Below are 72089 nucleotides of genomic sequence, written 5' to 3'. Positions count from 1 at the left end.
TAAAGTTTAACAGTACTAACGAAACTTTTTACGGCAGAAAACAGCACTAACGTAGCACTAACGCTGGTCAAAATTTGGGGAAGTTTGGCGACTAGTGGCGGGCTGCGTCAAGTTGGCTGGGCCCATTTTGAAGTTGCTCTAATTCGTGAAGTTTAACAGCACTAACAAAACTTTTTACAGCAGAAAACAGCACTAACGTAGCACTAACTCTGGTCAAAATTTGGTGAATTTTGGCGACTAGTGGCGGGCTGCGTGAAGTTGGCAGGACACATTTTGAAGATGCTCTAATTCGTGAAGTTTAACAGCACTAACGAAAATTTTTATGGCAGAAAACAGCACTAACGTAGCACTAACGCTGGTCAAAATTTGGTGAAGTTTGGCGACTAGTGGCGAGCTACGTGAAGTTGGCCGGGCCCATTTTGAAGTTGCTCTAATTCGTGAAGTTTTACAGCACTAACGATACTTTTTACGGCAGAAAACAGCACTAACGTAGCACTAACTTTGGTCAAAATTTGGTGAATTTTGGCGACAAGTGGCGGGCCAACTTGACGCTGAAGCAATTTTGAAGATGCTCTAATTCTTGAAGTTTAGTAGCACTAACGAAACCTTTTACGGCAGAAAACAGCACTAATGTAGCACTAACGATGGTGAAAATTTGGTGAAGTTTGGCGACTAGTGGCGGGCTGCGTGAAGTTGGCCGGACCCATTTTGAAGTTGCTCTAATTCGTGAAGTTTAACAGCACTAACGAAACTTTTTACGGCAGAAAACAGCACTAACCTAGCACTAACGATTGTGAAAATTTGGTGAAGTTTGGCGACTAGTGGCGGGCTGCGTGAAGTTGGCCGGGCCCATTTTGAAATTGCCCTAATTCGTGAAGTTTAACAGCACTAACGAAACTTTTTACGGCAGAAAACAGCACTAACGTAGCACTAACGCTGGTCAAAATTTGGTGAATTTTGGCGACAAGTGGCGGGCCAACTTCACGCACCTAAGAATTAAATATGATCACAGGAGAGAAACTTGAAATAGCAGGTGAAAACCAAGCTCATACAGGGAAAACCTGAAGATAGAAGAAGTCCATCAAAATAAATGAAATAATATAGTAAAAACTAAACACTAAATAAACATTAAATTCAAAAATAAATTAAATAAAAAAGAAATAGAATAAATAAATAAAGTATATATTTTTTAAAAATTAAAACATAATAATCATAGTTAATAAATATGGACTCAACCAAGCTAAGTAAAGAAACAAAGTTTAAATAACTCCAATAATAATAATAAGAAGAAGAATGGCAATAATAATAATACTAATATTACGTATAGACATAAATATACTAAAAATAGAAGTAACTAAGCAGTTAGAAGTAACTAACTAAATACTAACAAAATCAGAATTAAATAAATAAAAATACCAAATAGAGGTAGGAAATGACAACGCAGATCAGTAAGAGTTTAGATAATTTTGATTTGATTAGCAAACAATTTAGTATCAGAACATGTTAGTGTCAAGATCAATGGTCAAATACCCTGGAAATCGTATTAGTAGATAGCTGAGGATTGCATAGTGTAATATTAGAATATGTTTGTGTCAAGCTCAACGGTTATAGCACTTTGGAAATTGCAACAGTCAATAGTTGAGTTTTGCATAGTTTATCCTTTGTTCATTTTTTTTGTTTTGTTTTGTTTCGTTTTTTGTCTCTTGTTTCTTGTTTGTGGTTTCCTTTCCCTCCCTTCATCCAAATCCCCTTTCACCTATTCCAAAATGCAAAACGAAATAAATTAAAGAAATAAAAGGCAATGATGATAACCCGTGCCGGTTTTAATTTTCAGATACCGGTTCTGAAAGACGGGCCTGAGCCTAAAAGAAAAATTGACTTAATAGTATACTATTTTTCTTCTTACTTAATACTGTATTATTTTAGTGTCATTTTTACTACTAGAGCTTCGAAATTAATTGATATTTAATTGTTTTCAGTTTCGTATAACATACAAGTTTGTTTACATTTTTCTTTTTACTTTCTGCTTAATTCCTTATAACTACGCTTTCTTACAGTGAAATATGCCTTATGTAATGAATATAAGAACTATGAGTATTAAAAACACAATACGACGGGCTCTTTACACTGAGAGAAATGAAAATTTAAAATAAAACAAATCTGTTATTTTCTGAACCAGAGTAGAAACATACACGGCAAACGATGCCGCGCTTTGATAAGATAAGTGATCTAGTGTGTATAAAGGTAGATAGTCAGTATGTAGGAAGCTGATGCAACAGGGTGATGAAATTGGGTTAGTTTTATTTTTCTGGAGATAGATGAATGACCTTTGTCTTTGATTCTGTTGCAATTTACTTGATGGTCCCTTGTTTCCAGGACCACAGTGGATGAACCCTAGCCCCCTTCCCTGCTTTGCAGGTCCACACCGCAAGGCCCCTGCAATGTTTACGATGGTCCCTGGTTCCCAGGTTATGTAATGGTTCGTAACTTTTATTTTTTCGTATGGCATGCCATACTCCTTGTTAAAAATATGACCCCTGGCCCCCTTTCCCTGCTTTGCAGGTCCACACCGCACAGCCCCTGGAAATGGTCCCTGAAGACTGCCCCTGTGCAGGAAACATATTATTTATTCTTTCGTATAGCAAGCTATACTCATACAATATGTGTGTGAGCAGATAAAAGGAAATGTTCCCCAGGACGCATACGAACAGTATGTGAAAATATTTTAATTCCTGCGCTTTATTAGAAGCTCCCTGTTAAAAAAGGTGTGAGCATGTTAAAAATGGAAAGGACATATTTTTATTCACGAGGGACTTCATTATCATTTATTGCTTCGTATGCCAGGGCATACTCCTTGTTAAAAATGTGAGGATCCTAAAAGCAGAGCGTGGTTTTCGTACATCAATCACCGAAGAACTCAAGACATAAACTGAAGTTTTTGTGCGCTTGTGCTCGGAACACTGAACATAGTGATATTTCCTCTACACGCTTTGAAACGATACTGACTTTTGCGATAGAGATGCAGGCTGGCGATATCATGACGTCACACAGTCGTTGTACTGACGCACCTGATATCTAATCGGATTGATACATGGTCATGAGAGAATGAAATCATGTACATGTGACTAGAACTCGGAATCAGGATGGTTAAACACAGCGATAACCCTATGTATCAGAATCACGTGTATGATGAAACAAGCTATTGCACGCAGATGACAAATGGTTAATTACAGATAAAATTACCAAATAAGGTTGATGTCCTCTGGTACACGACAACAGATCACGAATAAACGAAAAATATTTACAAATTTTTGATGACCTATACTAAAAATCTTGCACAGAGATTAATGCACTTAAAATATTTAATGTTTTTGATTAAAATTTTCTATTAGTATTAGTGATTGCAATAAAGTATTTTTCAAACTAGCCAAACTTGAAATTTGAACAGACTATCTGTATTTAAATGCTCCCCCATACGTCAATGATTTAATGTGATATTTTCTAACCAATTCAAGCTGAATAAACTTTTAAACTTAACCCAAAGTTAAAATTGTCCTATGGAAAGTATAATGTACGTATGTATAAAGTAACGCCCTTCCATTAATCAAATGTCTATATATAAATCCCCCAAGAATAAATGTTCTAATATTGTTATTATTCCTAGCGCATATAGTGTGTGAATTTTTTCCACATCTTTTTCAAGTTTTTCTGCTGACGAAGTTTTACCTTGAAGAAACGCAAGTTATTTTTAATAGTAAAGATTACAATAATAATATATATAATTGATTGTTTTGCGCTTTTATGTATGCTATGTGAGACGTAAACTTATAGTTGGTAGGTGGGATCTAAATCACACGAGTTTGTTGCGGGAATGAAAGCTGTTTTCAATAGTAAAGACAATAATAATAATAATAGTAATAATAATAATAATAATATATTTACGGCGTCCTTTAACAGTAAGGCTATGTGAGACGTGAACTTATAGTTGGTGGACAGGATTCAAACCACACGAGTTTACTACGGGAATGAAAGCTATGTTTTCAATAGTAAAGACAATAATAATAATAATAATAATAATAATAATAATAATAATAATAATAATAATATATTTACGGCGTCTTTTAACAGTAAGGCTATGTGAGACGTGAGCTTATAGTTGGTGGACAGGATTCAAACCACACGAGTTTACTAGTGGGATGGAAACTAACTTTTCAACAGTAAAGACAATAATAATAATAATAATAATAATAATAATAATAATATATTTACGGCGTCTTTTAACAGTAAGGCTATGTGAGACGTGAACTTATAGTTGGTGGACAGGATTCAAACCACACGAGTTTACTACGGGGATGGAAACTAACTTTACAACAGTAAAGACAATAATAATAATAATAATAATAATAATAATAATAATAATAATAATAATAATATATTTACGGCGTCTTTTAACAGTAAGGCTATGTGAGACGTGAGCTTATAGTTGGTGGACAGGATTCAAACCACACGAGTTTACTACTGGGATGGAAACTAATTTTTCAACAGTAAAGACAATAATAATAATAATAATAATAATATATTTACGGCGTCTTTTAACAGTAAGGCTATGTGAGACGTGAGCTTATAGTTGGTGGACAGGATTCAAACCACACGAGTTTACTAGTGGGATGGAAACTAACTTTTCAACAGTAAAGACAATAATAATAATAATAATAATAATAATAATAATAATATATTTACGGCGTCTTTTAACAGTAAGGCTATGTGAGACGTGAACTTATAGTTGGTGGACAGGATTCAAACCACACGAGTAACTACGGGGATGGAAACTAACTTTACAACAGTAAAGACAATAATAATAATAATAATAATAATAATAATAATAATATATTTACGGCGTCTTTTAACAGTAAGGCTATGTGAGACGTGAGCTTATAGTTTGTGGACAGGATTCAAACCACACGGGTAACTACGAGGATGGAAACTAACTTTTCAACAGTAAAGACAATAATAATAATAATAATAATAATAATAATAATAATAATAATAATAAATTCATGAGGACAGTTAACATAGGTTGTCCATGGTTGAACATTTTATATTTTCCTAATGAATTAGTCTGAGCAACTTATTTTTACGAATCGTATGTTATACATACTCTGAACAGCTAACCGGCAAACTTTATTACTACGCGGAAATAAATTATTGTTTTGTTTTGCAAGACACCCACATACCCACCATTTTTACGCGCCCCGGGAATACTGCATAATAAATTGTTGGGACCAACTTGTGTTAGTTGGTTATATTTTTTACTGATTTACTTGCGTACACACTTGTTTGGGAACTTATTTTACGGATTGTATTTTTTATTTTTTCGTTTTCATTAAATTATTTCCCTCATAATTATTCGAACGCTTGTGTGAAGTGATGAAGGCTTCTGAGACATTAAAAAGTCGTAAGAACAACTACGGTGAACCTAACATAACTTTGCTACAGCACGTTTGTTTGAAAATATAGTATAAATTAATTTGCACTTAATTGTGGCCGGGATACTGTATAAATTACTAACCTAACGTAACGTACCATTATTTGCCTTTGATAATAATGTATAAATTGATTACTATTTCCTTTTAACTTGTTGCTGCGCGTTTTGGTAATACTGAATAAATGAAATGCTAGCATAACCTTATTCGTGAGCGCTTGCTTGGGAACAACTTAAATGAACATTCACTTTACCCTGCCCTGAGTACTAGCTTACCCTACTCGCTGGCGCGCCTGCTTTTCTATAGACGAGCCCCTACTGCTACGCATCTGCCCTGAATTTAATTTTCACTTAGTGCTATACCATCCTGCATTGGTCCGCCCTGCCTTGAAAACTAATAAATGTAATTGCTGCACGCATGTTTCCGTATAAATGCAACCAGTTTTTTTCCGCATGGACTCCAACTGCTAAGCATCTGCCCTGAATTTAATTTGTGCTTACTTTTTCGGGGATGGAGTGAACTGTGCTGAATTTAATTTGCAATTACCCTGCCATGCCTTGACAATTATGAAATATAATTTGATTTTTAAAACAACAACTTGCATTTATTTGCCGGCTAATATTTGCCTGGCGGAAATACCTTTAAGCACCGTTGTGAATACTGTTTAACTAACCTAGCATTTGCTTAGCCCACGTAGAGAACACGTTTACATTTTAATAATAATAAAATAACCGAAACACGGTTTTTATTGACGGTATAATTTTTAATTACTATAAAAACTTTGAAGAAATGTATTTGTGATTTTAATGTGATTAAAAAGAGAACACCAATTTGAGCTAGCCATGTAATCTGAAAAGGAATTGATTTGCTAGTAAAACATACACGTGTTTATTTTATTATTTAAAAAAAATATGGTACTTACCAATACGATTTCTGCATTCTTTTTCTTTATAAAAGTTAAAATCACAATAAAAATTAACAAGTTGCAAAGAAACCACGCGGACCTTACTCACAAAATAAGTTAACAATTTTGCCCACCAGAAGGACAGCAGTGTTGGTAAATATTCTGTGTCTAGTTACAGAATGGTAAGGGAAGATTTTTGATTTAAAGAGATTAATAAATAAGAAATTATAATGGAATTGGATTGGTTTTTGGTATGGTTTAATTACATGTGCAGAAAAAGTAATTGTTCTGCCTAGTTTGTAAAATAAAAGTAAATGAAAATGCTTTAGGTTAATTTGTAATGTAGCCTGTAGGAATATGAGCCGGTTTAGTACCCTCTATGATATTAAGACTGCTTTACGCAAACTGCAAAGCAACCCACTCGCTTTTTTTTAGAATTTGCGATGGATTATTTACGCAAGCTGCAATGTAGCCTGTAGGATAATTATGATTGTTTACGCAAACTATAATGCAACCCTCTTGTTCTTTGAATTTGCGATGGATTTACGCAAAATATAATGCAACACACTTGTTTTAGGATTTGCGATGGATTATTTACGCAAACTAGAATGCAATGCAAGCGATCTGAATTATGACTTAGTTAGAGACAAGTTAGTAAGACACAGTGTGTTAATCAGAGATAATTTAGTGATATACTAGCTTTTTAGTAAGCAAGATTTATTAATTACGGCTTAATTACAGACAAGTTAGCAACATGCTAGCTCCTTACTAAACAGGATTTATTAATCATGGCTTAATTACAGACAACTTAACAAGACAGAGTGTGTTAGTCATAAACAAGTTAGGTAATCGGTTGATATATTTTGAATATAATAATAAATTACTTGATGTAGGGGTGCATACAGAGTATAATTTTAATACATTTATGGAATGAGGACAAGGCAAAACATAAACCTCTAGTTTGAGAATAAATCACTTGTTGTAGGGCTTGCGTACAGACTGTATTAAAACCCTTATGAAAATGATGAAACCCAACGCAACGCAAAACATAAACCTCTAGTTTGAGAATAAATCATTTGTTGTTGGGAACATACAGACATTGTCTTAAACTATTTTAGAATGGAATGAGGATTTTGCAAGACATGAGCCGTTTCCTACATGTGGTAGAATGTACTGAGTATTTTTGCAATTGACCGTTAGGGGGTGGCACTTACTAGAGAGTTGCGTGAAAACATGTATGAACTTCTGGTAATTATGACGTAATGTATGTTATATATATAAACGCACTACGCAGTTTTGATATCATTTTATTGTACGCCGTCAAACCTAACGTGTTGTTTACCCTTGATTCTTTTAAAATAAATATTATTAGTGTTAGTACTAGTACTGAATTGAAAATATAGAATTTAGTGAAAAGTCTAAAAATATTATTCCTGTTTTACAGTGTGCTAATTTTTGGCCGAGAAATATAAAACCTGCAGTGGCAGAATAAAAACTAACGAGGCGTGCCACCATCTTTCCCAATTTTGGAGTTTAATTTTTGAAGAACAACTAAGGATCAAAAAGGTGTGTATTTTATATTTTTTGTACTTACTAATACTTCATTAATCGATTAATATTATTAAAGAACAGAGAGAGTGACTTTATTTGTGGACATTTTAAAATTATAGAAAATTAAAATTTTTTGATTAGTTTATTTGCATATAAATATAATTGAACTGGAGACTTAAAATTATTGTTTTGTCTTTTTCTTTATTTTGTGAAACTCATATATTAAACTGAACTTGATAACTTAAAATAGTTTTTCTTCTTTTATTTTTTTCAGATGGATTTGTTTTGCACAGCTGCTGAACTTAATATAATTGATGAGATCTACTTGCAAGAAGTGTTGCGCGGTCTTGATGACTATCCTCGTGTCTTCAGTACGTGGAAGGCAATTATGGAAATGCAAAGGTTAGGACATCGAGCCAGTTTAAGGTGTGAGGCTTTACAACATGTCATAAGCATGTAGATATAACCCATACATGTTTTGTGCAACGACAAAAGCCTGTACATACTGATAGGTATATGTACATTGCTTACGATATAGAAATGATGTTAAAGGCACCAAATGCGCGCGGTGAAAGGGAACATGAAGTAGTGCTGGTATGCTGTAAGCATATTTGTTATAATTGCATGATTGATGAGCCCTGTAAGACATGTGGTGATAATAATGGAAATCGTTCGTTTTCTTTTAAGACAATGACTGATTTTATTAATCACGTAGTTGTAGACCGACCTGACTTTAGACGTATAATTTGTGTGGCGCAAAATGGTAGCAGATATGATGGTCTTTTTTGCCTTCGAAATCTAATAGAAGAGCAGCATATTATTCCTAATGTGATTATTCAGGGTCAGAAAATTTTTAATATTAACATTGGAAATCATATTTTTTTAAAGATTCATTTTTGTTCATTGGATGTAAACTAAGCAGACTCCCCAAAACTTTAGGCTTGCGCGGAAATTTACGAAAGGGAGATTTCCCATACTTATTTAATACCGAAGAAAATCAAAATTATGTTGGTCCCTATCCCCCAATTGAATTTTATGACCCTGAAGGACGAAGCACCGAAGAAAAATATGAATTACTTGCCTGGCACCAAGAACGTGCGCTAAGTGGCGAGGAGTTTAACCTCGAAAAGGAAATGCTTGCTTATTGTGAAAATGATGTTAGAATTCTAGCAGAAGCGATCATCAAATTTAGTGACATTATTGCAGAAAAAACGAATGGTTTGCAATGTTTTATCACATCATCCACCATTGCAAGTCTTGCGATGCGTACATATCGTACTTTGTACTTACCTGAGAATACTATCCCCGTAATTCACGCGTTCGGTTTTCATCATAAGACAAATTATAGTACAAAAGCTATGGAATGGCTTATGTATATGGAAAAATAATTAGGGATAAAAATCCAGCATGTTAGGAGAGGTGGGGAAAAGTATATTGGTAGGTACCAAGTCGATGAATGGCATGAAGGACTCAACGCTGCCTTCGACTTCATGGGTTGTTACTGGCATTCATGCCCGCGTTGTTACCCTTAGAACCGTGACGCCATTTTGCATGATGCGCAAGACTCGTACAATACGATGGAAAAAAGATATGAACAAACAATGCTCCGCCGAAAGTACCTGAAAAGTTTAGGTATAAACCTATATGAAATTTGGGAATGTTCATGGGATGAAAAAGTAAGGACGGATAAGGACGTGCAAAGGTTTATTAAAGAACGTTGAAGTAACCTGCCTGATTTCCTTATTCCCAAGAACTGTTACAATGGCGGACGCACTGAAGTGTTTAAATCTTACGTCAATTGTACGGGTAATGAGCAAGTTGTTTACGCCCATATTACCTCGTTATATCCATATGTAATGTCTCGTAAACCTATGCCGGTTAAATCGCCTAAGATACATACGGGGCCGGACTTTCCAGATGTGGAAAGTATTCATGGTGTAGTAAAATGCACTATTTTGCCCCCGAAAGACTAATATTTTCCAATTATTCCGTACGTGGCGGGAGGCCGATTACTTTTCGGTCTCTGCCGTACATGTATGGAAGAGGAAAACACTAACGATTGTAGTCGTAGTGACGATGAGTGTGCTTTTACAGGGACATTTTGTACTCCAGAGTTACACCTGGCTCTTCAAAAAGGATACAAAATACTCGATATACACGAAATATGGGAATTCGAACTCATGGGACCTGAAGAGGGGAATTCAGGTGGTTTGTTCGGAACTTATGTGAATTCCTTCCTTCAGATGAAGCAGGAAGCCTCTGGTTTTCCTGCTTATTATAAAACTGAAGAAGACAAACAAAAAGATATCGAGGACTATTATGCCCATGAAGGCATACAGCTAAATTATGATAACATTGGGACGAACCTGGGTTTGAGGCAATGTGCAAAACTTTACCTCAGCTCATTATGTGGCAAATGGGGACAGCGCACTGATATGTCACATACTGTTATCGTTAGTGATGAAGTCCCGTTTCTTAGGTATTTAACGTCGGCGAGGTATAAAATTCAAAGTGTGGTCCCAATTAATGATGATCATTTAATTATCACTTACAGAGACATTAAAACTGAAAACACACCTCTTGAGTTTTCTAATGTTATACTAGCCGCCTTTATTACTTCGTGGACTAGACTTGAATTTTACAAACTACTAACGACTGTGGGATCAGACAGAGCCATCTACTGTGACACTGACAGTATTATGTATATACAGAAAAAAGATGAGGAACCTTTGTTACCACTTGGAAACTATTTGGGTGATCTAACAGATGAAATTCCAGAAGGTTGGAAGTTTACAACGTTCTATGTTTTAGGCGCCAAAAACTTTGCTTATAGGCTAATTAATGCCAAAAGGGATGTTCGGCACATACTCAAAATTAGGGGGATAACACTAAGCGATAGAACCTGTCAGAAAATTAACTTTGAGAGTTTCTATAAATTAGTGTCTGGACAATTAGAGTCCACAGTAATAGAAAATCCAAATAGTATAGTGCGTAAACCAGGGTTCCGTATCTTTAGCTATACAGAGACTAAGACACACCGTGAGGTCAATAAAAAACGTAAATGTGTTTACGATAATAACGTGACTGACAATATACCTATATGAAAACGTGCAAGTGTACCTTACGGTTATAGGCCCACGAACGAGTAAATGTGACTTGTGTGAATGGTTTTTCTTTTTCTTTTGTTTGCTCGTGTTATTTATAACACTCGTTAAATATTTATTTATTTATTTATTTTAACTCAAAAGCTTTAATCTTATATCCCAGTGATTTTTTCCTTTTTTCTTTATTTCTTTCTTTCCGTATGTGTGAGTGTATATAAAGCCAAAGCTCTATTGTATGCATTCATTTGAGTACAACATGTTAAAGTTTCAACATCCCTTTACCATTTTAATTGCTGGTCCATCAAGGGCAGGAAAAACATGTTTTGTAAATCGATTACTTAATGAACGTGATCAAATGTTTAGTATAAAATTTAATGATATTGTTCGGTGTTATGGCGCAGTAATACCAAACCTTGATGCACATGCAAAAATACGTTTTGTAGAAGGGATACCTGACATGAATAATTTTGAAATTAAAGAAAATTCATTATTAATACTTGATGATTTAATGCCAGAAACTGATGGTGATGTTGCTAATTTATTTACAAAGTATGCACATCATAAAAAGTTGACTGTAATATTTATTATTTAAAATTTATTTCCAAAAGGAAAACAAGCACGTGATATTAGTTTAAATGCACATTACATTATAGTATTTAAAAATCCGCGTGATAAATTACAAATACAATATTTAGCGAGGCAAATTATGCCTCGATATAGTAAAGAAATCGTAAATGTATTCGAGGAGGTAACACGTGAGCCTCACACTTATTTATGATTTGACCTAACCCAAAAAACAAACGATGCATTGCGAATACGAACAAATATTTTTCCTAATGAAATGATGCATGTATACGCTAACATAAAAGACATGCATACAGAAATTTTTATTTAGTCGCTATCAAGATGTTGAAGGTGAAACAACACTACCACACGCTCCGTGCTCTGTGCAAATGCAAAAATACAAAACGAAAACAAATTTTACAAAATGCTTCAGGGGACTTAATAAGAACAATTTTTCAAGTAGCTAAAAACACAATAAAAGGAAACATTCCTTTAAATCTTCGCCAGAAGCAACGATTACGTAGACATAAAAAGATCTTGCGCGCTTTATCTCAGCGGCGTACTGCATTAAAGAAAAAGAAGAGGTTGCTACTACAAAAATGTGGCGCGCTTCTACCACTAATTTTTGGACCACTTCCAGCAGCAGTAGGCAGTAGTACTTTTAGTCGATAATCATGTCAGAATTACGTAAAATGATTTTAGTTCCTGAAAATGCAATACATAAAATTCGGTCCAATCTTAAATCTATAGATTCACATCAATCACGTTTAGATGAAGAAATGAATAATATTTTAAAACGTCATGATCTTAGTGTACAACAAAAATGGAAATTATATCAACAAGCTTTGCATCGATAGTTACAATATACATCATCTTCTTCACATAAGCCTATTACATTACCCGTTATTCAGGATGAACAAGAAGAAGAAAAATCATCATCACCTGCTTTGCAACAGGATAACAATACTTCTATTTTACCTTTTGTATCAGACATTTTACAAACACTACCAAAAACACTACGTAGGAAAACAGATCTATTATTAAAGCAGTTGACAAATTATGATAAAATTCAGTGGGATAAGTCTGGAATAGTACGTGTCCAAGGAAAAACAATACCTGGTTCAAATATTATAGATTTAGTAAATGATGTTGTTCGTACAAGAAAATATTCAAGAAATAGTATAGGTATTCATGAATTTAAAAATTTATTAGAAAATCTTAACGTTTCTAAAGAATTTATTGACACACCAGCATCAAAACTTAATATTAGTAGTAGTAGTAGTAAAAGACAACGTATTCGTAAAATAAAAAAAATCATCCAGTCCTGAAGCAGTATCTAATTTATTTAAACATTGGAAAGAATATAGTATGTAAAAATGACATAATTATCAAAAATATATTATGATTATTCAAAACCTAATTCTTTATCGAGTATACAAACATTACATCGTAAAACAAATTTATCTAAAAAGAAAATCAAAAACTGGTTAGCTTCTCAAGATGCATATACATTGCATGCACCAGTTCGTAAAGTTTTTCAACGGAAAAAGTACTATGTTAGTGCACCAAATGAAGCATTACAAATGGATTTGGCAGATATATAAAACAATGCAAAGTATAATAATAATTATAAATATATATTATGTTGTATTGATATTTTTTCACGTTATGCATATTGTTTCCCCTTAAAAACAAAGAAAGGTCCTGAAATGGCAAAAGCAATAAGAAAAATTTTTAAAAAATTTCAAGTTACCCGTATTTAATGGACAAACCGATTTAGGTACAGAATTTTATAATCGTCATGTGAAACAATTGTTTAAAGAATATGAAATTAATAATTATAGTGTTCATTCTGAACTTAAATGTGCTTTAGCAGAACGTTTTATAAGAACATTAAAAGAAAAATTGTATCGTTACTTTACTGCAAAGAATACTTATCGTTATATTAATGTCTTAGATCAAATTGTCAATAATTATAATCAATCATATCATTCAAGTATTAAAATGGCACCTGCGGAAGTAAATGATTCCAATGTGAATCAAGTGTGGGAAACATTATTCGGAAATACAGTAAATAAAAAGAATACATATTGTAAATTTAGTCCGGGAGGTTATGTTCGTGTTAGTAAGTATAAACATGTATTGGAAAAAGGATATTTACCTAAATGGTCACAAGAAATATTTATTGTAGATAAATGTATTAAATCCAATCCTGTGACTTATAAATTAAAAGATTGGAATGGAGAAGAAATTAAAGTAATATTTTATGCACAAGAATTACAAAAAATAATTATAAATTCAAAGAAAACTTATTTAATTGAAAAAGTATTAAATCGTAAAAATGGGTGGATGTATGTAAAATGGTTGGGATATCCATCAAGTATGAATTCATTGATTAGATCAGATTCTATTCAGTCTGCAAGATGAATTCAAACCTTACACATGACTTTTACGTTACTCTTCCTTCAAATGCCAGTAGTAAACTTTTTAATAATAATACAACATCTCCATTTCGCATTAAATTAGCACAACCTATTGATTTAAGTGATGGGGAATGGGGTGTTGCATTAACACAAATTAATATTCCGTGGAGTTTTTATAATGTTGGTGAAAATGAAGATATAATAATTACTACTGTTATCCATGAAAGGTTGAACGTCATAATGTTCGTGTAACAACGGGAAATTATTCCTCTATCGAATCTATTCTCGAGTTAATTCCTGAAAATGATCGTATGTTACATTATTCACAAAATAAAAATCAAATTGTAATTAAACATTCTTTAAAATTAGAAGATCAATGTATGACTGTAATTACACAAGGATTACAAACATATTTTTGGATTTATTAATGAAAATACAGACGATATTAAAATGTAGTATACACAAAAATTAGAAATGTTGATTTATTATTATCACGGGGTAAATTTCCATGTAATTTAGATTATAATATTCCCAATACAATTAATGTTTCTGTTGATATTGTAAAATATCAACAAAATATTGGTCCGTTAGTTCGAAAACTTAGTGTATATAATGTACAACACGGTCATGTAAAATCTTTTGCATTTCATACACCTAATTATGTTAAAGTTGAAAAGAAATATTTTGATACGATAGAAGTAAACTTAAAAGATGAACACGGTGTAAAATTACCATTTCGTTTCGGGACTTCAAACTTGAGACTTCACTTTAAACGAAAATGATTTCTGAAAGTATTGATGATAGTTTTTACAATACATTAGTTTCAAACGCTAGTACAAATGTACATCCTACAAATAATCCAACACATTTTAGTAATCAGTTAAAGAATAATGTACGATTATCAGAATCCGATTGGTACGTAGGGTTAAGTGAAGTACATATTCCATTAACATGTTATAATATCACCGAAGGTGAAAATGTTGTATGGTACAAATTTAAAAATGCATACCCTATGAAAAGTAAAGTTGTTGTTGGATATTATCCATCCATTCATCATTTAATAGATGAATTAAATACATTATCAAGATTTATACGGTTTAGATTTTCAAATATTGTACGTGTTGAATGCGATGAACGTGTAGAATCTGTTACATTGTCACCTACATTAGCTCTACAATTAGGTTTTTCTGAAAAATCAGATCTTGTAAAAGAACGTCGTGGATTTAAACAACCATACGTAGATATTGGATATCCACATCAAATTTTTATTTAGACTGACATTATACAATATCAATTTTTAGGTGATACAAAAGCTCCATTATTGCGTATAGGAACAATTTCAGATATTAAATATGGAAAAGTTCAAACAATTACAATTGAAGATATTCATTATATGCCTCTTGCAAAATTTTGTTTTAACACAATTGAAATACTATTAAAAGATCATGCAAGGCGAAATTTGCCATTCCGATCTGGGACACTGACCGTAACACTTTATTTTCAACGCTCTCCTGCATCTGTTAAATAATAATAATAATAATAAAAATGAGATCTAGACGTGTTACTTTACATCGTGGACGTGGAATACCATATTTTTCAGGACCTGTATATCAAAGGGGACATGATATAGGTAGTTTCTTTAAAGGGTTATTTCGTTTTGCTTTACCATTTCTTAAACAAGGTGCAAAAACTGTAGGACGTCAAGCATTACAAACAGGTATACAAGTTGCGGTTGATGTATTGGAAAATAAACCATTTGAAGAAGCGGTTCGTACACGTGTAAAAGAAGCTGGTAATAATTTAAAGACAAAAGCTATTAATAAAGTTGGAAAGTTGCTAACTGGTAGTGGTAAGAGACAGAAAGGCTCCTGCAATTGTAAATTTTGGACCACCAACAAAACGTAAACATATAAACGATATCTTTTCATAATGTCGCTCCTAAATTCCGATAGTTCTGAATGCTGTACCAATGTATTTGATTTCTTTTCGATATCAATGACACAAACAGCTATTGAAGCAACTATAAATGCTGAATATCGACCAATTTCTACATTAACATCAGAAGGACCAATTGAATTTTTTTATTCCTGGAGAAACAGGAAAATTTATTCATCCTGCATATCTATATCTTTATGTACGTTCTAAAATTACAAAAGCTGATTGTTTCAAATTTAGTTAACGATGATGTTGTTCACCGGTAAATAATTTCCTACATTCATTATTTAGTCAGATTGATATTTCGTTAAATGATAAATTAATTAGTTCTTCATCAGGATCTTATCCTTATCGTATGCTTCCTAATAAAGTAAGTTTACGTGTAAAATTACATCGTAGTAAAGATATATTTTGTTTAATGTCCCTGAAAATACAAGTTATAAAGTTGCACTTGAAGAAGTTATTCAACATGTACGACGCATTGATGTTGCTGCAGATTTAGCTATGCAATTAAATATGCGAATGGTTTCAGAAACGGCCAAGTTACCTCTCGCAAGAGTAGAAACAAGATCTTATACTATTCTTGCACAAGTCAAGTCATATAACCTTGATAATCTCTTTCTGGGTAATGTTCCCAAAGGTCTGGTTTTTGGTTTCGTTTCCAACACAGCCTTCAATGGAAAATCACATCTTAATCCATATGAGTTCCGGAACTTTAACGTTAACAAACTGCAATTACATGTTGGATCAAAATCATTCCCTCCCAACCCCCTTACTCCTGATTCTAATAATGATTTATACCTTCTAAGTTACTATACTCTGATATCAGGTACTGGTATATATTATCAAAATTATCCACATACTGTTACTCTTGAACAATATCCTAATGGATATGCTTTTATTCTATCTCCAACTGGAACTTTAGATGATAACACTTGGGATGTAGTTCGTGATTCTCCTGTAAATTTAAAAGTATCATTTTCAGAAACTTTAACTGAACCGATTACATGTATTGTCTATACTCAATTTGATTCGTTAGCACAAGTAGACAAAGATAGAAATATTTATACTGATAACACCTTCTAATTTATTCAGTTGAGTAGAATGAGGGTTGTTGTACACTTCTCCGCATTCCATAATAATGATGACGAATTTATTGTAAAAGAACTTTCAATTGTAAATCCTGACGTTCCGTTTTTACAAAATTGGATATTTAAACCACCATATCCATTAAGTAAGTTGTCTGTGCCAATCATACATACAAACAAATATCTAAGTGAAAATGTATATGGCATTACCTGGCACGAAGGCGATGTAGATTATACACTTCTTAAGGAGATACTTCAATCATATTGTTCAAATACTACCAGTATTTACACGTATGGACTAACTAGAAAGTGTTTTCTTGAAGAAATTCTGCAAGGAAATGTTACAAATTTGGAAGAAATAGACTGCCCAAAGTATACTGCATTAAGTTTTCACGTTCACAAGTGTGCACATAATAAACATCGTTTTGGACAATATAGATGCAGTGTTCATGCAGCATTACTATATAGTGAACATGTAAAAGTGTATTATTATGTTTTGCATGAGAAAAACAGTGATAATTACATACCTATTTATACTATAATTAAGAAAAATAGTAATAATCATGTATAGTGACGAATTGTTAAAAGTGTTAGTAATTGATAAAGTGACTGGTGCAAGTGTTACTGGGATTTATCTTATTGACAAACTTCCTGTAATGGTAGAACCACCTGCAGCACTTGTAATTAATCTTGATACATCCGATTCAAGTGGTTCAGTGAATAAGAAAAAACATGGTTTCTACTACAGTCTTGCTATGGACATTCCGAAGGAAATGAAAAACTTTTTATCCAAAAATACTAAAATATATTTTACAAACAGTGAACAATATCAGCACGATAATTCTGTGTTATGTGGATACTTCGTTCTATATTTTTTGCATCATATTATTCGTGCTCAATCATTTGAAAAGTGTTTAAAATTGTTTAACAACAAAAATTTGAAAAAGAATGATGATATTGTTTATAAACATGTAAACAAAATTTAAAAAAAAACAAGTATTTTTTTATTTTTTATTATTGTATATAATTTTTTATCATTGTTTTTTTAGAATAAAATATTTTTAACTATAATCATACATTTAGTTTACAATTCCTCATTACAATCTTGATAATGCATTAGTTAATGCTATTGATCTTTCATATTTCCAGCAGTAATTCAACTGTTTTGCGTTACAATATGCACATCCTGATTTCTTTACAACATTTCTATGAAAAGAACAATATTCATTAAATGTATTTCCACACAAATCATTTAATGCTGGACGTTGTTTTGTTTCTAAATCAATAACATTATCTAATGCAAATATTCTCTTAATCCAAACAGATTTTTCGAAACCTTTACAATAAAAGGTTGAATTCAATGTACATAATTGATATACAAGGTTGCGTATGAAAGATACAGTATATCCTGTTTTGCTATCCCAGTTCAAACCGTGTAAATTCAATGTCAATCAATCAATTTGTTTTTGGCAACCTAATGATAATAGATTATATTCTATTGGCGATTTTACCAAGCAATGGAAATTTACTGTATCATCACATGCGCTTAGACAAAACTCACGAATAATAAATTCGTTATCAGATATTTTAAAACCTTGAATATCAATAATGTATTGATTTACGCAAGGTGAAATTTCATTTGTGCGCTGAATGAAATATGGTATAATTTGTCCAACAAATTCTGTATTTTTTAAAAGATCACAAGTTTTACGCATAAAGCATATAAATGAGATTTCACTATGTTCTTGTTCATACAATTCAAAAAGTTCACCAAGAGTTTTATCAAGAGATAAATACTTTGCTGCAAATGATCCAATATCATGAAGAGTACTTGATTTGCAATCCAGCGGATTATTTTCATGTAAGAATAGTTTTATTGTTTTTAATACACAATTCACATTAATATTTTAGCACTACAAAACACACACAAAACAATAGCACTATTCGGATACATTTTTCCTTCTGTCTTTTCTTAATAGAACCTCTAGTAAATCCGGGTGATATTCTGTATCATTTAATAATTCCAAAGATGCTTCATAAAATTTTTCTCTTGTTAATATTCCAATAATGTGGGTGTTGGCATACAGGTGAAACACATTATCTTCAACACTAGGGCTTGCTATAACACTCCAAGCACGGACTTCGAATGATTTTGAAGTCATGAGCATAAACATGATACGATCCTTCTCTGCAACCATCACATATTAACGTGTCGTTAAATTCCCATTTTTCAATAGCTTTCTTTATACATTCACGGTCCACATTTTGGCTATTACAAGAACAGTCTAAACTCCAAAATCTTGATGATGATGATGGTGATGATGCCGGGGTGTCTAAAACTGTTAGCACTGGTGAATCTATTGCGTCAATATCAAATTCTTCATCTGAAGATGATGATTCATATAATTCTGTTTCAGCATCAGATAATGATGCTTCAATATTAATATCGCAGTGATCTTTCTTCTCATACGATTGCATTGTGTATCTTTATATATATTTTCTCTCTTGTAACCTGTATTTAAAGTATTTTCATTCCCATCACGTTTTCACCTTATGCAAAATCAAACGTGGTTAGTCATCGATCACATGTTACTTAATCATACGGTTATAGCTCCAATTACTTATCACATGATGTTTAGTCATGTATCAAGGGTCAAAATTACGCGTCTTGGCGTAGTCACATGATGTTTTGTCATGTATCAACGTTCAACAAGTTTATCTAATCGTACAAAGGTTAGTTCATCCAGGTTTCCAAAGGGCGCGAAAACCTCAGTTAGTCTTCAACCTACGAACAAGAAGAATGTGCTGCGAACATGTTCTCCGTCTTTAGTACGGGCACCAAATGGCTGGACATACAAATTAATGCAACAAAATAAAATAAAGTTATTTCCCTTTTTTCCTATTAAAGGGTTTCACATAAATATAATTTCACATTTTTTATAAAAATGCATTAAAGAGAATGAGGATGGAGAAGGGTTCTATAGGTGGGATCACACTAATTTTAGTTTTTAACAACACGCTTCTAATGAAGCGAACGAATTAATAATCAGGGGGTTATTTCTTTTATCCGCTCACACCTTTTTTAACAGGGAGCTTTTTGACTTCTCACACCTTTTTTAACAGGGAGCTTCTAATGAAGCTAAAGAATAAAAGTTACGAGGTATTAAAAGATACGAAAGAATAAAAGTTACGAGGTATTAAAAGATACGAAAGATTAAAAGTTACGAGGTATTAAAAGATAGGAAAAAATAAATAATATGGGTCCTGGGGGCTATGCGGTAGGGAGCGTCCACGGCGTGCGTGCGTGGACATATCAAAGGTGATTGGTTGGGGGCCATGCGGTAGGGAGCATTTCCAGGGGCCAATTCCAGGGGCCATGCGGTAGGGAGCATCCACTGTGACCTTCGTAGTGGTCATTCACCCTTTCTCCTTTCCTAACCTTATTTCGTCATCTATCATTGTGAAACACATCATGTGCTCTTTATCATTATCTTAATTAAATAGATACCTTATCTTATCAAAAATAAATAGATAGCGGCATCGTTTGCCGTGTAGAATCCTATATGTTTCTACTAACCAGTAAATGGAAACTCTTCCTACTTAGATTGCTTCAAATCATTGGTTCATAAGTTGTGAAACAAATGTAATAATAATAATAATAATAATAATAATAATAATAATAATAATAATAATAATAATAATAAATTTAAACGAATGAATGGATTTGGTTGAAAGTGTCTTTAATGAGTTAACAGTTTAAAGTTATGAAAAAAAATAAATAAAGATTGGGTAGCTCTCAGTTAATTTTAATAAGCAGTTGGATATTTGTACCAACATGTAGTAAAATTTAAACAAACCAGTCGTTCAGAATAGCTTAACTTTGTTTGAAAATGACCTAATCTGAGTTGAATTGGAGGATAGAGAGTTGTGAATAGCTAATGTTTGACGGGAATTTGACTACTATAATTTCGAAATTAAAAAAAAGAAGGTCTATATTATGGTAAAGCTTCGTGGTAATATGCCAAATATCATAGCTACGTCAAATTCATGAAACAGCTACAATCATTTGTAACAACCCCACATTTTATTATTTGCAGTTTTTTATGTTCTCATATAACATAAACGTGCAAACATCTTACTTTTAAACAAATTTAATATTTAGTATACTAAATAAATATAATAATTTTAATAAAGCATTAAATTTATCTTACTTTCCGTAATCAATTGTAGTTGCGCAAAAACACAGATCTATTTGCTTGTAATGGAAAGTACCAGTGACGGCAAGTGGGTAAGAACACAAGAAAGGGGGACAAAACACTACTAACAGGAAGGGGGCATGTAATTAGGCTATAGTGTAAAGCCAAAAACGTGGAGGCAGCAATTACCTCCACGCCCGTAATCGCCGATGAACAGCAAACTTGTTAATATTATTCCCAATTTAAGTGAATTTTAAGAAATTGTTGAGGAATAATTTTAGAAGTAATTAATTAGATCTATACGGTTTTATTTGAATTACTTCACTTCTACAATTAGTTTCATTATATTTTCATTAACTGTTAATCATCAAACGATGCGTTTAAATGTAGAATATTCACTAATAGTCATTACATTGGCCAACAACTTAAATTAATTTGTTTACAATTAAATAAATTACCTTTTTAAAAAAAAACACCTAATTTGTTATATTTAATTTGAACATGTGGTTTGGTCCAGCCATTAGAATCAATCATTTAAAAAAAATAAAAGTTGGTTTCATCTATTAAAAGTGTCTGGTTACTCTGTCACAAGGTGTTGAGTAGACCCTACATTGAATGCTGTAAATTTCTAATATCTTATAAATTAACATTAGAGGCGGATAGAGGGTGTATTGTGAAATTATACACTGAGAAAAATGTATGTGGCGTACGTAAAAACGGAGGTTACATGTGTAAATCATGTAGTTTTAGGACTTAACGTACAGCAAATGTATAACTGAAAAAAGTACATTTTATACATACTTTCCGCATATATGTTTCGAATAAACGTACTTTCTGTACGAACGAAAGAACTGTATATAGGTGGTCAGGATCTCACATACAGATATACGCATGTAACATACAACTGGCGTATGTAACATACGTATACGTATGTGATATATGGAAGACTGTTAAATGTCATACATCCTGCAACGGCATGATGTAACCAGGGGTGGATAACTTAACGTAACTGTAACGTAACGAAAATAGCTCTCTGTAACAAAATTATTTGTTATGTAATGTAGGTAGGTACAAGATATAACACCAATTTTCGTTACGACGCCGTAACGTTATTCGAGCATGTAACGTTATTGTACCGTAACTAATTGAACGAACGAATCTGTTTCGGATATTCCTTGCCACGCTTGGTGGGAGAAATTCGACAACGCGTACCAGAAGAATGAGATTCTTTCCTCTGCGGGTATCTAATGGAACGAAAATGTGCGGAACAGAAGCTATTTCGTTACAAATACTATTTGCCACATGAGTAACACAGTTGATCAGAAAGGTTTGGTAAAGGTATTGTGTTCATCAGTTACAGATCTTATTAGATCTTTGGAGAGTTCCTCGGACATAGTATCAATTGTATTGTTCTTCAGAGGGTGACACTGAATTTCGTTCTTCAGGTGGTGAAGCAGAACGAACTTTCACTTTCATATGTTGTTATTGCAAATCTAAAGTAGAGACAAGGAGAAAAAAACACTTGAACGATTTCTGTGAATATCATAGGAGAAAATCAGTCACATGCAAGGAAAAAGGCAGGTGGATGGGTTAGCAGGGTCAGGGGGAAGCACAGAGTGATACAAAAGTAGCAAAGGGGAGGGAAAATAGACAATGTCTTTCATTCTTCATCTTGCTTTGTTTTCATAGCGCTCTTTGCTCTCCACAACAAGAGTAGGATTAATATATAAATGAAAGAACTGTTCCATGATTAGTGGGCGAAAGCCTGTGAAAATCATATTATTATTATTATTATTATTATTATTATTATTATTATTATTATTATTATTATTATTATTATTATTATTATTATTATTATTGAAACAAAACTTTACAGTTCTATAGCCCACAAAATAGCTAGAAAATTGTGTGATGCATGGCCACGTCATTGGCTATCAGTCTGCATTATTTTTGTGGTATTTCACCATTGTTTGCTGATTCTTAATCCAGGCACATCCCCAATTTGTTCACTATATTGAGTCAAACTATATTATTATTATTATTATTATTATTATTATTATTATTATTATTATTATTATTATTATTATTATTATTATTATTATTATTATTATTATTACTATGTCTAGCGAGCGTAGCCTAGTGGTTAGCGTTCTTCCTTCGCAAAACGGAGATCCTGGGTGCAAAGCTTGTGGCCTGCTACCCTGACCGGTTTCACCACTTTTTTCACAGTTCCACAAGGTGGATGTAGAGATGTTATCTTTAAGCATAAATCCTGCCTTATTTTCTTCTTTCCTTTTCCATTATTGATGTTAAAATATTCTGTTGTAAATTAGGCGTAGAGGCGGTATTTTAAATATTATCACACAAATAAATGAATGTTTAGAGCACGCCAGACACGCACTCAGAGTTGTTTTGTTTGAAGGGATCCGACGATTTTTGCGGGTCTAATACGTATATGTAGTAATGAACCTGTGTTATTCAACACCCGAAAAGACGATAAGTAATTGTTAAATAGTGCCTCCTATTAAAAATGATAGAGCTAGAGATATTAAATAAAATTTGTAGGTGTATCAATCATTTCGATGTTAAACAAGTACACTTATGTTAAACAAGCTCACAAATGTTCGTCGAGCTACGAAATTTTGTGGGGAGAAATCTGAATCCGGTGGATCCCCATGTAGGTGCTGGTTTCAATTCCCAGTCGAAGCGAAAATATTTTTCGGTGTTGACTCACCATCTGGAGACAATGGAAAAGCTTACGGTAAACTAGCGGAGTCCGGTTACGTACTATGCGCCTTCCTTTTACTTGCAGGAATAATGCTGTTGTTTGGGGTTGCAATTCATCAAGTATAAAAGGGGAGGGGAGTCGGTAAAATCAATCTCATGTTGAAAGTTTACACATGTACATGGAAAACAATATTTCAATATAAAATTGTTATGACAAAACTTGCTGTATATTTTCTTTATGGCATCGTGAATATCCCTCAATTTTAGGGTCAAATCTGCCAAGAATAAAACTGTAAGTTCACGTCCCCCTAAATTATATATATATATATATATATATATATATATATATATATATATATATATATATATATATATATATATATATATATATACAGGGTGGGCCATTTTAATTAATCCACGGAAATATCTGAAAAATGATAAAACATAGAAGAAATGTTTCAAGTACACGTTATATATTGCTAAGGGGGAAATCCAATTACGCCAAAAGTACCCCTCCCCGCCCCCCTAAATGGGGGTAACAGGGAGTAACTTTGAAATGTCAAATGGGAACATGGGTCGACTAATACCTCGTTCGAAAGGTCTTGGAAAACTAAGTAACGCTGTACCAAAAGATGTTCCATATTGTGCACCGGTTTCAAAATTTCCGCCATAATATGGTTCGGAAACTCCAGTACCCGTAGTGTGAAAACCATGGAAGGTAAATGAATGGAACAAAATTGAAATACGTAAATATCATAGGACATATCGAACGGTGTGGTCCCTGTGATCCCAGTGGCCTCCCTAAAGGGGTCTTGGGGGCTAACTTCAAAATTTCAAATCGTAACATGAGTCGAGTGGTACCTCGTTCGATAAATCTTGCAAAATCTAACATATTGCAGGAGAAAACGATTGATGTGAAATGGCAGTGTTCTCAAAAGGCCGCCGAAAAATAGTATCCGTGTCAGAGAAAAGGTTTAGTACCCGTAGTATGAAAGCGATTGGAGATAAATCAACAAAAGAAAAACGGGAGTAGCTAACAGACGTAAGGCACATCGAGAGGTGTTGTCGGAGTGATTCCAAGGGCCAACTAAAAGGTATCCGGGGCCAACTTGAAAATTTCAAATAGCAGCTTGAAGCGAGTAACATCACGTTACATAGACAAATTAATATCAAACAGCTTCTGTAAGAAAATTTTCGACATGAGACACAGTTTTCAAAATGATCGCAAAGACATGGTGACTGTGTCTAAGAAAACGTCTAGTGCCCATAGTATGAATACGGTTAGACATAAATGAAAATAACGAAAATTAAATAAGAAAACCACGGAGGCGTTCCAAGGCTCGAGAATAATACAACAGAGATAAAAATATTAGAGTAAAATTGCCATAATGTATAGAGAGAAATCCAAGTCCTGCAAAATAATCTCTCCCTGCGCTCTGTATGTGAGTGGGGTGGAAAGTAAAGTGAAAGTTCAAACGAGAACTCTACTTCAATTTGTAAATTAAGGCTAACCTTACAAATAGGTGTGGTGTGGTTGAAACATTTGTTTGTAAGGATGACGCTGTAGTGACTAAAAAAAGAGAAACTTTTATGCAATGCGCGCTGGTTATTCAGATAGCATTTCGGGGATATACGTACACACCGTTTCGTCCCTCAAGCTCACAATATGACATGAATGCTAATAGTTAATCAAAATGTAACTGTGGCCATCCGCGTTAACTTAGTGCACCAATTCTCTATGCATGAAGTCTGCCTTCCAAACAGCATTGGGTAGGTCAAGCGTACGCCCGAAACGTTGTCCGGTCGGACATTGAAATTTTGAAGTTAGCCCACAAGATTCCTTCAGGGAGGCCACTGGGATCACAGGGATTACATCATTCGATATGCCCTATGATATTTACGTATTTCAATTTTGTTCCATTCATTTACCTTCCATGGTTTTCACACTACGGGTACTGGAGTTTCCGAACCATATCATGGCGGCCATTTTGAAACTGGTGCACAATATGAAACATCTTTTGGTACAGCGTTACTTAGTTTTCCAAGACTTTTCGAACGAGATATTACTCGACCCATGTTCCCATTTGACATTTCAAAGTTACCCCCCGTTACACCTATTTAGGGGGGCGGGGAGGGGTACTTTTGGCGGAATCGGGTTTCCCCCTTAGCAATATATAACGTGTACTTGAAACATTTCTTCTATGTTTTATCATTTTTCAGATATTTCGGTGGATTAATTAAAATGGCCCACCCTGTATATATATATATATATATATATATATATATATATATATATATATATATATATATATATATATATACTCAACGATAATTTTCATTAGAAAGTATTAGATTTTGGCGTAGTATGTCGTACTTTTCTTTGAGGTTTCCCGATTTTTCCTATGCAGTGAGTTAACATCAGGAGAAAATAAGTTAGTGGGTTTACCCTCGTAGCTCCCCTGCATTTCTTTTAGAGGTCAACGATATTTTTTTTTTCAATTCATTTGGTTTCGATACAATATGATGTACATTTTTTTTTTTTTTTTTTTTTTTTTTTTACTCTTTTCCGTCAGCCCCATTGCTTGGGATTAAAATCACTCAAGAACGAACGGTGAATTTAACCCTTTCATGTAGTATGGATTACCCTCTTCCCCTCGATTTAAAAAATATTTTTCTCGGTAATTTCCGTTACAACTGTTCGATTTTAGTGTAATATATCATATTTTCCTTAAGGCTTCACAATCATTTCCACTACTTCGATTTAAACTGAGTGAACTTATCTCCCTCCCACGAGGTTAATACATAAATTACTATCTGAAATACTCATACTTCACATGGATCAGATAAAATATCTATGTAAACAAACTGAACAACGAAAGAAAATATATCGATCATTTTCTACTACTTTTACATATCCCGGTAAACTAATCCTGAGGCCTCTTGGTTCGAATTTTAAAAAACCGCCTCTGGCCTCCAGCCGATGGGGGCTGTATTTGGAAGCAAATGCCTGTGCGAGTATCTCAGCGACCGCGAAAACTATGGATTTCACACTAATATCGGTCATTTTGGAATATTTTTACATGTATCGGTAAATCTCCCTCCGCAGGTGACTCCCGGCCCGCATACAATGGTAGCTGAATTTGAAAATCATCGCTAACGGAAATATCAACATTGAACTTAGCGACCGCGAAAACTATGCATTTGATACGAATATCGGTCATTTTAGATTATATTTACGTGACTCGGTATCCCCCAGTGACCCCCGGCTCGCAGCCCAATGGCGTGAATTTGGAAGTTAATAAGATCGGTGTTTCACCATTGATCTCAGCGGCCGCGAAAACTATGAATTCGACACTTTCTTATTTTCTACTATTTTTTACATGTCTCGGTAAACGCCTTCCCCCTTGAGACCCCAGGCGGCACAAAGACAAACACAAAAACAAACTCTTTATATATATATATATATATATATATATATATATATATATATATATATATATATATATACAGGGTGTTTAATAAGTAATGGTCATAAATTAAACCGTAGATAGTACACACCAAATCTAACAAAAAAGTCTTAGTAAACATGTGTCCACAAACGCTTCGTAACGGAAATAGGGGCTGTCGAAAGTGTGGGAAAATGAAGTTTAGATACGAATATCTAAAAAAGTATGAATCGGACAGAGGGCGGTCCAATGAATGACTATCGAAGTCAGACCTGCGCTATTCAGAAATGCATTGTTGATAACTCTGCAATGCGCGCGCAAGGAATTCCCCAAAGAAACGGAGGGATTCCCGGAAAATTGTCCAAGGAAAGGGGGCTTAAGATGAACATCGAGGGCGAGACTATCTACCAGTAATTAATAAGTCATGGTACTTATTAATTACCATGACCAACAGTCTAAACCATCGTAATGCCTTCTACCTCTTCCACCGAAAATCGTCCCGGGACCACGTCCATCAAAGAAGCGCGCTCTAGGTTTTTAGACCAGCAACAGAGATGGAGTGGATCAGTGGGTCAAGTGGGTCAGGTTTTCTGGGTGGGTCAAGTTTTCTTGTGGGTCGTGGGTCAACAACATGCGACCCACTGTGGCCCACTGTGACCCACTGCGACCCACCACCCACCATGACTCACTGCGATCCACCGACTCAGTATGATCTACCGACCCACTCTGCTCACTGCATTGTAGACAGTATCTTCTGAAGACTGGTAAATTCGTTTTACTTTCAAGACCTTCATTTCCTTTCCTTTCCCATTTGTTTCTGTCTACTTACCTGAGGTGAGTATATCTAACCACGTGAAAAAAAAAAAAACTTCAGGTACTTTTGGATATTGATATTTGTAATTGTAATAATAGCAACAGGGCTTAAACTACTACTTGGTTTCGAGACCTGTGAGTTTTTAGAGGAGCTAACTACTGGAAAAAATACATTTTTGAATCACTCTAATATATAAATTATTATATAAAAAAATTGAATGTAACTATGTCTGCCTGATCATCACGGTCAAATTGCAAAGCCAAATGAAATTACTTTCATAGGCGTGCGCAACGTGGGTGCCATGGGGGGAATGCGGCGTAGGATCGACACTGCGTAGCATCGACACTGCGTACGATCGAAAAATTCAGCTCAAAACCTGTTTCGATCCTAAATCTAGTACGAAATCATGAATGTGGCATTCCTGGGTTGGGGCGAAAGTAATGGTTGGAGTAAAAACTAGTCCGTATTTCTACTGCGTTCTGTTGTTGAATTCACAGAAATGTTCAAAAATAAATTCAAGAAGTAAAACACGATCCTACAAAAGACTGTTTACTTGCTCACTGGTTTTAGTATTGTGAACTGAAACTCAAGTGCGCAGTCATGTTGAATACATCTGTCCCTTTCTACTTTACAACTTGAGGTGGGATGATAGTCAGGATAGATCTAGTGATATACCACTAAAGGAAGTGCTTTAGCATGTCGTATTGCGGTATGTATTGTTTATACTACTTACAACGTTACCCCCCACATAAAATATAAATTCACCCTTTCTCCCTTCACTTTTTCGAATACAATGAACCGACTCTTTTGCTGAAGAAAGATGCTAAAAGAAAATTGAAACATCTGTGTCTAAACTTTCTTTGAAGCGCAGTCTTTTGTATTTGTAAGGTTTTGCGAGTGTTTTCGAGATAGTCAAATCTTTTACCATGGACTCCTCCTGCGAACTGACCGTGAGTAAACACCCGATCTCGTTGTGCTCAATTTCTCTCGCACACGTGAAATGGGTTTGTTGTTTCCAAAACAAATAGGAAGTTACCTTGTGCTTTTGCATTTCTGCACGCACACAGGTACCATTGTTGTTTTAATGATCAGAAGAAATATCAAAACCATCCGATATATATGATACAAAACAGCTAACAGAGGGAGGCAAAGATAAAAGAAGGCCTATACCAAGTTTTCCGCGTGGTATCATTATGGAGAATAAATATTTGATAAAGTTACGTAGATGCGCTTAAACCTATTCCATCTGTCCTTATAATTTTTCTGGTCTCATCAATTTCTCAGGAGAATACGTACAACATATGTCCAAATTCCATATATACTCTTTCTAAACTAATGAGTAAACTCATTAAGAACACCAACTGATATCAATAAACAGGAAAGAAAACAATACTTTATAATTCTATCATTTGGTACACATCTCTATGAAGCACAGCTTGTTTCTTTTCGAAATAGCTCCTTCGTGTCACAGCTGTGGTTAGTTTTGTTTTGTGTTAGGATGAAAGAGAAAAATGCAACATTTGCTTCGCGGTAAAGTTATATATATTATTAAGATGAGCGGTGATAAGCGAGGTTTAACAAAGAGTGCCTTTCGGATGCACAATTTAACGGGTAGTTGCAGTCCGTGTTGAGAATCGAACCAAAGCTATGTAAGACATGTTAATATTGAGCTCTTTTGTGGTAAAAGTGAACTTCAGAAACACACAAAAGACTTGAAACATCAAGCTAATGTAAAGCAATTGAAAAATAGCCTACCTATCGCTGCATCTTTTCTGTGGCTAGGAACATGCAGTGTGTAGCAACAAGGATCGTGTTAAGGACTTTTTTTCGAACATAACATTCCCTTCCACACCATAAAAGACAATATGTTTGTTAAAAGAAAGTGCACATAATATTTTTAAATTTTGTTTGTGATCCTATCATGCATAATTATAAATAATGCCTTTCATACTACGAGAATGAGTTCAACTATACGTCATGGCCCCTCTAAAGCGGGGCCGCGGTGGCTCAGTGGTAGATCGTACACCTCTGGTGCTTGGGGACCCTGGTTCGATCCCAGCTCGCACCAAGTGAACTTTGTGGTGGAAAACACCGTGTGCGTGGGTTTCCTCGGGGTTCTTCCATTCCTCCCACTTTCTTCATTCCACGATTTCACTAACTTCTCATCATCACCCCTCTTCTTTAGCCTAACCGGCATAAATGTGGGACGTAAAACTCAAAGATTTCACTTCATTTTTTCCCTCGAAAGCGATATGTTTCAAAATTATTTATTGTTAGATATTGTAAATTTACGGTATCTATTTTAGTGGACGGGAAATTTTGCATCTAATCGGATAATTTCATGGCTTCTAACAGGAATTCGCAGTTACGAAATTTGCATCACTGTGTTTTGAAAGGATGCCCAGAAAAAATACTACTAGAAAATAACTGAAAACACAAAATGGATTTGATAGCCAAATTCACGTCATCTTGGTGCGTCATCATTTTTCTTTAAATATTTGTATTTAGTATTAGATTAGAGTTTAGTGTCCCTTTCAGCATCAAGGCTATATGAGACGTGAACTTACAAATTAACGTGGGTTCAGAACCACAGGAATTCCCATCGGAAATCGAACCTAGGTCTCCCGCACCAAAGACGCGTACGCTAATCATATGGACAACGGTCTTCGATAATTAGTAATGTGTACATAAAGTTGTGAAATTGCGCTTGTATAATGGAATGCAATTCCTTCTACTGACATAAACCTTCACAATATTAGCTGGACAAAGTATCTTTAAAAAGAAAATGTCACTCTTTATGTTTCAGTTCCTGGTTCGACTGAAGGATGGAACAAATTGCAATGAGCGTTTTTGGATCCTACTTTGTGTAGTTGATTCATCATAAACTTGGTATTTGATACGGATATGAACTATTACACTTATTTGGTGTTTATTTCTAAATAATAAGTCCTAATACAACTTCATAAAGTTGTAATTCTTCTTTAGTTTGTATCACTTTACACAATGACAAATCCAAAAGGTATGTTGTATCGGTGCAGTACCAGTTTTTCACGTTTTTCAAAATGTTCCAAAACCAAAGAATAATCTTTAATTTCTGATATTTTAGTCGTCACAAATTACAGTTTTATAATGTAGTCAATGTTTATAATTACTGGGCAGTTGGGCGTTTAAACTAATGACATCATAATAAAGTAAAAACCATAATTTTGAGTTGAATTGATTCTGAGTTTAACGTCCCGTTCAGCAGCGAGGCTATGTGAGACGTGGACCTACTGATTAACGTGGAATCCGAACCACATGAACTCCCACCGGGAATCAAGCCCAGGTTTCCCACGCCAAAGGCAAGTATGCTAACCGTTAGCCACGAAGGAGCTCCACCATAATTTTAGTGGGCGATAAGAAATATCTCGCCAGTGCTTTTACAATAAATAAAATTTTATAAGTATTAAAGAATAGTGGTAAGAGATTTTATAATAGCTCTTTTATTTATGAGATATGAGTATTTTGAAAAAAAAGAAACAACTAAAGAATAGGTTGGCGGAACCACAAAAGACTCGTAAAATAAACTTTCTTATAAATACATACCCACCTTACTCACCTTTTATAATTGCTATGCTTACGTTCTCCATAAAAACAGAAATTCTCTTTTAGTGATACTTTACACAAGATCATGAAGTGGGTTCAAATTTAATTAAAGGCAAAATACAATACAATAATCCTCAAATATTGCCTCAAGTGAGTTTAAAGATTTCTAAACACTAGTGCGAAACCGGGCTCTGCCGTTGCGATCGATTTACAGGTCTTGAGACGAAAGTAAGAAGGGACTTACGCACACAGTAAGTAAAAACAATTAATATGCCTGTAACTTTCCCCCAAATGGGTGTATCTTAAAACTAACCTCACCATTATTTTTCTAATTAAATTCTAGCCCGAAATTATGTATCATATTACCCTATTCCCATTTTGAAAACTTGACCTTAATTCAAAATGGCGGATTTCAAGATGGCTGCCATCAAGGTCATATCTACCATACGACTTCCCCCCACGACTTATATGTATCCACATGGTTTTTCTTCACTTTTCTTCATTAACGCTCCGTTTACAAAGGGTAGCAAGGGACTTCTGTAGTAATCTCTAATAACCACATCACAACTCTTAAAAGTTATTTTTTAAAAAATAGAAAACATGCACCATGGCAAAAATTTGTCATCACAAGTAATGATGCATACATGCCTTCTATCAGCAAAAAAAGTTTCATTGAAATTGGAGCCGGACATTTGAGTGATGTCCCTTGTGGGATGTGATTGAACGTCACGTCAGAACACATCTCCCCCCTTCCCGGAATTTACGGGAATTAGGTGAGCTGTGTGAGCACATGTGGTGCCAGCTCTCCCCAGCGACCTATCAAGGATCATTGCGTGTATGCCAAGACGTGTCGCCGTTTTTATCCATGCCAAAAGTCGACATACTGACAATTAGGTAGGTAGTCATGATGGTCTGGCTGATGTGTGCGTATATTTTAACTCGTACATTTTGTCTCGACTCGAATTTCGAGACGTCTCGACTCGAATTCGAGTCGAGTCGAGACAGAGACTGTCGAGTCGAGACACGAGTCGAGACAGAAACATATTTTCGAGTCGAGACACGAGTCGAGACAACATTTTCTCGAGACGAGTCGAGACAGGCTTAAATCTCGACTCGACTCGACTCGAATGCATCCCTAATTCCGTTACATTTCGCAAAAATATTTTTAACCGTAAAAGATTCGAAATTAAACTACTATTCAAATAGAGAATAAAATTACGAAAGTTTACAATTATTACTGGAAATCAATGCTGTCATCCATTTTGAACATTTTAAAAGAACATAGTTTCTAATGTGTTGAAATTTCATTTCTTATGAATAGTTTGAAACGTTGTAAATAGTTATAAAGAACCTGGAGAAAATTCATCAAAATCCTCCCACAATGGGGAAGCCGTGTTAGACATGGAGTTAGTGGATGCAGATGGTGGCATTGGAAAAGTCCGGGTCTCCCGAGCACAGTGGTGATATCAGAAACCGGGCCCCAGCCATGAGGCTCCAGAAAAATGGGGTCCCGAAGTTTTGGGCGCGGGTTCTTTCTATACGCCTATTAAACATGGAATTGTATGTGGGTGGTGAAGTTGGAAATGTTCGGGTCGTCTGAGCACAGTGTTAACGTCAGAAATTGGGCCCTTGTCTCAAAGGTCCAAAAATGGTGTCCGGAAATTTTGAGCTTGGCTTCATTATATTTTTCTTTTAAGCATGGAGTTATTGGATACATATTGTGGTGTTGGAAAGCTCTGGGAGCTGAGACTCCAGAAATGAGATCCCAAAAGTTTGGGTTCAGGTCTCTTTTATTTGCCTATTTAACATGGTGTTGTACTATAGTGTTAGCGTTTGAAAGGTCGGGATCGATTAACGAAAGCGGTAATGTCAGAAATTGGGCCCTGGCCTCGAAGCTCCAGAAAATGTGGTTCCGAAATGTTGGGCTCGAGTCCACTCTATTTCTCGTTTAAACATGGAGTTGTTGCATGCAGATGGTGACGTTGGAAAGATCCGATTCCCCTCAGCACAGTGGTGGTCAGGAACCGGGTCCCCACCATGGGGTCCCAGAAATGGAGTCCCAATGTTTTGGGCATGAGCCCCTTCTATACGCCTATTAAACGTGAATTGTTGTACGAAGGTGAAAAACTTGTATCTTCCTTAAAAAAAAAAAAAAAACTTGTATCTTCCTTATAATTATTAGATAATAATCTCAGCTCCTAAACACGTATAAAAGATACCGAAGTTATATTTCAGCAAAAAACAATTACCATAAAACATCTATTTGCATGTGTAATGACTGATATGTATTATACTTTGCTTCCCTCCCAAATAAATTCATTTCACCATTCCATTTATTCTCATCATCTGCGTCTCCTTTAGTCTACCCAGGGTGACAGTCGGACATAAAACTTAAAGATTGTATTTTCATTTTCACATTTGGAGACCCTGTATCTGTGTTCCTTGAGTGCCCCAAATGCTAAATAATAATGGGTTGGAAGGCCCATGAAGTTTAGTACCTGGTACACCCATTATCTCAACTTACCCAAAAAGTTAAGGGCTCACGTTAAGTTAACGCCCCAAAACTTTGGTTTTCACACCTTATTAACTATATTGGCCCAAAAGATGAAATTTGTTAGCCCGTCGATCTTTATCTCGACTAGCCCAGAAAGTTGGGAGGCTCTGGTGAAGTTAGCCTCCAAATTTTCGGCGCCTATATCACATTAACTATGGGAGAACGAAAGCTGAAATTTGGTAGCCCATCCAGCCCGTAGACAGTACTATGTAGGCCATTCATTCTATGGACCAGCCCAGAAACTTGAAGACGGGGGGAGGCTCACGTTAAATTAGAGCCCGAAATCGTTGGCGCGCATATCTCATTAACCCTTTCGGGACAAAATCGATTTTGGGGTTTTCGTAGACTTTCAGTTAATGATTTATTGCCCAAACACTGTTAGCCCGATTGATATCGTTTACGTCTTGTATTTTAGAAGAGGGACATGGCTATTTTTTGGTGTAAGTTAGATTGCAGTGTTGCTAACGGGAGGGATTATTGAAAAAATGTAGGAGTGAAATTTAAAAAAAAAAAAATCCCTAGCCGAATTTCATGATTTTTTCTAGCTGGCAACACCGAAGCCACATGGGTTCAAGTCACCTAAAAAGAATTTTCTGGTATGTTGACAAGGTACAGTAAAAACTTGAAGTCGCTGGCTGCCATACAAAGAGAGAAAGAAAAAAACTCTCTCATAATACACATGAAATTTTGGCACTTCTTACGCGTCAGAAGCAAAAATCAGCATACATGGTGGTTCACCGGCTTCCCTAATTATCCAATCGTGCTCCTCTATGGTGCGTTTTGTAGGCCAAGAATGATTCCAGACAGTTGTACGTTGGTTTGAATATAGCCAAGGACACTGAAATAATAGGGGGGGAAAGGATAAATTTCCCAAATTTTTCACAAACGATTACAATTAACATTAAATTACAATTGCAAAAAGTTTTAATCATTTGTTTTAAATATTTTGTTTTAAACAAAACAACCCTGGAAGTTAGTAAATTTGGGACGAAACCCAAACTAGCAAAAACTTGAAGTAATTACATGAACATTCGATTGTGCCACCTGCAAAGTCTATAAAAGAAGTGACAATTCACAGCAACTAGGTAACTAAGAAAATGTTAAGCTAAGTCAATTGAACTTAACGGCAATCTTCTGAACAAGGAATTTGCCAACTTGATCAGAAGTAGTGGCTTTTGGGGGGAGGCTTCTCCTTTCTCCCTGCTGAGACAAGACTTAGCTTTTTTGGTCCTCCTGAATAAGTCATAGTCCCCCAAGAAAAACTTCCTGGGTACACCCCTGTATGCTTATTTAATTATATTTGTCACTATTTTATTTGTCAGTTTCGTTTCTATGCAGTTTCGATCGTACGCAGTTTCGACCGTACGCAGTTTCGATCATACGCAGTTTCGACCGTACGCAGTTTCGATCGTACGCAGTTTCGATCCTACGCAGTTTCGACCGTACGCAGTTTCGATCGTACGCAGTTTCGGTCGTATACAGTTTTGATCCTACTCCGGTTTTTTCCTATATAACTTCAAAAAAATACTATTACTTAATATTCTGTGATTATAAAATAATTGTTTTTTTATTGTTCGATCATATGACCTTATCTGTTTTCGATCCTACGCCGGTTTTAGTTTCGATCGTACGCAGTTGCGACGCTACGCAGTTTCGATCGTACGCAGTTTCGACGCTACGCAGTTTCGATCGTACGCAGTGTCGATGCTACGCAGTGTCGATCCCACGCATGTAACCCGCCATGGGTGCCTTAGCACACACATTAGGCAAACTTTTTATGTAGAATTATTACAAACTGAAAAGAGATTGCGTGTAAATTATTTCCCGTCTGCATGTGTGCCGTGCGTCACCGACGCAGCGTCGGGTGCAATGACGCTATCTTTTCTTAGGGGAAAGGGGAGGGGAGGACGACATTCCATATGGTGGTACTTTAGATCTGGCACCCACATTCCCAATGTCCTGCGCACGCTAGTGAATACTTTTGATATATAGTTAGACATTAATCCAAACTGGGATGTTATATTGCTTTATTATAATATATAATATCCTAAGGAGGTAGTGAGGATCCGAATTTTTGCGGAAAAAAAAATGAGTACTTATGCAGCTGAAATTCAGTGTATTAACTCTTTATTGAAAATAAACAGAATGTGTCCTAGCATTTTTTTAATTCTCCTTTATGGAGGGGGCACTTTCTATATATAGAAAATTGGTAGTGAGTTGGTTTGTAAAAATAATCGAAAACGATCGATATTAATTAAGAAAAATCAGAAACAAAAAATACAGTGCTTTGCTTCATATATCCATTGCTTTCTACTATAATAATTGCTGAAGCTTATGCTTATTATATGGGGCGCTTACAGCACAGGGCAATCAACCCATAAAACTGTGAGAAAAATAGGCATAAATTTTGTACTGTAAACTTAATTACAAGAAAATTTTAAGTTTGGATTGTACGCATAATTATATGGAATATTTTACTCTTTTTTTTTTTTTCTTTACGTTGGTCTACTTACCTTGATTTGGGACTTTCAAATTTCATCCTTTTTTCCACTGAAAAGTATCGATAATTCATCAAGGAAATAATTATACTATGATAATTTAATTGAAATTCATCATGATTTGGCCAATTGCAAACAAGAGTGTGGTAATTTAAGTGGAAGAAGGAGGGAAATTCCCATTCACCTCTGAACACTTTCCAGGAACCTCGTTCCCTTTCGCTTTCTAGAGGGGGGAGGAAACTTGGTAATGGCATCAAACCTTCATGTGTAAATACAAAAATTAAATTTATAAACAAGTAAATCATCAGTTTATCAGGCTTTAATTGATTATGCACAAGATTTACTATCGAAGACGTGGTAGATGAAGTTTCTGTTCTCCATGAGTCGACATTGCCAACTGACATGGTCGATATGGAAAAGATGTTGTATGGTGATAGAGAGATGATACTTCTTGCTGAGTATTCCAAAACTGAACAAGAAAAATCGTTACCACAGGGAGTAATGAACCCCTCACATCAAAGTAGCGCACACAAACAATTCTTCTACGCTGGAGCTCAGTAATGTAAAAGCACTACAGGTATATATTTAATTTTAACAAACATGTTTTTGTTTGATGCGGTCCATTTGCTATCGAAGTTAGTAAATTAATAATGCCACAGAAAAAAGAGATTGAAAAGGTGAAGCATACTGTATATAATAATTTGTTGAAATCTTAGGTAGGGTAAAATCCAGAGCTTCCAGGATTTTTTTTTTTAAACATGACTAATCGTTGTTTTTCTTTGTGATAAATTATGACAAGGAGAAAACAGCCAGTGGTCGGAAGTTCGAACTCGGAAGCTCCTATGCGTAGCTGTGGAACACAGCCTCTGTTGCCGATCCCAGCCAAGCCGAGTCTGTATATGCCCAGGCTTGGCCACCAAATAAAGTGATATTTATTCTCAGATGATGAGCTACTTGTCTATGAAATTCTCTTCAGATCCGGTCAGTATTTACTTAGAATAAAGTACCATATACAAGCAAAGCTGAGCCAAGCCGAGCCTGTCCTTAGCCGAGTCGGCCACCAAGTGTACCGGTCCTTATTCTTTGGCTGATGGGCTACCCGTCGACCAAATTTCGATGATATTCGGCCTGTAGTTACCGAAAAACAAGATACAACGTACAAGACAAATCGAGCCGAGACTGTCGGCGACCGAGCCCAGACATAATATATAATGATCTTTATTCCTTAAGCGATACTTGGCCACCAAATTTTATTAAAATCTGACCAATAGTTACTGAGAAATAAAGTACCACATACAAACAGAGCCGAACTGAGCCTGTCCTTTGCCGAGTGGCCACCAAGTATAAAGATGTTTATTCTTTGGACAATGGGCTATCTGCGCACCAAATTTCGATGATATTCGACCAGTAGTTACGGAGAAATAAAATAGAACATACAAGGCAAGTCGAGCCGAGCCCGTCGCCGACCAAACTAGGCCATCACATGTAGTGATCTTTATTCCTTAGATAATTGGGTACTTGTGCATCAAATTTGGTTTAAATTTAGCAGGTAGTTACCGAGGAATAAAGTACTACATACACACATACATAATTACATCTGGACTAAAACTACAAGCTCCCTTATGCTTACTAAGGAAACTAAAAAGAAAAGTTCTAACATTACAAATGGAACATACTTCATGTAAGCAGAATCCACCTTCAACATTACAACACTAATGGGGGGAGCTTGAGCCGGGTGAGGCCCCTGACTACGCCACTGCACTTTTGAGACACTTGAGAGCTATTCAATTGGAGAAAACTGCTTTCATCTATCTTTTACCGCTCTTGCTCTATGTAGACTAATATTTATTGAAACGAGAAATTATAGTTGAATGAACCACTTCCGGTTTTAGTAGAGAAAAATGAAATGAAATTTTTGAGTTTTACGTCCCACGGTTATGCCGGTTAGGCTAAAGGAGACGGTGATTATGAGAGATGAATGAAATGGTGGAATGAAGAAAGTGGGAGGAAACGGGAGAACCCCGAGAAAACCCACGCACACGGTGTTGGTTTTAGTAGAGAGTTAATAATAGAGATTAAATATGTTCTTACGAAACAGAAATCCGGATCTTAATACGTATTACGTTTTTCGATCTATGGTGATCAATGGTCAAACCGGAAATGGTTTATTTAAACCGCTTTCGGTTTGAGAAGACTATTTTAATAACAAACTCAATTCCTAATTCTTTGTATTTTTACCAAATTTGGTGATGATCCATGCAATACTTTATTTATTTATTTATTTTTGTTACACACGGACACATGCGAATATGGTAAATATATAATGGAGTTTTGGTAAACCAAACTCTAGTTATTCAAAAAACTTACAACGAAAACTTGATTTTTGCCATCCCTACACACAATTAATCCGTTCTAACCACAAAAACGTCGTGCTATGTGTTTTTGTGATAAATATTATAAAATGAAAAGAAATCTATCCTTCCAGAAAACAAAAGAAATAAGCAAATATATAAGAAACATTTAATTTTTTTTTGGTTGTACTACCATGAGCAAAATAAATGACGCATCTCTTTATTTAGAATTTCTTTGAAAATATCTCTGTTTTCTTTATATGTTCGAAATTTCGGAAGGTTTCCACAGCAGGACAGGTTAATAACAAACCCGTTTTTAATATTTGTGTTAGATATTAGCTTGAAATAAATAAATTAGAAGCAAAAAACATTAAATCGACAGAAATCTCGAGAATTACCAACTCTGCTAAAGTGGGAAATTTTCAAGAACGCGAGGGAATTCTGCATTTCAACACGAAGCAGCGAAACCTATGTCACTGAGAGAAATGTGGATAAAATCTACAAACGAAACTTTTAACCAAATATTTCTAATATGTCTTATTTCGTGCATTATCTGCAAACTCCAAATATATGAATATATGCCAAGTATTAACGTAAAGATAGAGCAAAAAAGTGGAAATTGTCTATGGAAAAGGACGAATTGGTAGCGCGACCGTAATGAAAAATCGTCTTTACCGTAGAACAGGGTCAGTTCACGTAAGGAAACAAATAGTTCAGTTAATTAAAGCAACTAGTCTGTATGCCGAAGGTAGCGGGTTCGAATCCAGATGGAAGTGACGTTGTCATTTTTGTTATTATGGTTATTTTATTTATTTTTTTATGTGGGAAAGAATCAAATTGTAACATATGTGTAAAATTCATGACGATACCAAAAAAAGAAAAAATGTTGTTGTCGCACTTGCATTAGCATCCCTAATTTTGTTTGCAAAAAGTTTAGTAATTATTTCCCCTGTGCTCACTGCTCACCATACGTAATGCTCTCTGGCGCGGTGTTTCCCAGTAAATGTTAATCCTAATTTGGAGAATTTTTATAAAGTTTCACAATATTTCTCACTACATAGTCTTCTATCTACTTGTTTGGATATTTTGATAACAGATTTCCCTATTAAATGTTTAATTTTCCCTAGATGTTTAATTACGGAAAAGTTTTACAATGTATTTGTCTTAAATTGAAATTGTTTTGAATTTACCACATGAGATAAGTAGCTCGAAGGAGGAAAACTCAAGTAATTGATATTCTACGTAAAAGCTACCTATTGTAGAATGATGATACTTCTTGCCATCAGCACATAATCTTCACGTTAGAGAGTCAGACAGAAAAAAATTCTGGTTTTTCCTTCCTATGACCACCCATCTTAAACCTCTACATTCCATTGTTCGTCTCACAAAATTTCGGTGATCCAAAAAAATTCATATAATAATAATAATAATAATAATAATAATAATAATAATAATAATAATAATAATAATAATAATAATAATCCTGAATATGTCATCCTTACATAATGTAAGGATATCTTAGTTTCTTAGTTTAAATCTTAGATATCTTAGTCTAAAGTGCTTTCTTTAGTAATTATTTGAACAACCATGTAGGACGGGGTACGGCGTTTTATTTTGCCCCTCTCATTTCAGTACCCTTCCAACAGAAAGTAGTTTCTGATAAGCAGGGTAGACAAAATGAATAAGAAATATATTTACAGCATCCTCTCCCCTTTCATGATTGGAATATCACGTAACATTTTTTATATTCTACCAAAAATGGTCCCGTGCGGTTAGGGGTAGGTAACTGAAGAAATACCTAATATATAGCGCCCCTTGATTGTAATATTACCGCTTCTTTATTTGTACGAGGGAGCCCCAACAAGGTGATAAAAAGAATAGGAAAAATGTCTATTGAAGCCAGTGGCGGATCCAGCACAATCTTCTGGGGGGGGTAGTGAAAGATTCTTTTGATGATGTGAAGCTCTCACAAATTACCACTTAACTAAACTAAACATAATAGTGGGGTGAACTGGAACGAGTCAGTTTAAATTGATGTAAAAGTTTAATTTTTGGCTTCATATTAAAGTTTTGGTTTCAAATGAGAATTTCAGTCCCAGTGGTCAAGGATCAAATCTCGTGGGGCTCTTCAGTGTAGGCTAATACGGGCCCCTTATGAGAAAAGGCAAAAGTATTAAAATGTTTATAACGTTCGAGATAAGACATGTCTTGAGAAAGAGACGAGACGCGCTTTGTGACATCCAAAAGAAGACGTAACAAATGTTTGGACACGAGATAGCTTTAAAAATGTCTCGTCTTGTCTGGAATGTCTCGAAAACAAAAGTCTAAGTTTTAAAATTATTTTTAAAGATCTATTCTCTCGAAAGTAGCTCTCTGCCTTAAAATTAATAACGGCATTTGTGATTTTTTAAAAAAATAAACAATGTCTAAAGTTAATAGTTAACTTTTCGAAAAGAAGCTTCATTAATGGTGAATCTGAAAGATGTCCACAAACTTCGGGAGATGATTCGTGACATCAAAAGGAGACAAATAGCCCTCTTGCAGTTTTCGAGTTCAGCTTCGTTGTCGAGATACAGGGTTGCCAACTGGTCGTGTTTGAGAAACTCAATGGAAATAAATTCAACTCCAAGAATAAGCTACTATAGGTCAATTGACTTATACCATGCTGCAAGGTTAAATATTTGTTTATGAAGTGTGTACAAATTTGCCAGTGTCCTTTCTGAGAACATCGTCGAGAAAAAGTCACCTCCAAGAATAAACTACCCCTCGTAAATTTTTCTAAGAGAAATATCTGATACTGCAATATAGGGTTGTTAATTAAATATTGATTAATGAAAAATAAACAAAATTGTTAAAACCATTTTGGAGAAAATAGCTTTTTTCGATTTTCGGCTGTTAGTAAACCACACTTATTTTAGGCGGTAGGAAAAAATGGGAAAATTTCCTGTAGGAATACTATGTAACCCCTAAGTTTAAAATTTCGTGTAGATACGTTGAACGGTATGGCCTCTAGGCGAGTGCACAGAAAAGTGTACCGAACGGACGGACCGGAAGGACGGGTATCGAAAAATCACATTTTCGGTATGTAGACGCCATGAAGTATGTAAATCTGTTGAAATCTGAATTTGATATACTATTTTCACAATCACCATATTTTCTTCTCTCTTTTGTCGCTCGAAAAAGAAAAGGCTGAGTATACCACAAAAAGCTAGGGTGTTTACCAAAAAATATTCAATTACAGGGCCACCGCACTAAACTTTTTCAATTCAATTTCTTAACTGTGTTAGGCCGCAGTTGTTACTGAAGTGTGTATTTGGATAATACGAAAAAAAATCGTATTATTCAAATACATCGAAAGTCAGATTATCGAATAAAAAACTTCGATTGAAGAAAATCCACACTACAAAACTAACTCACACTTTGAGCACATTTTCTTTAGACATATAATAGAGCAATTAATGCAATAATTGTTTATGAAATATGAAAAAATCAAATGAGCCATTTTCGAGAAAGTCGTTCAAAAAGAACACGTCACAAGTAACCTACCTCTTGTGAATTGTTTCGAACAATGAGTTAAGATATACTTTTGCTTATTAATGAAATATTTATTTGCGAAATTTGAACAAAATCGCCTGTCGTTCGAGAAAATTGTTGGGAAAAACCTTGACCCCCAAAATAATCTATCCGTCGTAATTGCTTTTCATAGAAATGACTTATACTAAAATATAGGGTTATTAATGAAATATTTATTTATGAATTATCAATAAAATTGTCTACGTAAGTTTTGAGAAAATCGCGAGGGAAAAATAACTCCCCGAATAAACTATCTCTTGAGGATTCTTTCAGGGCAAGCGAGTTATTCCATATTATTAGGTTTTTAATGAAATATTTATTTCTGAGTACGAACAAAATTGCTTGATTCATTTTAGAGAAAACCGTGGAGGAAAAACACCCCCAAGAGTAAACTACCCCTCGTATATTTTTTTTCAGCACAAACGAGTTTTGCCATATTGTTCGGTTATTAACGAAATATGTATTTTTGAAATACGAATAAACTCTTTTGAGTCATTTTTGAGAAAATCGCCCAGACAACACACTCCACCAAGAATAAACTACCCCTCGCATTTTTTAAAACAAACGAGTTATTTATGCCATATTGTTAAGTTATTAATGAAAATGTATTTATGAAATATGAACGAAAACACTTGAGTCCATTTTGAGAAAATCACTGAGAAAAAACTCACCCCTAAGTATAAACTATCCCTTGTAGATTTTTCTCAGATAAATGCCTTATACCACAAAATAGGGTTGCTAATTAAATATTGATTTATAAAAAAAGAAAGAAAACAAGATCGTTAGAGCCAGTTATGAGAAAAAATATTTTTTCTATTTTCATCGTACAGGAAACTACCCTTGTTTTGGGAGTAGGAGGGAAATAAAAGAAACTATAGGAAATACTATGAAAATCTTAAACTAAAATTTGGTGCAGATAAGTTGAACGGTTGGCCTCTAGGCGAGTGCACAGAAAAGTGTAGCGAACGGACGGACGAACAGATGGACATGTATCAAAAAATAACTTTTTCGGTATTAGGGGCTATAATACGTGTAAATTCGTTGAAATCTCAAATTTGATTTTTTTTTTCGATCACCATACTTTCTTCTCTCATTTGTCATTTCAAAGTAAAAGGAACTCAGAACTACAGATAAGAGACACCTACTTTTACACATAGACATTTATTGATTTAAAACTGTTTTAGTTTGTCATTTCACTTCCAATTGAAAGGTTTTACCATGACTAATGGCATACCAATGACGAGACGGAAGTTTTGAGGAAGTAAATGCATTCAGAAGTCTAGACTACATTACGCCTATCAGCCTGTTTTTACTTCTGCAATTGTTGACAGTTGTAATTTCGTCCAAACGCTACATGAAATAATTCTTGGTTGACGTCATTGTGTTACTATTTTAGTATTGTTCTCTTCAGACTTGGTTGAAGTTTTGTCTTAACGTTTATACATTTTTTCTTTCTTACTTCATCGTTACACATAAGAATAAAATGTTCTTATGAGTGGATAAATTCGAACCTACGAACATTGAGTTTTCATTCTTCCAACACTTTACCAATGGACCAAGCTTTGTCTTCACGTTAACGCACGGTTACAGGGTTTATTACGATTTAAATAAAATGGCTGGCTGGATTTATAAATATTAGGATAAATTATAATAAAATTTTAAAAGATAATCCCAAAAATTAGGCTAAATTTACAGAAAAGTTGGGATTTCAGAGGGGGTCCGGACCCCCTGTACCCACCCCTAAATGCGTCCTTGTTTGTCAGTAACGTTTCCTCATTTTGAAACCCTCAAAAACTTCGGATATATAAAGGGAAAGGAGTTATTTTCGATAAAATATCACTTCAAGGAGACGCGACAGTTTTATTGCACATGGTGGTATCCAACGTTCACAAGGGCAAGAATTCCTTCCCTTTTATTATTTTGCTATTGTGCTCTATCGAAAGGTTAGGTTTGTAAAATATTACTCTTACAAACAAGCGTGATTGGCAGATAGGAATACTGAACAGAACTCCACAGAAATGCATGCTGAACTTATGTTTATACCTACCCTTTGGTGATTTGGCCTCAAGGTCAATCGAGTGGTAATTCAGTTCCGTCTCTGTTCTTGAGCCATGTTCGTATTACTTCGAACAGTTTTGCTAATGAAAAGTATGCCTCGTAATACAACAGACTTCTTTCGCGTAAGAAATCGAAACTCAGTTGGTCAGAGCAACTAGTCTGTACGAATTAGGTTGTTACTTAGAGCCCAGTACGAGTAAGGGTTTTTATTACTATTGATTGTTTTTATCTTTTTTAGGTGAGGGAAAATCAAATTGTGACATCGCGATATCAAATGTATTTGGTTAGGTAACATTGTCTCAGCTAAACTTTAAACATCAGTAACCGTCGAAATTATTTCACTAACCGATCAGTCACTGAACATTTCAAACACGTCAAACCAGTGGCATAATATGAAGTTTAACCTCTCCTCCGCAGTCCTTAGTTATGTGTCCGTACTTTCAGGTGCGTGCCAAGGGCCGGGCGACTGCCCGGGGCGCCAGATAAAGAGGGGTGCCAAAACGAGCCTCAAAAAGTAAATTTTAGAACGTGTTTTCTACTGACGTTTTTGGTTTATATTCTTGTAAAGTAGTGGCAATTACATAACCATGGAAGAAGAGAGTTTCATAGTAATAAGGGGGCTGTATCGAAAAATGGAGAGATGGCATGCAGAATAAAGAGTGGCGGGGGTGTAAGTATTGTTTGTTTGTTTGCTTGAGTTTAGCGTTCCACGGTTATGCCTTAATGGCCAAAGGAGATGTGGATACTAATTATAGTGGAATCTGAACCACTTTTATCGTTCAACAGTAATCCACCGGGAATTGGATCCGGTACCACAGAAGGCAGGCGTGCTAGCCACAAGACCAAGCGGGGGGCGGGGAGTTCGTATTGTTTATAGCGGGCCATATCCTTTGTGAAGTTTTCCTAGGTAATGAATGCCTTTTTGAAAAATGGGTTTAAAATATTAAAAACACTATGATAAAATGTAAAATATAGGCTAGTACTAGGGGCGGGCGCCAAAAAGTCACTTTGCCCGGGTGAAAATTTGGCCTGGTCCGCCCCTGCGTACTTTCTGTATATTTTTGGCCTTGCAGCTTGTGCGGTCCCCACGCCACAGGGTTGCGGGGGCGCTATTTACGCGTATGCTTCGAACGTAATTCAATAACTGCTTAAGAAATTCTACCATCAGCGTGGAAACGGGAATATATATTTTTCTAATAGTCCTATAGAACTTTCATTCAGAACGCCAGATGCAATTAAGTAGAAGGAGGATCTGATGTTTCCTAAGTAAGTTCCTTTCAGAAAGTTTGCTATTTCTTTAACGGTGATGTAAATAATTATACTCATCGTTATTAGCCCGACACAAAACCATCCTGGACAAATCCCTCTAGAAAACTTTATTCTGCCTAATTTTATAAGCGACTCAACGGTGAAACACTTGTTAACGAAAGCAATGCTGTGTATACACTGTCTTGTTTCTGACAAAATATAAAGTGTTTTGTAATCTTTAGACACTTTTCCTATTCTTTTTGTCACCCTTGGTTATGTAGGGTGGCCTCGAACAAATAAAGAAGAGTCACAAATATTACAGTCAAGGGGCGCAATAAATATATTAGGTATTTCTTTTGTTACCTAACCATAACTGCCTAGGGTCGTCTTCAGTAGAATAAAAAATGTTACGTGGTATTCCATTCACGAAGGAGGAAAGGTTACTTTAAATATATTTCTTATTCATTTTGTCTACTCTGCTTGTCAGAAATTATATACTTTTTGTTGGGACGGTGCTGAAAAGAGAGGGGGAATAAAACTTCGCGCCCCCTCATACATTTTAAATTTTGTTACATGGTTGCTCAAATTATTACTAAAGAAAGCACTTTAAACCAAGATATCTAAAGTTATATTATGTAAGGGTGGCATATTCAGGAATAATAATAATAATAATAATAATAATAATAATAATAATAATAATAATAAATGTCTTTGGAGAGCCGAAATTATGTGACACGAATCATTACATGTAGAGCTTTAAGATGAGTGGTCATACGAGAGGAAAAAACAGGGTTTTTCTCTGTGTGACCAACGTAAAATTATGTGCTGAAGTTAAGAAGCATAATAATTCTACAATAGGTTGCTTTTACGTAGAATATCAGTTACTTCAATTTTCCTCCTTCGGGCTACTTACCTCATGTGGTAAATTCAAAACAATTTCAATTTAAGACAAATACATGTAAAACTTTTCTGTAATTAAATATATGTAGGGGAAATTAAACATTTAATAGGGAAATCTGTGATCAAAGTGTCCAAAAAAGTAGATAAAAGGCTATCAAGCGAGAAACATTGTGAAACTTTATAAAATTCTCCAAATTGGAATTAACATTTACTGGAAAACATTCGTTATGCACCAGTGAGCATGTAGTGAGTAGTGAGCACAGGGGAAATTATTACGAAACTGTTTACAAACAAAAATTAGAGACACTAATGCAAGTGCGAGAACGGTTTTTTTTTGTATCGTCATGAGTTTTACACATATGTTACAATTTGATTTTTTCCCACATAAAAATAAATAAAATAACCACAGTAATAAAAATTACAACGGCACTTCCATGGGGTTCGAACCCAATACCTTCGGCATACAGACTAGTTGCTTTGACTGACTGAGCTACTTGTTTCCTTACGTGAACTGAACCTGTTCTACGGTAAAGACGATTTTTCATTACGATTGTGCTAAGAATTCGTCTTTTTCCATAGGTAATTTCCACTATTTGCTCTATCTATACATTAATACTTAGCATAGATTCATATATTTGGAGTTCGCTGATAATGCATGTAATAAGAAACATTAGAAATGTTTCGTTTAAAGTTTCGTTTGTAGATCTAATCCACGTCTCTCTCAATGACATAGATGTCGCTGCTTCGTGTTGAACTGCAGAATTCCCTCGCGTTCTTGGAAATTTCCCACTTTAGCAGAGTTGGTAATTCACGAGATTTCTGTCGATTTAATGTTTTTTGCTTCTAATTTATTTATTTTAAGCTAATATCTAACACAAATATTAAAAACGGGTTTGTTATTAACCTGTCCCACTGGGGAAACCTTCCGAAATCTCGAACATATAAAGAAAATGGAGATATTTTCAAAAAACTTCAGAATAAAGAGACGCGTCATTTATTTTGCTCATGGTAGTACATTTGTGAGTGGAGGAGATTAAAGCTACTGCTTCGAAGGAGAATTCGTCCGTTTCAAGCAACAAAAGATGTAGAAAAGCAATTGGAAAGACATTCCATACTGAGGTTTCAAAGATCATTATCTTTATTCTACGAAATATTTTGTTGACACGTGAATCACACCAACTTCCGCCGAAAATGCAAATTCAGATACTTGCCGTCGTAAAGTTGTGGGAGTAGAGAAGTGGGGGTGGGAGTGGGAAGGGAGACTGCTCGAGGAGTAAATGAGTATAAAACTGGAGGGGTAGACACGGGTTTCACTTTTCAAATTGTCATAATACATCCTCCTCAGCATTTATTCTTCAAAGAATGTCATCCGTAGTAATTCATGAGGTTTGCAAGTGGTCTTTTGACTCTTTACCTGCAGTAACTCAATACGGAAGAGTGCATTACAATTAATCCAAGTAATTAGGTGCAAAATTTTGACAGTCATCTGAATTGTATTTCTCTTTGGCAACAAAATTACCATCTTTGTACAAAGTTCCTAAATGGAGTATTTTCTAAGATATTTATGATTTAAATTTTACATGTTATCTTATGAAGATTCTGAAGCCTCTGATGATGGGAAGACATCCTCTTAAGCTGTAGGTCATGTCTGACAGTGACGTAGCCAGGGAGGATCACCCGGCTCAAGCCCCAACCCCCCCTCATTAGTGTTGCGATGTTGAAAGTGGATTCCGCTTACATACAGTATGTTCTATTTGTGATCCTGATGTTAGGACTTTTCTTTTTAGTTCCCGGAGTAAGCCGACCGGATGTTGCAGTTTTACTCCAGATGTACTGTAATTATGTATGTGTGTATGTAGTACTTTATTCCTCGGGAACTACCAGCTAAATTTAAACCAAACTTGATGCGCAAATACCCAATCATCTAAGGAATAAAGATCACTACATGTGATGGCCGAGCTCGGCCGGCGATAGGCTCGGCTCGGCTTGTCTTGTATGTTCTATTTTATTTCTCCGTAACTACTGGCTGAATATCATCGAAATATGTTGCGCAGATAGCCCATTGTCTAAAGAATAAAGATCGCTCTACTTTACAAACCGACAGGGCAAAGGACAGGTTCGCCTTTACAACAACACAAGAACTACGAATATATTTTGTTTGACGGAAGGGGAAGAGGCTGAAGTATAATCTTGGGTGTGAGAATGTGTTCATTTGGCCCTGTACATTATCAGTTATTCGCTTCAAACGCCATATTTCTTACCTTTTTATGCCGGTATATGTAATGACTTCTATAGACTATATTGATTTGCTATATATTACAGGCACGCCACGAAACCTCAAGTCTGAATCCAGCAACAAGATCATAGAGTTTTTTTTTCAAGATATAATTTATCAAATGTCTATCGCCAAACTGAAATCTTCAGTCACCAATGGCGACCTGGCGATCGAAAATTCCAACCTGGTAACCAATTGGTACATGCTTTTGTTTTATATTAGTTAGGCACGAGATCAGGGTTGGAAAAAATACAGTTTTATTTTTTAAAAAGAACAAAACATGTGTTTAAAACATAAAGATGTTCAAAATGTTTTAAACATGTTTTAAAACACAGACAAAAAAAACACGTTTTAAACAATTTGAGCAGTTTAAAACACGATTTTTAACATGTTTCAAAATCATGTAATAACTTATTTCTTAGGACTTTTTGCTCTTTACTTGCAACCGACCTTTTCATTTATTTTATCTTGGTCAATAACACTGTGCTGGGTACAGAATATTTCAGTATAGATTAGTAGTTCTCAGCTTATTTCTTATCCCGACCCCTTTTTATTACGCCCTCTTGCCAGTGATTCTCATAAGTACTTTCTTGGTTGTAATTAGCTTTTAGGTAGATTTTAAAATCTGCCTACTGTGGAGATTTCACACAATCTATCGCGTTTCGTGGAGGCGGGTGTGATTTTTAGTTGCAAAAATTTTATTACTATTTCAGAACACTCATCCTAATAAAATTATCTTAAAATAATAAATTTTCGAAAAGTAATGATAGTTTGAAGCACACTTCATGTTGTGCTAACTTTAGAATATTTTCTGCAAGCCTATGTAATTGGTTGTTTTTTAAGCCAATAATTCATTGAAGAAAAGCAACAACGAATGCCTGCGATATATTAATTTCAGAACCGCAATTTAGAACCGCAAGAACCCTTTGTTTGTTTTCTGAATACAACACAATTTTTTTTTTCCATGATATTTTTTTTAATTTACCGTTTAATATCAGTTCTACAAGTAGAACAACCTTCGACTATGACACTTTCACGCAAGTTAATTTATAAGCATTTAAACAATACAATGAACGTTAAAAATCAAAGGGAGAAAATGAGACAAAATAAACTGTAGATTACCACATTGCCACGAGAAGTCAAAACATTCACATGAGAAGAAAATAGTCTTCTGAATGGGTAACACTTTTGACAGTTTTCTTTCTCTGGCAGATTTTTTTTTTACAAAAATAAGATAAAATAGAAATGTTTAAAACAAGTCTTAAAAATGCGTGTTTAAAACAAAATATTTAAAACGTATATAAAATTTGATTTAAACAAAACCAATTGTTTAAAACAAGATTTAATCACTTGTTTTAAACATTTTGTTCTAAGCAAAGCAAGCCTGCACCAGATTTATATTTCTAGTTGCCATGGTGACCTGGCACTCCGGATTTTTCAACCCCCCATATATATTTGCAAAATATATATGGGAAGTTTTGCAAAATCGATAGTTTAAGTCAATTTTCTAAAAGTTCAACAAAGGGATTCACCGAGAACAGATACTTAGGATTTCCAGGGCATTTCCTCATTCACACCACAGGTGTCTAAAGTCATTTTAAAAAATCCATTTCAATTCAAATGTACTGGTAGTTATTTGTGCAACCCCTCAGAAAATCCTTTCTCCAAGCATATATATAATGCTTGTGTGTTGGCAACCCTTGATGAGTTTCTCGCTACGCCACTGATGTCTGATATGTATTTCATTTATAAACTAAATTGCTTGCAAGCAAATGCGCCAGAAGCTAGGACCGTGCTTTCCTCGCGCCAGAAGCTAGGAAGAATTGAACGTTGCCTGAGGTGCTATGTCGCAGCACCGAAGGAATCCCAACCGTGCTTTCTGTACTGCCACGTCAACGAGTTGCTGTGTGCATGTTTGAGTGGGTGTGTTTGAAATCTAAGAGGGACTTATTCTAATTGAATTCATTGCTGTTTTTGTGGTTTTTGCTTTTACATCGCTTGTTACTGTTATCGAAATCTTTGGACTTTTTGAATCATTTTGATTATTCATCGTCTGGATTTATTTCCGATTGAGAAAGATTGTTTGCTGTAATTTCTATTGAGAAGAAAGGAAAAGAAAGCCCAGCAGTTAACGTAATTGCGGTAAGTAAAGAAATATTATTTTTGTATTTCTTTCTCTCTGTTTTTCTTTTGGGTTGTTAAGTTCTCTGCTTTTAAGGAGTGGATTTTTCATAGTTTGTGTTCAATATTCTGTTTGAGGTACTATTGACTTTGGTTTAGTTAGTTGAGTTAATTTAGCGTCTCCATTTAGTTGCTTCAATTATTGTTATTTTTGGTTAATTGGTTTAAAGATTGATTCAATTTAGCGTCCCCATTGAGTTGCTTCAATTACTGTTATTTTTGGTTAATTGGTTTAAAGATTGAGTTAATTTAGCGTCTCCATTTAGTTGCTTCAATTACTGTTATTTTTGGTTAATTGGTTTAAAGATTGATTCAATTTAGCATCCCCATTGAGTTGCTTCAATTACTGTTATTTTTGGTTAATTGGTTTAAAGATTGAGTTAATTTAGCGTCTCCATTTAGTTGCTTCAATTACTGTTATTTTTGGTTAATTGGTTTAAAGATTGATTCAATTTAGCGTCCCCATTGAGTTGCTTCAATTACTGTTATTTTTGGTTAATTGGTTTAAGATTGAGTTAATTTAGCGTCCCCATTGAGCAGCTAGAATTACTAGTATTCTTGGTTAACTGGCTTAAAGATTGATTTAATTTACCGTCACCATTGAGTTGCTTCAATTGCTAATATTTTTTGCTTAATTGGTCTGAAAGTTAATTTAATTTAGCGTTCCCATTGAATTGCTTCAATTTCTAGTATTCTTGGTTAATTAGTCTCAAGGTTGATTTAATTTAGCGTCCCCATTTAGTTGCTTCAATTTCGACTATTTTTGTATAATTAATTGGGAGGTTAGTAGTTCTAGTTTCTCGTCTCATTTGTTTCAGTTTCAGGGTCTTTGTAATTAATTAGGTTTTAAGTTCGGTTAGTTTACTTTAGTGTCACAATTAATTCTTTTCGATTTTGAGTAATCTTCCGTTAAGTCAATTCTGTAAAAGTTTGTTTTATATTTAGCGACCTTTTTAGTTCTTTCAGTTTTGAGTAATTTTGTCGTAGTAATTTAGTTTGTGGATAGTTTCTTTATTTAGTGTCCCATTCGGATTTTAGTTGCTAGTACTTTTGCGACGTCAGCCTTATTGTTTGAAGGTTTCTTTCATAGTTGGTACATTGGATTATTATTAAAGTTCGGTACTCTTGGTTTATTTGATCTAGTTGAATGAAGCTAGCTTTCAAATTAAAATTACGGAAGAATAAATTCGATTCAGTGCTTTAACGACATTTCTTGTTGTTGGGGTTTATTTCGTATTCAATTTGGTTTTATTTAATTGTTAAATCAACCGTCTGAATTGGTTCATTAAAAATTGTTACAATTTTTAGTCCTAATTTATATTCATTGAACTTATAATTTATCGTTTGTTTGCAATTAATTTTCCGATTGGCTTTAGAGTAGCAAATTTTATTCCCAGTTCACGTGAGTTTTTTGGTTCGAAGTTTAGCTTAGTTCCGTAAAATCTTCGGCCAGATCTAATAGTTTTCTTGGATTATCATTGTTCTCTGAAACTATTTATTGGGAGTTAACTCAGTTCTGAAATTGTCGGATTCCTTTTTTTTCTGGGGTTTTTTTTGAAACTTAATTATATTGGTTTAGGTTCTGTTTAGGGTCTTTCGCATATTATTGTTTGATTAATCTGTTATTGAAAACGTTTCTTCTGAAAGTTCTCGATTTAGAAATAGCGTCCCAAACTAAATATTTAGGTTTGAACACCACTCACTGAAAAAAAACTCGTTGATTAACTGTAACAATCTAGTCTCCGAATTATAGCAATTAATTATTTGATTCAAATCTGTTTGGTTCATTTAATTAACTTTGTTAAGTTTTAAAATAATTATATTTATAATCTAATTTGGTCGGTTGACTATTGGCTTACTTATAAATAATTCTATCAATTTATAATTTGATTAATTGTAGAAGTCTGTGATTGACGGTGTGACCAAATTAAATAATTCTATTTAATATAAGAATTTATAATAGAGTTGTAAACTTTCAATATTTATAAATTTTTGGAACTGTTGTTATACTACGGATTGAATGAGATCTGAATCATATATAGGGTGATTAAAAAGTAATATTTGCTGTAATATTTTCTTCTGGTTTTAATGCAAACTGTTAAAGAAAATAAATTGTTAAATTGAATTTCGTTGATTTTGAGTTAATATATTGCTAGTGTAATTATTTAAGATCTTAATTCTTTAATTGTTAATTCTTAACCTTAGGTAATTTACTTAAGGGATATATATTTATATATATACAGAGACTGACAATTTTTCAGGAGCACGGCTGCGATTCTTAAAGCACCCCACTGTATTGTGATTTGCCGAATCGTCCTTTCTTGTAATTCTTATTACCGAATTTTTTTGTGGGATAGTTGGACGAACTAGCTGGTTTTTCACTTTTAAGCGCGGGAGCGTTACAAAGATTCTTCCTAGCTTCTCGCCATATTATTTTTGTCTAGCATCTCACTATTTGTCTTGCTTGTCACCATATTATTTTTGATTAGCATCTCACTATTTTTGTCTTGCATCTCATCATATTATATTTGTCTTGCACCTCGCCATATTTGGTATTGGAATTGAGGTTGGATTGGTTCAGTTAGTTTCTCATTCTGTTGTTAGGTAATAAATTGTTTATGAATATGAATATTGAGAATTGTTTCTATTTTGCTGACCACATCCATTTAAGATAGTCTGTTAAAAAAATAATAATAAATAAATAAATAAATTATAATTGGGTGAACGGAAGTTTGAATGCATACAAAGTAGTATATTTCTGAAAGCAGCTTATAGTTGAGGGTAGATCTATTTCTTCTTTAGTATAATTAGTAGTAAGTGTAGTGAGTAGTAGCCTGAGTATTAAATACTGATGTCATTTATGTGTTATTATTTGATTTTTGATTATTGAATTGATTTTTTGTCAATAAGTACTAACTTTTTATAACATTTGATCAAATTTTGTCTTGAATTAAAATTGAAAATGTTTTCGCGAGAAGAGTCAGCTCGTATTGATAATTCAGAAGATGATCTACGATTGGTTACTATAGATCAGACTGGGCACTTGACAAATATGTCAAATGATAGTTTAGGTAGGGCTACAATGAGTCTGACACCCCCTCGAAGTCAATTTTTCCAGTTATATGATCGTGACAGAGATAATTCGAGATTTTATAGTTTAGAGGAACCTTTTCCTCGGAACTTTAGTTGTCTTGCTCAACCTCCTACACCAATGCCTGCGGAGACTAATCAAGTTACAAGAGAGAACTTAGGTTTTCCTACAGGTGTTAGTCAAAATTCATCATTTAGTCCTGTTATGCCTAGGCAAGTGGGGTTTCAATTTTCTGAGAACAGTTCAGAGTTGCCAAATCGTGATAGACCAACTAACAATTATCAGCGTCTTTCTGATTACTATAAGAGGGTGTCCTTAATTAAAAATTCGACTCCTATAGGCATGTTTCGGACGGGTAGGACAATGCCTCATGATCATAGATTTTTTGATAGATTGCCGAATAATTTTTCTAATTATGATAATCATGTTCAGAGTAATAGTGCAGTTGTTAGTACCACTACGCATTACATAAATAAATATTCCTTTCAGAAATCTATTGAATGTTTTGAATCGAAAATAAAAGGGTTTAAAGTTATTGATGGTAGAAATAGTTTTATAGTTTTTGATATATTACTGGTAGTTGAAAAAATGTTGGAGCAATTTTCTTGCCCGATGACAGTGATCTATAGTGCTTTGTTAACACGTAGTGAAGGAGATTTTCAAGTGGAAGTACAACATGCCATAAATAATAACTCTTCATGGGAGTTATTTAAATGTAAAATACTTGATAGATTTGTGTCAAATACTGTAAAACATTCTTTAGTATCTGAAAGATTATTCAGAAAACAAAAGTTAAATGAAGCGGTAGATCAGTTTGTGGAAGATGTTTATTACGCATCTCATGTTTTGAGATTTAATTGTAGTGAATCCCAATTGATTAGTATATTGTTAGATGGAATGAATCCATCAGTTCGATATAGAATGCTTCAGAGGCATGTGCCAAAATCACTGTCTGAATTAAGAGAAATTTGTAGTGATTATTCTAAGCAATTTAGAGAACAACTTGAGTATATGAAAAAGATGGGTGCTAAATCGGGGGCATCAGTAGCAGCTGTTAATAAAGGCCAGCTTTCTTTTAGAAATAATTCGGAAAGAAACATTAGTAAATCTAAATTTAATCAAAAGGATTTGGTCGGAAATAATGTCTTGGCTTCTAAACGAATTTCGTCTACGGGTCCTGAACATCGTTTTGAGTATCGGGCTATTCCCTCGCAGTCTGATGAATTGATTGCTTCTTTTGTTGATGCAATTATTAATAATGTTAAAACTCGGGTTTGTGTGGACAGTGGCTCCTCGTATAATTTAACAACGGAAAATTTTGTTAAGAAGTGTTCTCTGGAGAACTATTTGGTAGAGACTGAGCCTGAAAATATTAGAGCTCCTTTGGGAACTGAATATTTAAGCAATATGGAGATTAGTTTAACATTGAACTTATCCGGGTGGTTTGAAAATGTGAAATTCAGAGTGGTGCCAGAACTTCCTTGTGATTGCTTGGTTGGTATACCCTTCTTGCGAACAACATCGTCAGTAGTTGATTATTCAAAAAATAAATTAATATTACGTAATAATAGAAAAACATTAGTTTTGCATTATGGATTGGAAGAGGCCTCATTAACTGATACCTCATGTCAAGTGCAATCTCGGGTCAGGTTTGGAACTCGTTCTGACCAATGTTTGAATTTTCCGAATACTGAAGGAAGGAAAAATAAGAGAATGTCTTCGTTGTTTTTAGGATGGTTACAACTCCAGTACTTTGTAACGATTGTGGAGTGCAGTGCGATATTGATCTACTCACTGTAGAAAAACAGTTACTAGAAATAACGGTTCCTACTGATAAACAATTAAATCAGCTTCGAGAAATATTTGATCAAACTCATTCCAGTTCCGGGATAGTTAATGATGCAGAACGAATTGAATATGATGGGAAAGTTATTTCTATTGACCGAGGTTTGCAGGTGTGTGTCGATTCTGATCCCATGTTGTCATCTTTTGTTGAAAGTAAACCTATCGATCTTGGAGATGTACCAAATTTACCGAGTTCTTGTCGAGTGGATCTAGGACGGATTTGTAGTGAAGTGTTTGATGGTTGCCGTACGGAAGAAATTAAATTGGAGGGAGATTGTTTGGATGGAAGTACCTGCATCAAACCTAGGCGCAAGAAGAATAGAAGGAAAAAGAATAAATCAGGATTTTCTACATATCGGGATAGTCTTTGTAAGTTTGGAAATGTGAATGCAGTCCAAGCTGGAGGAGCGGCTAAAGATATCTTGTGTTCTTCTGAGAATAGTGTAAACAAGAAGAGGCACTGCAAATCTGAAAGAGGGAAGGCAGTCCATCCAGCAGGAGTAACTACAGATGATATCTTGTGTCCTTCCGATAATATGAAGAACAAAAAGAATAATATTGAAAGTGACTCAGAAGTTTCAGACTTAGACATTGAACAATCTAACAAATTTTATGAACTTGTTAGGAAAAATAGCAAACTTTTCCCCCAAAATTGCCAACATAATAGTGGAGATTTGAAACCTAATTTAATCCCTTCAGCGTGTGAAAAATTTTCGGATGAAAATCGATACGCGGATAATGGCGTTCCGGAATTTGTGGACGGGCTTCGTGAGGAATTTCAAGATGTTATTTCTAATGACATTGGGTGTTTAAAAAATTTTGAAGGAAAATTATACTTGAAAGAAATTAAACCTTTTATAGAAAATCCGTTTCCCATACCCAAGGGTAAGGAAAAAATATTTGATAATTGTATTGATGAATTGGTTTCTCAAGGGATACTTGTAGAAGTGGACCACTCGAATTTTGGTAGTAGCTGCTTTTTGGTTAAAAATAAAAACAATACGTGTAGAATAGTCGGAAATTTCTGTAAAGCAAACAACTTAATTATTGATGACGTTTATCCGTCTCCTAATGTAGAGGAGTGTCTTACCAGTCTAGCTGGTAAGCGTGTGTTCAGTTCTTTAGACTGGAAAAAGGCTTATAACCAAATTCTCTTACACAAAGACTCCCGAGAAATTACGACAATTGTCACTCCTAAAGGCAGCTACCAATATACGAGGGTCCCAGTGGGAATTAAGACTGGAAGTTGTCTTTTGGCACGAGCCATGGAGAAAATTCTGGGGGATATGAAAAATCAAGGTGTAAGAGTATATTTTGATGACGTTTTAGTGGCATCAGACAATGTTGAGGACCATAAGAAAACTTTAAAATTAATACTTGAGAGACTTAGGGAAAATGGTGTTACTATCTCGCCAGATAAAAGTTTGTTTTTTTTGTAAGAAAATCAAATACCTTGGCTTTGTGGCAGATGGCAACAACATAGAAATCGATCCTTCCAGAATAGCTGCTATTCAGAAAATACCCCCTCCTAGGAATAGAAGGGGAGTAATGAAGATTTGTGGACTATTTAATTATTTTTCCAAATTTGTTAGTGGTATGCAAGAATTAATGGCTCCCATTAGTGAATTATGTTCCATTCGGAAACCTTTCGAATGGACAGTAGAGGATCAAAAAACTTTGAATAATTTGAAGAAAATGTTGATAGATAATGTGGTTTTAAAAACTCCTGATTTGAATAAGAAATTTTTTGTGCACTGCGACCGGTCAGGGAAAGCCATTGGAGCTTGTATTTCTCAGTATGATGACAATAATCGTCTTCTCCCAGTTGCCTTTTTTTTCCAAAAAATTAACAGAAGCTGACAGACATCGTAGTATCTACGAGATAGAATTTATAAGTCTCGTAAAAGCCATCAATAGGTTCAGGCACTATCTAGTCAATGAGTTTGAAGTCTTTACTGATAACAAATCATTGACTTGGATATTAGGGAATTCAAAACGTCTATTAAAATACGGACCATTGGTAGAAACATTGTGTCAGTTCTCATTTACTGTTAAGCATATAAGATCCCAAGACAATTTGGTTGCAGATTTCTTAACCCGTATGTATGACCCTTTTGAGTTTATTCAAGTGGATGGTCCTGTTGGACTCGCGATAATGAAAAAATAATTTGCGAGTTGCTAATTCATGGTCTCTTCCACTTGTTAAAGAGCCCATAGATATTTTACAACGACAAGACCCAGAATTAAGAAATCTTATCGAAAGATTAGAGTATGAAGAAGGTATCAGAAACTTTGTTCTGAATAACGGGATCTTAATGAAGAAGAGTAAGGCATTTAATTATCCTTACAAAATTATGATTCCCAAAGACCTACAAAAAGTAATAATCGAATATTTTCACGATCATGCTTTGTCCGGTGGTCATACAGGGGCTTATAGAACATTATCTAAAATAATGAAAAGATATACGTGGGACACTATCGTAGATGATGTTAAAAATTATGTGAGAACTTGTCCACTTTGTCAGAGCATAAAGGATAATAACAAAAAGAAAATTGGTCTATTGTCATCGAAATATTCGACCAGAGTTGGAGAAAATTATATGATAGACGTTGTTGGCCCTATTCCTGTTTCTAACGGGTTTAAGTTCATTCTTATAGGTGTCGACAATGCTTCTAGGTTTGTCTTTTTAGAGAAAATGAGAACCTTAAACTCAGGGGTAATCTGTAATAAATTATTGGAAACATTCAGTAGAATTGGCTTTCCGGAAACAATTTCTACTGATAATGCTTCCGTCTTTATTTCTCAGCAATTTAAGTCTTTTCTGTTTTCCCATGGAATACAACATATTAAAATAGCTCCTTATCATGCTGAAGCTAATATCACTGAAAGATTTATTAAAACCTTTAAGTATTCCTTAAGAGCATATTGCTCCAGCAAACAAAGAGAATGGGCTCAATTGATTCCGGAGATTCAATTTTCTTTAAATATATGTGAACATTCTGGGCTTAAATCTGTTCCTGCAGAATTGTTTTATGGACGTCCTGTATCAACTCCTTTAGAAATTCGTTTGAAGATTAATAGTCCTGATTTCACTACTTTTAATAAATCTAAAACCTGGGATTACGCCCTTCAAAATGTGGAGAAGGCTTGGAATCGAAGGAAAAAAATGCTATCTAAAATCAGAGGACCTGTAGTTGTTAAGGTTGGAGATCAAATATTGATTAGAACACATATTAAATCCTCTCTGGCTGATAAAATTTCAAAGTCTCTAAGTGACAAGTGGGAAGATCCGTTTGTTATTAGACGATTTTTGACCCCAAATACAGTACTAATTTCGAACCTGGATGATAGTAAAGATTCTTACAAACGAGTGCACGTATCAGAAGTTAAAAAGTATTTTCCACGTAGAAATGTTGATTAAAAAATCAACAAAGAAATCTAAATGTAATTATACAAACTTCCGTAAATCTTAGAAATTTTAGTAATACTTTAAGTTTCTTGTTATAATTGGAAACTTTGTAATATTTAGAAATTTTTGAGAATGTTACAGTTCGAAAGCAATATTTGTTTTGTGATATAAATTTTAAAATTGTAAGGTGAGGTAGCAAGACAATTCAAAGTAAGTTTTTAAGTAATTTTTAAAGTTGATAAATTTTAAGGTGTTTCTTAGGTTTTATTGTTACAAATATTGAGAATTCGTCAATTACTATGTTGAAATTAAGTTAAATGAAAAGATTGTATATTGGCTAGCCAAAGAAATATTCCACGTGGTTATTATTTGTCTCATGTGAATAATTTATATAAAAAATCATATTTTAATACATTTTTATTTTATATTTTTGTTGTGAGTTTTTCAGAGAAACTGTATTTGGATCCTAGTACAAGAAAAATTCTATTCGAATTTTTCTTTAATTCGGCCAGGGAGAATTGTGACAGCTTGGACTCATCGTCACAATATTTTCTGTCAATTTCAATTTTTGTATCTGAACTTTTGAGGTACCCTGTTGTTTGGACTCTAAAACCAACGGGCATTATCGGATTTAAGAAATACGTTCTGCTATGGGTGTGATATGGACTATTTTTATGTGAAAATAATACAAAAATAAAGAACTTTCTGTCTTTCTTTTTTTTAAAAAAAAAAAGAAAAAGAAATAAAATAATAAAGAAGAGACATTAATTGTGAAGAAAAACTGAAAAGAAATCACTTTGAAGAGTAATAGAGATGTTTTGTATAGAGTTTTATGTATTTATACGTCAATAGTCAACTTTGTACCATTGCACTCTTCCTCGTGGCTGGTGCCTTGCTTTCCTCGCGCCAGAAGCTAGGAAGAATTGAACGTTGCCTGAGGTGCTATCTCGCAGCACCGAAGGAATCCCAACCGTGCTTTCTGTACTGCCACGTCAACGAGTTGCTGTATGCATGTTTGAGTGGGTGTGTTTGAAATCTAAGAGGGACTTATTCTAATTGAATTCATTGCTGTTTTTGTGGTTTTTGCTTTTACATCGCTTGTTACTGTTATCGAAATCTTTGGGCTTTTTGAATCATTTTGATTATTCATCGTTTGGATTTATTTCCGATTGAGAAAGATTGTTTGCTGTAATTTCTATTGAGAAGAAAGGAAAAGAAAGTCCAGCAGTTAACGTAATTGCGGTAAGTGAAGAAATATTATTTTTGTATTTCTTTCTCTCTGTTTTTCTTTTGGGTTGTTAAGTTCTCTGCTTTTAAGGAGTGGATTTTTCATAGTTTGTGTTCAATATTCTGTTTGAGGTACTATTGACTTTGGTTTAGTTAGTTGAGTTAATTTACCGTCTCCATTTAGTTGCTTCAATTACTGTTATTTTTGGTTAATTGGTTTAAAGATTGATTCAATTTAGCGTCCCCATTGAGTTGCTTCAATTACTGTTATTTTTGGTTAATTGGTTTAAAGATTGAGTTAATTTAGCGTCTCCATTTAGTTACTTCAATTACTGTTATTTTTGGTTAATTGGTTTAAAGATTGATTCAATTTAGCATCCCCATTGAGTTGCTTCAATTACTGTTATTTTTGGTTAATTGGTTTAAAGATTGAGTTAATTTAGCGTCTCCATTTAGTTGCTTCAATTACTGTTATTTTTGGTTAATTGGTTTAAAGATTGATTCAATTTAGCGTCCCCATTGAGTTGCTTCAATTACTGTTATTTTTGGTTAATTGGTTTAAGATTGAGTTAATTTAGCGTCCCCATTGAGCAGCTAGAATTACTAGTATTCTTGGTTAACTGGCTTAAAGATTGATTTAATTTACCGTCACCATTGAGTTGCTTCAATTGCTAATATTTTTTGCTTAATTGGTCTGAAAGTTAATTTAATTTAGCGTTCCCATTGAATTGCTTCAATTTCTAGTATTCTTGGTTAATTGGTCTCAAGGTTGATTTAATTTAGCGTCCCCATTTAGTTGCTTCAATTTCGACTATTTTTGTATAATTAATTGGGAGGTTAGTAGTTCTAGTTTCTCGTCTCATTTGTTTCAGTTTCAGGGTCTTTGTAATTAATTAGGTTTTAAGTTCGGTTAGTTTAGTTTAGTGTCACAATTAATTCTTTTCGATTTTGAGTAATCTTCCGTTAAGTCAATTCTGTAATTTTTTTTTTATATTTAGCGACCTTTTTAGTTCTTTCAGTTTTGAGTAATTTTGTCGTAGTAATTTAGTTTGTGGATAGTTTCTTTATTTAGTGTCCCATTCGGATTTTAGTTGCTAGTACTTTTGCGACGTCAGCCTTATTGTTTGAAGGTTTCTTTCATAGTTGGTACATTGGATTATTATTAAAGTTCGGTACTCTTGGTTTATTTGATCTAGTTGAATGAAGCTAGCTTTCAAATTAAAATTACGGAAGAATAAATTCGATTCAGTGCTTTAACGACATTTCTTGTTGTTGGGGTTTATTTCGTATTCAATTTGGTTTTATTTAATTGTTAAATCAACCGTCTGAATTGGTTCATTAAAAATTGTTACAATTTTTAGTCCTAATTTATATTCATTGAACTTATAATTTATCGTTTGTTTGCAATTAATTTTCCGATTGGCTTTAGAGTAGCAAATTTTATTCCCAGTTCACGTGAGTTTTTTGGTTCGAAGTTTAGCTTAGTTCCGTAAAATCTTCGGCCAGATCTAATAGTTTTCTTGGATTATCATTGTTCTCTGAAACTATTTATTGGAAGTTAACTCAGTTCTGAAATTGTCGGATTCCTTTTTTTTCTGGAGTTTTTTTTTTGAAACTTAATTATATTGGTTTAGGTTCTGTTTAGGGTCTTTCGCATATTATTGTTTGATTAATCTGTTATTGAAAACGTTTCTTCTGAAAGTTCTCGATTTAGAAATAGCGTCCCAAACTAAATATTTAGGTTTGAACACCACTCACTGAAAAAAAAACTCGTTGATTAACTGTAACAATCTAATCTCCGAATTATAGCAATTAATTATTTGATTCAAATCTGTTTGGTTCATTTAATTAACTTTGTTAAGTTTTAAAATAATTATATTTATAATCTAATTTGGTCGGTTGACTATTGGCTTACTTATAAATAATTCTATCAATTTATAATTTGATTAATTGTAGAAGTCTGTGATTGACGGAGTGACCAAATTAAATAATTCTATTTAATATAAGAATTTATAATAGAGTTGTAAACTTTCAATATTTATAAATTTTTGGAACTGTTGTTATACTACGAATTGAATGAGATCTGAATCATATATAGGGTGATTAAAAAGTAATATTTGCTGTAATATTTTCTTCTGGTTTTAATGCAAACTGTTAAAGAAAATAAATTGTTAATTTGAATTTCGTTGATTTTGAATTAATATATTGCTAGTGTAATTATTTAAGATCTTAATTCTTTAATTGTTAATTCTTAACTTTAGGTAATTTACTTAAGGGATATATATTTATATATGTACAGAGACTGACAATTTTTCAGGAGCACGGCTGCGATTCTTAAAGCACCCCACTGTATTGTGATTTGCCGAATCGTCCTTTCTTGTAATTCTTATTACCGAATTTTTTTGTGGGATCGTTGGACGAACTAGATGGTTTTTCACTTTTAAGCGCGGGAGCGTTACAGCATGTAGTGAGTAGAGAGCACAGGGGAAATTATTACGAAACTGTTTACAAACAAAAATTAGAGACACTAATGCAAGTGCGAGAACGTTTTTTTTTTGTATCGTCATGAGTTTTACACATATGTTACAATTTGATTTTTTCCCACATAAAAATAAATAAAATAACCACAGTAATAAAAATTACAACGGCACTTCCATGGGGTTCGAACCCAATACCTTCGGCATACAGACTAGGTGCTTTAACTGACTGAGCTACTTGTTTCCTTACGTGAACTGAACCTGTTCTACGGTAAAGACGATTTTTCATTTCGATTGTGCTAAGAATTCGTCTTTTTCCATAGGTAATTTCCACTATTTGCTCTATCTATACATTAATACTTAGCATAGATTCATATATTTGGAGTTCGCTGATAATGCATGTAATAAGAAACATTAGAAATGTTTCGTTTAAAGTTTCGTTTGTAGATCTAATCCACGTCTCTCTCAATGACATAGATGTCGCTGCTTCGTGTTGAACTGCAGAATTCCCTCGCGTTCTTGGAAATTTCCCACTTTAGCAGAGTAGGTAATTCTCGAGATTTCTGTCGATTTAATGTTTTTTGCTTCTAATTTATTTATTTTAAGCTAATATCTAACACAAATATTAAAAACGGGTTTGTTATTAACCTGTCCCGCTGGGGAAACCTTCCGAAATCTCGAACATATAAAGAAAATGGAGATATTTTCAAAAAACTTCAGAATAAAGAGACGCGTCATTTGTTTTGCTCATGGTAGTACATTTGTGAGTGGAGGAGATTAAAGCTACTGCTTCGAAGGAGAATTCGTCCGTTTCAAGCAACAAAAGATGTAGAAAAGCAATTGGAAAGACATCCCATACTGAGGTTTCAAAGATCATTATCTTTATTCTACGAAATATTTTGTTGACACGTGAATCACACCAACTTCCGCCGAAAATGCAAATTCAGATACTTGCCGTCGTAAAGTTGTGGGAGTAGAGAAGTGGGGGTGGGAGTGGGAAGGGAGACTGCTCGAGGAGTAAATGAGTATAAAACTGGAGGGGTAGACACGGGTTTCACTTTTCAAATTGTCATAATACATCCTCCTCAGCATTTATTCTTCAAAGAATGTCATCCGTAGTAATTCATGAGGTTTGCAAGTGGTCTTTTGACTCTTTACCTGCAGTAACTCAATACGGAAGAGTGCATTACAATTAATCCAAGTAATTAGGTGCAAAATTTTGACAGTCATATGAATTGTATTTCTCTTTGGCAACAAAATTACCATCTTTGTACAAAGTTCCTAAATGGAGTATTTTCTAAGATATTTATGATTTAAATTTTACATGTTATCTTATGAAGATTCTGAAGCCTCTGATGATGGGAAGACATCCTCTTAAGCTGTAGGTCATGTCTGACAGTGACGTAGCCAGGGAGGATCACCCGGCTCAAGCCCCAACCCCCCTCATTAGTGTTGCGATGTTGAAAGTGGATTCCGCTTACATACAGTATGTTCTATTTGTGATCCTGATGTTAGGACTTTTCTTTTTAGTTCCCGGAGTAAGCCGACCGGATGTTGCAGTTTTACTCCAGATGTACTGTAATTATGTATGTGTGTATGTAGTACTTTATTCCTCGGGAACTACCAGCTAAATTTAAACCAAACTTGATGCGCAAATACCCAATCATCTAAGGAATAAAGATCACTACATGTGATGGCCGAGCTCGGCCGGCGATAGGCTCGGCTCGGCTTGTCTTGTATGTTCTATTTTATTTCTCCGTAACTACTGGCTGAATATCATCGAAATATGGTGCGCAGATAGCCCATTGTCTAAAGAATAAAGATCGCTATACTTTACAAACCGACAGGGCAAAGGACAGGTTCGCCTTTACAACAACACAAGAACTACGAATATATTTTGTTTGACGGAAGGGGAAGGGGCTGAAGTATTTCCTTGGGTGTGAGAATGTGTTCATTTGGCCCTGTACATTATCAGTTATTCGCTTCAAACGCCACATTTCTTACCTTTTTATGCCGGTATATGTAATGACTTCTATAGACTATATTGATTTGCTATATATTACAGGCACGCCACGAAACCTCAAGTCTGAATCCAGCAACAAGATCATAGAGTTTTTTTTTCAAGATATAATTTATCAAATGTCTATCGCCAAACTGAAATCTTCAGTCACCAATGGCGACCTGGCGATCGGAAATTCCAACCTGGTAACCAATTGGTACATGCTTTTGTTTTATATTAGTTAGGCACGAGATCAGGGTTGGAAAAAATACAGTTTTATTTTTTAAAAAGAACAAAACATGTGTTTAAAACATAAAGATGTTCAAAATGTTTTAAACATGTTTTAAAACACAGACAAAAAAACACGTTTTAAACAATTTGAGCAGTTTAAAACACGATTTTTAACATGTTTCAAAATCATGTAATAACTTATTTCTTAGGACTTTTTGCTCTTTACTTGCAACCGACCTTTTCATTTATTTTATCTTGGTCAATAACACTGTGCTGGGTACAGAATATTTCAGTATAGATTAGTAGTTCTCAACTTATTTCTTATCCCGACCCCTTTTTATTACGCCCTCTTGCCAGTGATTCTCATAAGTACTTTCTTGGTTGTAATTAGCTTTTAGGTAGATTTTAAAATCTGCCTACTGTGGAGATTTCACACAATCTATCGCGTTTCGTGGAGGCGGGTGTGATTTTTAGTTGCAAAAATTTTATTACTATTTCAGAACACTCATCCTAATAAAATTATCTTAAAATAATAAATTTTCGAAAAGTAATGATAGTTTGAAGCACACTTCATGTTGTGCTAACTTTAGAATATTTTCTGCAAGCCTATGTAATTGGTTGTTTTTTAAGCCAATAATTCATTGAAGAAAAGCAACAACGAATGCCTGCGATATATTAATTTCAGAACCGCAATTTAGAACCGCAAGAACCCTTTGTTTGTTTTCTGAACACAACACAAAATTTTTTTTCCATGATATTTTTTTTAATTTACCTTTTAATATCAGTTCTACAAGTAGAACAACCTTCGACTATGACACTTTCACGCAAGTTAATTTATAAGCATTTAAACAATACAATGAACGTTAAAAATCAAAGGGAGAAAATGAGACAAAATAAACTGTAGATTACCACATTGCCACGAGAAGTCAAAACATTCACATGAGAAGAAAATAGTCTTCTGAATGGGTAACACTTTTGACAGTTTTCTTTCTCTGGCAGATTTTTTTTTTACAAAAATAAGATAAAATAGAAATGTTTAAAACAAGTCTTAAAAATGCGTGTTTAAAACAAAATATTTAAAACGTATATAAAATTTGATTTAAACAAAACCAATTGTTTAAAACAAGATTTAATCACTTGTTTTAAACATTTTGTTCTAAACAAAGCAAGCCTGCACCAGATTTATATTTCTAGTTGCCATGGTGACCTGGCACTTCGGATTTTTCAACCCCCCATATATATTTGCCAAATATATATGGGAAGTTTTGCAAAATCGATAGTTTAAATCAATTTTCTAAAAGTTCAACAAAAGGATTCACCGAGAACAGATACTTAGGATTTCCAGGGCATTTCCTCATTCACACCACAGGTGTCTAAAGTCATTTTAAAAAATCCATTTCAATTCAAATGTACTGGTAGTTATTGGTGCAACCCCTCAGAAAATCCTCTCTCCAAGCATATATATAATGCTTGTGTGTTGGCCCCCCTTGATGAGTTTCTCGCTACGCCACTGATGTCTGATATGTATTTCATTTATAAACTAAATTGCTTGCAAGCAAATGGAATGTCCTTCCTGCTTCCCTGGGGGTCAGTGTATGTGTAACTTTGGTGTATGTAGCTCCGGGTTCGATCCTTGGTGGGAAGTGAGCTCGAGCTTCAACCACATTGGTCAGTGCAAGTCTGTTGTAAAATAAACATATATGGTGGCTACTGGCAGTGAGCTCCTTCATAACTAAGCGTTTAGCGTACGTGCCTTTGACCTGGGAGACCCGGGTTTGATTCCCGGCGTGAGCTCATGTGGTTCCGATTTCACTTTAATCAGTAGGTCCCGTGTCATAAAGCCTCGCTGCCGAAAAGGACGTTAAACTCCAAATAAACTCAACTATCGGCAGTGTCATCACAATAAGTAAAAGTCTTATCAATAAGCTTATATTGAAAACTTCACTCTGTGATCATTTCTCTTTTTTCTCTTTTTAAATACAGAACAACCAAAGTAATGCTATTCCCAAAGGACATGTCATGTGCCTGGGGGCCTAAGGTGTTTACTGAATCTTAAGTATGAGGAAAAAGAAAACAGACTGAAAAACGTGGAATTTATTTACTAGTATAATGGAGATTCTTTTAAAGCCTACCTTAGACCCCCTGTCGCCAAGGATGTTTAAACGTTATTCAAGCGTAACTCCAAGACCATCAGAATTGAAGAAGATGAAATACAGGTACAAAAGTTAACCGATAAAGAAAAGAGAAACATGGAAATGGTACTCGTCATAACAAAAATATATCTACTTACACAAAAATGTTCTGCAGAATTCAATACGTTTCATATCGCTAAAATCAAGGAACAAAACACTTTGGGTTCGAGAGAGAACTTGTATTCATTGGAAATAGTTTTATCTTAACAATCTCAAGCAGGTACAACATAGGTGGGTATTTCGAGTAACGCTAATCCCTTGACGATTGTAACTACAGTACCAAAATGCAGAATGTTCCAGTGAGTAACGTTGTTCATTGTAACGTAATTCAGAGCGTACCATTTTAAAAGTTACACTGACTAATAACGTTATTAACGTGGAGCAGAAATGGGTTACAAAATTGTAACCGTAACAGATAACGAATTGTAAATATTGCACATTTCGTTAAGTTATCCACCCTTGGATGTAACATCTAAGCGGGATGTCTGTAGCATATGGATAACGTATGCTCCGTGCAGGTTTCTGTAGTAACCATAATGATTCTGTATATTTGTACAATATACCGCTGTCCTCCGAAAAACGGACTTTTCTCAGTGTATTAATTAATAAGAATTTGCGTCCGGTGAAGGGTAATATTAAAATTTCGAAAAAAAATCTATATATATACTACAACAATGAGGAATATCACAGTCGAATCGATAAATGTTAGTAAACAATACAAATCTTTAGAAGGTGGATGTAAAACAGAGCCGTAGCTAAAGATTTCGGCGCCAGGGGCGAAGTAGAATTCGGCGCCCCTACACTCATCTTATCAAGCTTCCTTCCTTCCTTTATTTATTTTGTATTTTTTATTTTTTATTTTTTTACAAATAAGAGAAACAGCATGTTGTTGTTATGCTACGTTGAATTTTTATCATGTTGCTTGCCCAGACCATTGCAAAAGCCAAAAGTGATCATTCCCTATTCTTTTACAAATAAAAGCTTTTTCCAAGAGGCTTATTTTGGACTTTTTGTTAAACTTACAAAACTGCCTTTGCTGTACACAAATCCACTTTGAGAACAATTATGAAAATTTACAACTATTTACGTTTCGTACTCGAGCTCCTCCATGGCTAAGCGGTTAGCGTACGCCCCTTTCGCGCGGGAGACCCGGGTTCGATTCCCGGCGGGAGCTTATGTGGTTCGGACTTAGCGTTAACCAGTAGGTCCACGTCTCATATAGCCTCGCTGCTGAACGGGACGTTAAAACTCCACTCAACGTTTCATACTATATATCAGAAATGAAATTTTAATACGTTAGAAATTATGTGATTTAAAAAATGTTCGAAATGGGTAACAGCATCAATTTTCAGTAATAATTGTAAACTTTTGTAATTTTATGATATTCTGTATGTGAGCACATAAAGAAGATTTTAATTTTGATTATTTTACGGTAAAAAATATTTTGTGAAATGTAAGGGAAGCTCTGAAGGGACCCTCTTTGGGAATTTCTTAATATTGATCGGTGGAGGTAAATAATATTTTTAATGCTTGTACTTGAAATCCAAAATGTAGTTTGGCTACTACATACACTATGTGATCAAAAGTATCCGGACACCCCCAAAACATACGTTTTTCATATTAGGTACATTGTGCAGGATACTCATTATACCTACTGCCAGATACTCATTATCAGCGACCTCAGTAGTCATTAGACATCATGAGAAAGCAAAATGGAGCGCTCCGCGGGACTCACGGACTTCGAACGTGGTCAAGTGATTCGGTGTCACTTGTGTCAGAAGTCTGTACGCGAGATTTCCACACTCCTAAACTCCCTAGGTCCACTGTGTTTGATGTGATAGTGGAGTTGAAACGTAAAGGGACACGTACAGCACAAAAGCGTACAGGCCTTGACTGACAGAGACCGTCGACAGTTGAAGAGAGTTGAAGAGAGAATAGATAGACATCTATCCAGACCACCACACAGGAATTCCAAACTGCATCAGGATCCACTCCAAGTACCATGACAGTTAGGCGTGAGGTGAGAAAAAACTTGGATTTCATGGTCGAGTGGCTGCTCATAAGCCACACATCATGCAGGTAAATACCTCGCTTGATGTAAGGAGAATAAACATTGGACGATTGAACAGTGGAAAAACGTTGCGTGGAGTGACGAATCACGATACACAACGTGGCGATCCGATGGCAGGGTGTGGGTATGGCGAATGCCCGGTAAACGTCATCAGTCAGCATGTATAGTACCAACAGTAAAATTCGGAGGTGGTGATGTTATTGCGTGGTCGTGTTTTTCTTGGAGTGGGCTTGCACCTCTTGTTGGTTTGCGTGGCACTCTCACAGCGCAGGCCTACATTGATGTTTTAAGCACCTTCTTGCTTCCCACTGTTGAAGAGCAATTCGGGGATGGCGATTGCATCTTTCAACACATTCGAGCACCTGTTCATACTGCATGGCCTGTGGCGGAGTAGTTACACGACCACAACACCCTGTGATGGACTGGCCTGCACAGAGTCCTGACTTGAATCTTATAGAACACCTTTGGAATGTTTTGGAATGCCGACTGAGCTAGGCCTCACCAATCTACATCGATACCTATCCTCAGTTCAGCACTCCGTGAAGAATGGGCTGCCATTCCCCAAGAAACCTTCCAGCACCTGATTGAAAGTATGCCTGGAGAGTGGAAGCTGTCATTAGGGCTAAAGGTGGGCCAACACCATATTGAACTCCAGCAGTACCGATGGAGGGCGCTAAGAACATGTAAGTCATTTTCATCCGGGTATCCGGATGCTTTTGATTACATAGTGTATGTTCAAAATAATAACACACACACACACACATACCATATATACATAATGTGTGTAAAGGTAAAGTAAAGTATTTTTTTTATCTTAAAAAGATATTTTAACTTCCAAGCAACTTATTATTATGAGCAAATGTACTATTCAATGTAATGTAGCATGGTGCATTAATATCGTCACTGTTAGAACAAATGCTATGCTTCAAAGATCGTGAAAGAAAACAGGAGAGTGAATTAGTTGCCACCTTTCATATCAGTAAAGTACAACAATACAATTGATATTATTTTTCATTTGGTTATGTTGTACCTCAGATCAAGTGTTAATTCGTTTTCTAAATATTACATTTTAATTATTTTAGATATTCTTTGTAACTTTTAAATAGCTTGTCAAGTCACACTTCGAAATTAAAACTTGGTTTGTTTGTACTTGGAGACGGTTGACTTTCCTTCTTTTACTTGACCCTTTCATTATGGACTAGATTCTACAAGAGCAGCAGATGTGCTGAGTAGAGATGCAAGGGCTCAAAAAAAAACGGCTTTTTTTAAAAAAAAATTCGTTTTTTTCTGCTTCGCTTTTTTGCTTGGGAAATATTGGTCTTTTTTTTCAAAATTCTGCTTTAAATTGATAAATCAGATTTTGTTTCGCTTCTCTATAACACAAAAAGTCATTTAATTAGTGGTTGATGCCGATAATAATATAAAACCTCGAAAATGAACCATGAATTTCGAAAAGATATTTCGTACAATTTTACTTCAACATATTTACATTATGAATTCCTAAGGATTATCCAATGTATATAATAAGATTTTTTTAACCTCCTATATACAAAAGTAAGCAGGGTTGGCAAGAACCATGGCTGTTTTTGAAAATGCCAGAAACCCGTTTTTTGGTGGAAGTTTGAACTAGTTTTTTTTTTTTGGTTTAAACCAGGTTTTTTGGGTTTAGATATTTTGCTTTATGTATTTATATTACATATTGACAGAAATAAGTTTGTTTCGCCTTGGTGTTATTATGGAACAACGGGATTATGCTAGAAGAGGTCACATAAGGTTAAAGAAGTCCGGTCAGTAAATTTCTTAAATTGGGAAACTCCCGCCCTAGCCATCGGGAAGATCCCGTCATTACTGTAAATATAAAACAATAACGGAAAAATCCTATTATTGCTTTGCATGTAAAATTTAAAGGTCAACGTATCATAAATGAGTACGCTAAAACTGAAGTATTAAATTACAAATGTAGTACGTACACCTTGTCTCAAAAAGGTTGAGCGCATTCTTTATTGGTGTTTTGAGGCAAAAATTTTCTAAGTCCAGCTTCGGGTATCTTCGGGAAAAAGTAAGCCAGGTTCGAACCTCCAAGCCAGC

This window comes from Thermobia domestica, chromosome 6 (genome assembly GCF_964235325.1).
Source record: "Thermobia domestica chromosome 6, izTheDome1.hap1.1, whole genome shotgun sequence".
Lineage (NCBI taxonomy): Eukaryota > Metazoa > Arthropoda > Insecta > Zygentoma > Lepismatidae > Thermobia > Thermobia domestica.
This window is presented reverse-complemented; position numbering follows the sequence as displayed.